At 44.1% G+C, this 68,622-nt stretch overlaps 1 long non-coding RNA gene across 1 annotated transcript; it reads right to left on the reverse strand.

The window, feature by feature from the left end:
- Positions 1-26,155: 26,155 nt before the first annotated feature.
- Positions 26,156-40,220, reverse strand: LOC121284421. The gene is made up of 3 exons (XR_005944477.1): positions 40,055-40,220; positions 30,395-30,476; positions 26,156-26,208 (listed from the first exon to the last, which is right to left on the reverse strand). It is a non-coding gene; the product is annotated as an uncharacterized LOC121284421 (long non-coding RNA).
- Positions 40,221-68,622: the final 28,402 nt, after the last annotated feature.

The following is a 68,622-nucleotide window of genomic DNA, read 5'->3' on the forward strand; positions in this document are numbered from 1 at the left end:
CTAAAGTAAATGTTGGTCCCTTAGAGGGTGAGATTGGGCAATTGATAATGGAAAACGAGGAAATGGCAGAGACTTTGAACAAGTATTTTGTATCTGTCTCCATGTCGAAGTCACAAAAAACACTCAAGAATAGTAAAAAGTCAAGAGGCAAAAGGTAGAGAGCAATTAAAATTATCACTATCACCAGAGAAAAAGTACTAGGAAAACTAATGAGACTAAAGGCTGACAAATTCCCAGGATCTGATGGCCTGCATCCTAGGGTCTTAAAATAAGTGGCTGCAGAGATAGTGGATGCATAGCTCATAATCTTCCAATATTCCCTAGTTTCTGGAAAGGTACTAGCAGATTGGAAGGCTACAACTGTAACACCTCTGTTCAAGAAAGATGGAAGATTGAATTCAAGAAACTGTAGGCCAGTTAGACTAACATCTGCCATTAAAGTAAAAACAGAAAGTGCTAAAAATACTTAGCAGGTCTAGCAGCATCAGTGGAGAGAGAAACCTTTTCCTCACAACCTGCTTCCAGTAAGGACTCCATTCAATTTCACCCAATTTCTCCATCTCTGTTGCATCTGTTCTGATGATGTTGGCTTCCACAATAGCGCTTCTAACATGTTTCCCTTTTCCTCAATCGAGGATTGTCCCCACTGTGGTTGATAAGACCCTCAACTATGTCCAACTCATTTCCTGCACTTCTGCTTTCACCCCTTCCTCTCTCACTCACAACCATGATAGTGTACCCCTTGTTCTCACTTTCCACCCTACCAGCCTGCATATTCAAAGGATAGCTCCACCATTTTTGCCATCTCCAGCATGATGCCACCACCAAACAAATATTTCCCTCCACTCCAGCTGTCAGCATTCTGGAGGGACCATTCCCTCTGGACACCCTGGTCCACTCCTCTATCACCCCCAATACCTCATCCACTTCCCATGTCACCTTCCCATGAAATTGGAGGAGGTATAGCACCTACCCTTTTACCTTCTCTCTCCTCCATGTCCAATGCCCCAAATACTTCTTCCAGGCGAAACAGCATTTTACTTGTACTTCTTTCAATTTATTCTACTGCATTTGCTACTCACCATGCAGTCTCCCCTACATTGGGGAAACCAATTACAGACTGGGTGACTGCTTTGCAAAACACCTCCCTTCAGTCCACAAGCATAACCCCGACCTTCCAGTTGCTTGCCATTTCAAATCACCAACTTGCTCTCCCACTCATATTTCTGTCCTTGGCCTGCTGAACTGTTTAGGTTAAGCTCAACACAAGCTTGATGAACAGCACCTCATCTTCTGATTAGGCCCTTTACAGCCTTCTTGCATCAATATTGAGTTCAACAACTTCAGACCATGACCTCTGTCCTCCATTCTGGTTCTTTTTTTTTTTGCCAAGTGCCAGACAGTATCTTGTTTTCATGTTTTCGCTTTCAGACGGAGCTGTTCATTTTTCTGCCATTAGCACCTAGTCTAGACCCATCCTTTGTTTCTTTACTACAACAATTACCACTCCTTTTGCCTTTTGTTTCATGACATCACTGTTATTTAATCTCTCCTGCCCTCTACCGTATCCCAAACATCCCCTTTTATTCTTCCTCCCAACCCTTCCCTTTCAAGGCATAACACCTATTACATTTCTACCTCCCTTTAGTTCTGAAGAAGAGTCATATGTGACTTGAAATATTAACTCAGTTTCTCTCTCCATGGATGCTGCCAGACCTGTTAAATATTTCCGGCACTTTCTGTTTTTATTTCAGATTTCCAGCATCCACAGTATTTTGCTTTTATTTTCCCTGTCATTGGAAAACTGTTGGGAAGTAACAGCAGGGGATTTAGAAAATCAAAATGTAACTTTTTCTTCTTTCATGGGATACAAGCATTGTTGCAAAGCCAGCATTTGTTGCCCATCCCTGCTTCCCTTGAAAAGGTGGTACGGAATCACTTCAGTCCATCGAATTTCTTTGGTGGTTTTGTGCAACCGAATTGCTTGATGGGGTTAAGAGTCGGCCACATTGCTATGGGTCTTGGCTCACATGTATGCCAGACCACGTAAACATAGCCGATTTCCTTCCCTAAAGGATAGTAGTGAACAGATGGTTTTTGCAACAATCAATTATAGTTTCATGGCACCATTACTGAAACTAGCTTTCAATACCAGAATGTTTTTTTATTAATCAATTGAATTTAGATTCCCCCAGCCATCTCCCCAGGGCATTAGCCTGAAATAAAGATTACTCTCCCAATGAAATTACCATAACACCACTGTCTTCCTGCCATCAAGCGGTCAGTTTTATGAAAGGGAAATCATGTTTGACAAACTTTTTAAGAGTTCTTTAAAGGGGAACCAGGGGATGTAGTGTATTTGGATTCCAAAAAAGCATTTTATAAAATGCCACATAAAAGGTTACTACACAACATAAGAGCTCATGATATTGGGGTAACATATCCGCATGGATAGAGGATTGGCTAATTAACAGGAGAGTCAGGATAAATGAGTTATTTGCAGGTTGGCAAACGTTAACTAGTAGAATGCCACAGTGATCAGTGCAAAGCCCTCAGTTATTTACAACGTATATTAATGACTTGGATGAAGGAACAGAGCATATGCAACAAAATATTCTGTCAATACAAAAATAGGTAGGAAAGCACATTGTGAGGAAGATACAAAGAGTCTGCAAAGGAATATAAATAGGTTAAGTGAGTGGGCAAAAATCTGGCAGATGGAGTATAATGTCAAAAAGGTAAGGCTGTTTTCTTTGGTAGGAAGAACAAAACAAGAATATTATATAAATGGAGAGAGACTACAGAATGCTGCAAAACAGAGGAATCTGGATATTCTCACGGATGAATCAAAAATGTTAGCATAGGGTACAGCAAGTAATCAGGAACACAAATGGAATTTTGGCCTTTATAGTAAGGAGGATGGCATATAAAAGTAGGAAAGTATTCTTATAACTGTACTGGGCATTGGTGAGGCTACACCTGTGTACAGTTTTGCTCTCCTTATTTAAGGAGGGAAATATTTATATTTGAGGCGGTTTTGAGGAGGTTCATTAGGTTGAATCCTGGGATGAAGGAGTTGTCTTATGCCGAAAGGTTGAACAGATTTATATTGTTTCAAACTAATCAAATGGACCAGAAAATGATCACAGGAATGAAAACAAGTGTATCACTCTTTGTCAGTAGAACACATATTATACTGGCAATTCAATCCATATACAAAAAGGTCAATTTTCAGATCCTGAACTTTTGACAGAGTCCAGAGCATTTGTTTTATCACACACTTACTTAGTTTTCCAGTTGTTACAGGCAGATGAAATTGGCAATGCTTTGAGAATGATCACATTGATTTCTGAAATGAATGTAAGTGGTATATTGGAGGTTATGCAGTATGGCAGTAGATAGAGTGCATTGCCTCCAGCAACCTATTAAGTGATGTATCAATGTCATTTTTCAAACCTCCCGCTAGAAAGATGCTGATCAAGGCATCTCGGTATGTCTACCATCAGGTTCAAATTTGTATAGCTAAGGACGATCATCAGTTTGACCAGCTATCGAGTGTGGCTCTGTGATAGCACTCTGACCTTTGAATCAAGAGTGCATAGATTCAGCTCCAGCATCCTAGTTTGAGTATGTAATCTAGTCTGACATTTCAGTGCAGTACTGACAGAGTGCTGCATTTTTGGGGCTGCAGTCGTTTGGATACAACATTCAATCAAGGCCTCATTTGCCCTCTCAGGTGGTTGAATAAGATTCCATTAGAATAGCAGATGTTTTCTCAATATCATTTAAGACTTGACCAAGATCACCAGATCGGATAGTCTGGTTGTTCAACATATTGTTGTTTGTAGGACCCAGTTGCCAAATATCCCAAAATTACAACTGTCACCTTTGTCATCACTACCAGCTGTCTACTCAGGGTCATGAATTTCTGCATGGGTCTTCATGTGACTGAATAGGCCGATTATTGACCCGTAAATCTTTAGGCACCCAGGGCAGGATGTCCCACAATGCAGTCAGATACGGAATTAAGAATTTGTTCCTTTTCTTTCATTCTCTAACCCCACTCTGCACTTCATTAAGACATTGGGACTCAAAGCGTGATGCAGTTTGATGGACAAGTTGTTCCCATTCCGAACGAGTGGTAGCAAGCTTCTCCCAGTCATTGAACATCAATCCTGCTATACTTCAAGGAGAGTTTCAGAGTGTCTTTGAAGCATTTTCTTTGTACTTCCCTGGAACATTGGCCATTTGACTGTTGAGAGAACAGGACCTGGCAGCAGAGGTGATTTTCAGCCATCCAGACACAGTGTCCAGTCCATTTAAGTTGATTTTGCAGGAGTTTTCCTGAATGCTTGTGGAGATGGCTTCAAGAAGGACACTAGCATTTATTCAATGGTCTTCCCATTGAACATTAGGTTGTGGTGGGGGCATTGCTTATGGAATTTCTCTAGCATTCTTATGTATCACTAATGCACAGTCCAGGTCACACTGCAGTACAGGAGTGTGGTGAAAACAATTGCTCTGTACAGTAGGACTTTTGTTGACTTGGGGAGATTTTTGTGTCAAACACTCACTGTTGTAGTTTGTAGAAGGCTGATCCGGTGTTGGATATCCTCATCAATGGTGGTCTTTTGAGAGAAGTGGCGGTCAAGGTATGGGAAGTGCTCAACATATTCCAAAGTCTCTCCTTCAACATTTATGAAAAGTAGAATATTTGGTTGACCAGGTACCAACTGATATATCAATTCTGGTAACTATCAAGGCCAGACCAAGTTTCTTGTATGCAGAATTGAAGAGATTGAGTGTGGCATGCAAATCTAGCACTGTAGTCATCTGCAGACTGTAGATCATGTATATCTATGGTTCTCAGTTTAATTTTGGCATGGCGGTAACTGAGGTTAAAGGGTTTTTCACCTAGACAATATTTAATACTGATAATGGAGGGTAGTTACTCTTTAAGGTGAATAGTCACTGTTAGGTAGATTGTAAATAATATGGGGGCTATCACACAGCTTTGCTTGACTTCAGTCCAAAATTTGAATGTATCTATTTCAGATCTTCCACTCAAGACAGTTGGAGTCATATCATCATGAAACAATTACAGAATTGTGATGAAGTTTCTTGGACACCAAATCTTTGGAGCACAATCCACAGAACCTTAAGATTTATTGAGCCAAATGCTTTGGTCAAGTCAATGAACACAATGAAGAGTTCCTGGTGTTGTTCTCGACATTTTTTTTGGATTTGTCTGGCAACAAAGGCCTTGTCGGAGGTTCCTCTCAGCAGGTGGGTGGGGGGAGGGGCAGATGGCAGGGGCTAAAGCCATGCTGTATCTCTGGGAGAATTCCCTCAGCCACAGGAAGTAGGGGATTCAAGAGTATACATGCCAGGATTTTCCCTGCTATTGACAAGAGCGGAATGCCTCGATAGTGTCCACATCATGATTTATCCCCCCCTTGAAGATAATTACAATTATTGCATTTCTGAAGTGAGGGGGAGCGCTTTTTGCTTCCAAATCCATAAGATTAATCCATGGCGTCTTAGTGTGAGCAAAAGTGCACCAACTTTGAAGACCTTTGCTGGAAAACCATCAGGGCTTCAGTCTTTGTTGTTTTTCATCTGCAGCTCTCCCATTGATGGTTGTTCACCCGTGTATTCTACCACAAATTACTAGAGGATAGACTGGAGAGTATCAGCTGCCACTGTGAATTCATGGTTGAGGAGTTGTTCAAAACACTCTTACCAGTGTTGCCAGATGGCATTGTCATCCTTAATAAGAGAAACACCATCCTGTGAATGAAGGGGGAATTTTGTCCATTTTATCTTGGTCTATAGATGTCCCTGGTGGTTTCAAAAAACTTGACATGCCATGATGATCAGCATATTGCTGGATCTCATGGATTTCCTCTTCTCACCACATGTCCCTTATCTTCCGAATTTGGACGTCAGCCTTGAACTGGTGGAATGCTATCTTCTTGAGAGTTTCAACATTGGGTTGTTCTGCCAGGCAATGAAGGCTGCTCCTTTTTGTTCCAGGTGATACATTTGAACATCATTCTCACTAAACCAGTCCTGGTGTCAACAATGCTTGACCCCAGTTGTCTGAGCACAGGAGTAGTATAGGTGACTTTATTTGATCCCAATGTTCTGGAATTGAGTTGATTTGTGATGATTTTCCATAATGGTCCTGAGTTGCAATTGGAATTCCTCTCTTGGGCTGTTTCAGGGCACAGAAGTTGGTTTTTACCTCTTGCATTTTTGGGCTTAAGTATATCTTAATGCTAGATGAAAGTTCATCATCAATCAAACAAGTTGATGATCTTTCCAGCAGCAGTGTCCCACATGGATCGGATGATACGTTACTTAGATTTTTGATCTGAGCAGTGACGTAATCCAGGAAGTGCCAATGCTTTGATCTAGGATTCCTCCCTGTGGTTTTGTATTTGCTCTTCTGGTGAAACAGGGTTTTTGTTATAATGAGGCCATACTGAGCACTTTGTCGGCAGGAGGATGCCATTTGTATTGACTTATCCCACTTTATTTTTTCCACTGGTTCCACTCCAGGCACTGGAGTCACAGCCAACCCTGGCATTAAAATCCCCCAGAAGGATGATTTTTTTTCTCCTTTTGATGGCAGTGAAGACTTCATCAAGGCAGAATAGATTTTTTCTTAACATTTTCATCAGAGCCAAGAGTCGGGACGTAAACGCTGATAATGGTGACATATTGAGTATGACTGAACTGTAGGTGAAGTGTCATGAGCCTTTCATTTATACAATTGGGGAGTTCTGTCAGTACATCCAAGATCCTATTCCAGATGTCGAAATGACCTTTGTGAACACAAGGGTCACAGTCAGCCTTCCATACAAACATACGAACAAGGAGCAGGAGTAGGCCATTCAGCCCCTCGAGCCTGCTCTGCCATTTAATAAGATCTTGCCTGATCTTTCCTTTCCTTGCCTTTCCAATAGAAGGTGTATTCCCCTGCTTGTCCTTCAGCTGTCTCTCCCCAGGAAGACAGGCCTCACCGAGAGCGGTGGTGGCAACTTGGAGTCGTGATAGTTCATGTGATATAATGACTGTTCTTCTTTCCAAATGTTCATGCTTGAGATTATCCATGAGTATTCTAACGTTCCAATTTATTAATGTTTTCTCTCTTTGGCTACAGAGATGGTGATCCTGGTAGATGTAGTTCCCCAGTCAGGAGAAGGTGGGACAGCCTTTTCTTAGGGGCCCTTTTCTATTCCCCTTCCCTTCTGGGGGAAGCAGAGGGTATCCTGAAGAGAAGTGCTCAGTCACAGAGTGCAGCGACCCCTCTGTCCAACACAAGTGTCCAACAACCTTCATATATCTCTCATCTGTGTGTAGATTCTTGATTAGGGACTCCCAGGATCATAGCTCATTCCTTATTGGCAATCCTCTATTGCAACAGGACCTGGTAGACGGACCCTGGTAGAACCCTGCTTGTGATGCAATTTAATGTGGGATCCTTGGGGCACCATCATTTTCCACACAATCTTGACAGGTTGGTGATCAGACTTTGGTGATATTTCAAACCACAGTGACAATAACCATCTTGCCACTGCTGCAGTCTTCAGCCTTCAAAAAGTCCTCAAACGGCAGGCCAGGCAAAGGAAGACTATGCGACTCAATGCCTGCATTACAACATTAACAACACCTCAAAAAAAGTAATTTATTGTCCTCGTTGTCTATAAGGTTCTTTGGATGTCAATAATTTTAATTGAAATTCTCCCTTCTCTCTCTTTTTGGTAGTGGTAGTGAAGGGGAAATAAAGTACATAGAAATATCTTTGTAAACCTGTTATATATTTCAGACCTTAATCTTGCAACTTGGACCAGAGGACAAGATAGAATCTTGACAATCTGATGTGGTTACAGACATGAATAACAAAGTCTGTTAGGTCATTGAGAACATGTTACTTAGAAAACTTACATCACATTTAATCTTTAGTTAGTGCTGCAGTTTTTGAGGGTGATGATGTATTAGTTATTTTCAAATCATTCTTTTTTAGCGGTGAATTAAGTTACATGCACCTTCTAGTAGGAATCTCTTCCAAGAAATGGCAGCGGGGTCATGTGCGAAGAGTGGATAGGCAACAACGCACAGTATGGACTAAATGCTTTAAATAAGAGAGTCTTGCAAAGCGGGGAATTTGGGGTATAGCTTTTTAATGCTCGCTCTCCATTCTTCTCTGATTTCTGATGGCAGGGCTGACAGCTTCCTCCACCTTTGTTGTGATATTGCACCATGAGGTTGAACTGGCAGGATGACAGTCTTCAGTAGTTCTGCCTAACATGGAGCATGTCTGAATAAAGCAGGTGTATCTGCCATACACAGGTGTTAGTGGGGTCCACAATGCCATTACCCACTGCAAAAAGCTGGCACCAGGAGTCAATTTACTTTTTTAGCTACTTCGGTCCAGAAATTATCACTGTCCAGCATTAAGGTTACTTAGTAAACTTCAACATTTTTGTTTCTCCCTGATGACCTCTGCTTTTCCCATTCCGGTTCACCTTACTGACTCCTATCCCCCTCACCACCCCAATTCACCGTGCCAGGATTTAAATCAGGCAAACTGCTGGCATCACGCCTGGCCTATTGGCATAAACTGCTCCAGAGGAATCTGCAATAATCATGCTTTGTCGTAATTTCCTGGAACCTTTGCATCTATCAATGCCCACGTTAAAACAGTTGAAAAGTTAATTATTGGTGCTCTTCCTTCCATGTCAATAAAAGAATGAGGACCAAATGGTTGCAATTATTCAGGTGAGGACAATCAATGCTTGCTTTGTAAGCAAGGCCCACATCCCAAGAATGAATGAAAAAGAAAATTGCCTGGGCACATGCCCAAAGCAGATTCCTGCCTGGATGGGTCAGTTCTAAGCTCATCACTTCCACTAGGAATTCAGGGGCAGCAAAAAGCAGCATCCCAATATTCTGACCTGTACTTCAGCCAAGCCCAACTCTGCAGGCTCATTGTTAACACATTTTTCTGTAAGTTCACAAGCCTGGTAATTATGCAAAATCAGGGTAAATTTCCTGAATATGCTCTCCCACTGCAGAGCCTGGACATCGGGATCGTGGATTGTAAAATTTGACCAGCTGGGAAATCAAAAGCTACACATGTGATTTCCTGACACAAAATGCAAATATAATTTCTAGGTCTTACAATCTTCATTTTCGTTGTGTGCCAGGCTGATTGTTGTGTAAAGGTAATTCCAATCTAGACAGCAATATAGCATCATTCAATATGTTTATCCGTTCATCAAAAGTTTCAAATCCATGCTTGTGGTAAATAACCTGTTCCTCTCCTGCCTCAAGTGACACTTTCCAAGATGCACCAGCAACAGCAGTGGGTGCTTTCCATCAGCAAGGGCTTAAGCAGTTAGCTCACTGAGTTTTAATTAATGGTGAAAAACATTTACCATCACTTCCAGTTCTCCAATCTTCATCCTCATTGAAATGAGCATCACCTCCAAAACCTGGTCCAGGGGGAAAGGCATGGGCCAGAACCTGACCGTGTCCCTCAAATGGAAAATCATTGCCATGAACTAACAAGTAATATTGAACAAACTCATCAGTAAAGATTACTTTTCAGCTAAAGATGAAAACATCATATGTAATTGTTTGAACAATGAAATAAAAATAAGAGAATGGCGGTTAAGAACAGTCAACCGAATGGCTGATCCCAACTTTTACTCCATGTTTATTGAATTAATCAAATTTAAATATACTGGCTGTTGGAATTGGGTTTTGGACTCATGGGCCAAAGTTTACGCAGGAGGCCCTGGCACCCTCATCTGAATGTAAGGAGCAAGCCCACCCACTTGGCTGGCTTACCCCACAGCTTTTTAATGGTCATTGGACTGTTAACTGACTTGAAACAGGACTTCTGCACCATTCCAAGAGAACATCGCGTCTTCGAGAGTTGCCGGCTAATTAAATGGCCATATGCTCTCTTGTCCCAGCAGCGCCAACTAAAGCTGTGACCACTGCTGGACCTGCAACATTCCACGAGGAAGGCGGTCAGCAATGGAGCCTGGTTTGTGAGCTGAATCTGGGGTCATGCTGAGGCCAGGTAGAAAGGCCCCGGCAAGGGGTGAGAAGAGGGCGAGGGCAGGGAGGTGACAGGTCAAAGGGACCAAATGCTGGATGTGGAGGGGAGCAGGTGGGGGGAGTTCATCACTTGGTGAGGGGTGGGGAGCTCTGATGGGCACTGTGCCTGGCCAGAAGTTCACCAGATTTCACCTGGCAGGCTGAAAACTTCATGCCGAACCCCACACTTCCCAACCCCCAACAGCGGGTACAATCCCAGTGCTGGTAGGAGTGTTGGGAACTAGAGTTAGTTTTAAGTAAGTTTTATTTTTGTATTGGTGGTTGTTAGGAATAACTTACAGCTTTAAGTTTACGTTTTAGCTTTAAGTTTAAGTTTTTTTTTATTTGTGGGTTAAAAGGATGAAACCTGGGTATAGTTTCATTTAGAGTTTTTCTCTAGGAAAATGTTGCCTGCAAGTTTGTGGGTTTGTTTATATGCCTGCATTTTAATGAGGTATTATGACCCATGAAGGGGTTTAGGGAAGTTAAAACAAAATAGAAAAAACTGTGCTGTTGCATCGCAACAGGGGGCACACAGAGACAGAGAGAAACAGAAAAGCAGTTGAGTTTAGTTGGTAGGACCATTCGATAGAAACTGCCAGAGCAGGCAGGAAGGGAGCTGCAGGGAGCAGGTCCCAAGAGAGAAGCAGAAAGCTACAGAAACCAAGGAGTGGGGACAAAAGAAAGTACCAGGAAGACAGGTAAGTCATGTTGGGATCAAAAAAGAGGAGGTGTTAGGCATCTTGAAGAATATTAAGGTGGATAAGTCCCCAGGGCCAGGTGGGATCTACCCCAGAATACTGAGGGAGGCAAGGGAGGAGATTGCTGGGGCCTTGAAAGAAATTTTTGTACCCTCGCTGGCTACGGGTAAGGTCCCAGAGGACTGGAGATTGGCCAATGTTGTTCCATTGTTTAAGAAGGGTAGCAGGGATAATCCAGGAAATTACAGGCCGGTGAGCCTTACGTCAATGGTAGGGAAATTATTGGAGAAGATTCTTCGTGACAGGATTTACTACCATTTGGAAGCAAATGAGTGTATTAGTGAGAGGCAGCATGGTTTTGTGAAGGGGAGGTCGTGTCTCACTAACTTGATTGAGTTTTTCAAGGAAGTGACAAAGATGACCAATGATGGAAGGGCAGTGGATGTTATCTACATGGATTTCAGTAAGGCCTTTGACAAGGTCCCTCATGGCAGACTGGTACAGAAGGTAAATTCGCATGGGATCAGAGGCGAGCTGGCAAGATGGATACAGAATTGGCTTGGTCATAGAAGACAGGATAGCAGTGGAAGGGTGCTTTTCTGAATGGAGAGCTGTGACTAGTGGTGTTCCGCAGGGATAAGTGCTGGGACCTTTTGCTGTTTGTAGTATACATAAATGATTTGGAGGAAAATGTAACTGAGCTAGTTAGTAAGTTTGCAGATGACACGAAGGTTGGAGGAGTTGCAGATAGTGAAGAGGATTGTCAAAGGATACAACGGGATATAGATCAGTTGGAGGCTTGGGCAGAGAAATGGCAGATGGAGTTTAATCCGGACAAAAGTGAGGTAATGCATTTTGGTAGGTCTAATACAGGTAGGAATTGTACAGTAAATGGCAGAACCCTTAAGTGCATCGATGGGCAGAGGGATCTGGGTGTACAGGTCCACAGGTCACTGAAGGTGGCAATGCAGGTGGATAAGGTAGTCAGGAAGGCATATGGCATGCTTGCCTTCATCAACAGGGGTATTGAGTAGAAAAGCTGGGAAGTCATGCTGCAGCTATATAGAACCTTGGTAAGACCACACTTGGAATATTGCTTGCAATTCTGGTCGCCACATTGCCAGAAGGATATGGAGGTGTTGGAGAGGGTGCAGAGGAGGTTTACCAGGATGCTGCCTGGTCTGGAGGTTATTAGCTATGAGGAGAGGTTGGAGAAACTCGAATTTTTCTCACTAGAGCGACAGAGATTGAGGGGCGACTTGATAGAAGTTTACAAACTTATGAGTGGCATGGACAGAGTAGATAGTCAGAAGCTTTTTTGCAGGGTGGAAGAGTCAATTACTAGGGGACATAGATTTAAGGTGAGAGGAGAAAACTTTAGAGGAGATGTGCGGGGCAGGTTTTTTACGCAGAGGGTAGTGAGTGTCTGGAATTCGCTGCCAGAGGAGGTGGTGGAAGCAAGTACAATAGTAATGTTTAAGACAAATTGACAAATACATGAAAAGAATGGGAATAGAGGGATATGGACCCTGGAAGTGCAAAATGTTTTACTTTGACAAGTAATATGATTGGCGCAGGCTTGGAGGGCTGAAGGGCCTGTTCCTGTGTTGTACTTTTCTTTGTTCTTTGCTCTAAATGGAAGAGTTTACCCCCTTAAGATAAACTAGTTCATGGCTTCATTGAAATGTCAGACATTATTATCGCCAATGAGTATTTTTAATTTTAAGTTAATAAGAGGACAAAATTTCTCCTTTCATTAAAATAATCTTAAAGTGTTAGTTTTCTTCCTTAATGGTGACCAGCCTAATGGAAAATGGGAACGCACAGAGTAGAATTTTCTGGCTGGTGGAGATGTGGAGCAGGAGCGGGCGCAGGCGGGCGCGGACCTAATCGCCGCCCAAGATCGGGTCCTCACTGCCATTTTACATGGGCGGGCCAATTAAGGCCTGCCCAGAATGAATCGCAGCTTCTGAGGGCAGCGGGAGTGGGTGGGCGGTGGTGGGATTGCAATGACCACCGGGTCCAATGGCAACCCAGAGGCCTGTTTTAAAAGTTGCCTTTCAAAGGCTGCAAATCATGGCCAGTGGAAGGGCTCTCCAGAGTGCAGCCGGTGAGCAGACCAGGCAGGAGGGTAGGGCAGGGTGGCACTGTGCCCCTCGTTTTTTTGATGATTGCCTTGCTGCCCCCCTTGAGCAGGTGGCAGCACAGCGGGAGGTCCTGGTATCTCAGGATGGGAGGAGGCGGCTCTCCCACATGACCAAACGTGCCTGGGAGGAGGTGGCAGAGGTGGTGAGCTCATGCAACGTGGTGTGGTGCACCTGGGTCCAGTGTCACAAGCACTTCAATGACCTGTTGCACTCAGGAAGGATAAGCACCATGTTGGCATTGGTCACTTAACCCAGCAGGTAGGCTTTCCCCCCTGGTGACCCCCTCCACCAAGTCTGAGTGCAGTGACTGCGTTGAATCATTGAGAGCATTTGTCCTTTGCTGGGTGGGCCAGCAGGTATTGCCCATGTTGAGGTCACCCTGAGAGGGTGGTGAAGAGATGAGTTCTGCCCCTGCAGCATGTGGCACATTGAGACCCACATTACTGTTTTGGGGGCAACCTGGAGGAGCTGCACCTAAGCGCAGTGCTGGAACTCCAGGCCATGTCCAAATCAGGGTGATGACATGCTGCGAGGGGAGCTTCAAGGTGGCGTGGCACCGATTAATCTACTGCCCTCTGCACTCCACATGCTTGCGCCTCCTTGCTATGGAAGGTTAGACCGTGTGGTGCTTGATGTGATGTAGGCAGCAATTGGCCAAGGGGATGGAGGGGGGGAGGTGAGGGGTGGGGACAGGCCTAGCATCTTTGTGTGAGTGTTCGACAGCAGCGGGGTGAGGAGACACTGGAGCCCTGCAATGTCCCACTCTGGTTGGGGTGGGCCGTCCGCGAAGAGAGTCCAGGTTGAAGTAGCACTAATCAATGCTCTTTTCTCCTTTACAGGAGAAGAATGCACATAATGTCACCGAGCGGGTGAGGACTGGCGGCGGCCCGGCATAGTTAACAATTCTCAGTTGCTTTGAGCAGAAGGCCCTAGATTTGGAGAGGTGCCATGTGCCCAGACCACTGGTGTTGGTGAGGCTGGGGTGCCACGGGCAGTTATGACTGCCCAGCAGTGAGGTCACCATTTTTCTCCCAGCATCCATGGCAGTGCTGAATGTTCAGTGATTGAAGTTTGCAACGTGACTTGACCATTGCATATGGAAGGATAAGCGCATAATGATCCGGGGGACAGGGATGCACATTGACATTGTCTCCACGTTAACTGATCCAGTGTCTTTGTTCTTCCCTTCAGCATCAGCGGAGCTGGGCTGGGGAGAGGAGCAGCAGAGGCCCTCTCTCACACCTGAGGCCCTGGAGTCTCACCAGCGCCACACCATCTCTGCCAGGTAGGCACCAGCGCATATACCAGCACCTCGGTGGGAGTTAGAACATCGGCTAGTGTCCCGGGGCATAGCGGTGAGGGCACTTCACAGTCACTGGAGGAGCTGGCAGAGACAGAGAGTGCCCATGGTTCCAGCAGTCGGAGGACTGCAGGGAACCAGGCACATGCTCGGTCAGTAACTGATGATGTGCCTCTGGACGCAGCAGGGGCAGGAAATGCAGCTGGGTGTGCGGGAGCATCTGGGGGAGATACATGAGGCTCTGCTTGGCTTGGTGTCCATGGTGGAGGAGTCTACATGGACAATCACTGAAGCAATGAGCCTCATGGCCGAGCGCCATGCATCCTCCAAGGAGAGAATGGCGACTCTCATGGAAAGGCTCCTCCAGGAGACCCATCAGGGCTTCCTGGGGATGCACTCTGACCAGCAAGCCCTCACATTGGCATTGACCTCAGCTGGTCAGTGCCAGTGTAGGAGATGGTCTGGGCACTAAGTTTCCCAGCTCGGTGCCCATCCATCCACAGTGAGCAGGGAAGTCTGAAGCAACCTCACATCAGCGCAGCAGCTGCCTGTTGTCTCTTCGGGCTCCTCTCAGGGCGCTCCGGATGAGGGCGGCAGCTCCTCTGCCCCTCTCCCAGTGACAGTCACAGCATCTGGTGAGGCTGTGACAACTGGGGAGATGCCAGGGGTGGAAGTGGCAGCTCCCTCCCAGGTGAGGCTAGAACAGGCTCCAAGGGCCAGAGGACGACCTCCAAGGTCATCGAGGCCAACAGGACAGCAGAGTCAGCAGGCTGTCTCAGATGCCACTCCCAGCGAGGGGTCAGCATCAAGATGTAGCACCTGGAAACGTAAACAGAAGGCACCTGATGTTTCTCACTGGTGCTATTGTGTTGGCCCAAGGTGAGGTCTTTATGAGTTGGTGTGATTTTAAACACCTTTGTCATTTTGTTTCATTAAATTTCTTTGGTTGCAATAATAAATTCAGACATGTCACCATGGCTGAGGGTGCCTCTTTTCTTCTGCAGGTGGATGGTTTCCAATAATGTAATGAGTGTTTTGTGGGACATTCAGCTTTATTAACAAGGACCTTAGTTAATGTTCCTAACCAGACAGGTTTTGCACTTAGGTATCGAGTATGGAGCCTGCAGCCCTGGCATATGTTGAAGGTCCAAATGTGGTTTGCTAGCTGAAGGTTCATTGGATTAAAGCCTCCTGGGTGTACCTGCCTCCCTGCAATATGCCTGGGTCAGCGCCTACCCCCTCAGAATTTCCCTGTGCGTGTTCATCCTCGGACTCACTGCTGGACTCATCATGTGCAGCTGCAGACACTGCATCAAAATCTTCATCGTCCACTGCATCCCCCCTTTCCAGCGCAAGATTGTGCAGAGTGCAGCATGCAACCACCATCACCGAGACACGATCTGGGGGGTACTGGAATGTGCCCCCTGAGCAGTCCAGGCATCAGAAGTGTATCTTGAGAAGACCAATGGCGATCTCCACCACAGCCTTTGTGGAGGCGTGGCTCCTATTGTATTGCTGCTCAGCTTCTGTTCTTGGATGGCGGAGAGGCAACATGAGTCACCTTCTGAGGGGATAGCCCTTGTCACCCAGCAGCCATCCATCCAGCCAAGCCGGAGCACTGAAGAGCCCCGGCACCTGGGAGTGTCTCAGGATGTAGGCATCGTGGCAGCTGCCTGGGTACCTTGCACAGACTTGTAGAATCTGCATCCTGTGATCACACACTATCTGCACGTCCATGGAGTGGAAGCCCTTCCTGTTGACGAAGGCACCGGGCTCACCTGCTGGCACCTTGATGGCCACATGTGTGCAGGGCATCCAGGGTGCCCTGGACATGGGGGAAGCCAGCAATGGCTGCAAAGCCTCTGGCTCATTGTGCCTGACTTGCCTGGTCACAATTGTGGATGAAGGTCAATGCACGCCTGAACAGAGCATCTGTGATCACCCACCGAGCCCTGGAAGGAGCCAGAGGCGTAGAAGTTGAGAGCAGCTGTGACCTTCAGAGCCACCGGCATGGGGTGTCCACCCACACAGTTCACGGAGATCTCAGGCCCAATCATCTGACAGATATATTTGACTGTCTCCCTTGAGAGATGGAGCCTCCTTCAGCACTGCACCTCAGACATATTGAGGTAGCTGCTTCACCGCCTGTATACCTTGGCAGCAGGATACAGGCATCTTCTGCAGCCCCTTGCACTTTGGACTACCTCATGGCCCTGCACTCCTTGTGCCTGCGCCTGACCTCCCAAAGCTGGCTCTGCTGGAAGCTGAATGTGCACTGCTGGCCTTCTCCCCCTTCTAGTCCTCCCTTCCTCCTCTGAGGAGGTGCCTCCAGCAGAGAGTTCAGCTCCCATCCCCAGGCTAAGGGAAGGCTTCCTGAAACATGCAGGCCCAAAAAAGTTCCTCACTGCAGAGTGCTGACCTGAAGGTTGTGAGTCCAGACCAAGCAGCTGGTATGTGTTTTGAAGTATTGCAGATCACACAGGCAAGTATCAGTAACTTTGAAACCTCAGTATTTGACAGAGCACACTTGCGACCCCACTGAGCCCTCTTATCCCGCCCGTGGATAAGGTTTATACAAATGTGTCCTACCCGCCTGCCCATTGCACACATGCACCGACCTGAAAATTGCATGGGTGCTGAAAAATCGCCATCAATTGGCACCTCAAGGCCCGTTAATTAATGGCGGGTACGCATCGGAGATCATCGCGCGCCCATCCACCGAATATCACGATGGCGTGTGGTGACATCAGGATGCTTGCCCGATGTCACATGCATCATTTATTATGCATGCATGTGGGGCCCGCCCCGATTGCCAAAGGAAGAATTCTGCCTACAAATTTTGCTGTGTGATTCCTGCAAAATGTTTCAGTTCATGGAAACAATCATTAGCCAATCATGTGGTATCTGCAGTAATAGAAGAGAACGCCCAGATCGAAGCGGGAAGTTGGGCTCTGGTTTACTTTTGAAAACATTTTGTAGAGGTAAAAATAAGAACATAGGAGCAGGAATAGGTAAATGTAGGAACATTGGAGCATGAGTAGGCCATTCGATCTTTTCAACCTGCTCTGCCATTCAGTAAGATAATGGCTGATCTGGTTGTGGTCCCAACTCCGCTTTCCTGTCTTCCCCCATAACCATTGACTCCTTTGTTTATCAAAAACCTGCCTAACTCAGCCTTGAATAAATTCAATGACCCTGCCTCCACTGCTCTCTGGGAAGAGAAGTGCACACACTAACAACCCTCTGAAAAAAAAATTCTCCTCATCTCAGACTTAATTATTCTAATTCTTAAACTGTGTCCCCTGGTTCTAGTCTCCCCCACTGCTTCCAGGATACAGGACATTGACTTGCATGATGTACTCAGTATGGCCACAGACCAACTCGACATGAGGTGTGGAATTGCTTCTGGCTGCAGTACATCTCAGAATTGGCATGCAGAGCACACAAAGAAATGTGTATGCAGTCAATGGCACACCACCAAACAACAACAACTAATTATATTTATATAGCACTTCTAACGTAATATAATAAAACTTAACATTAAAAAAATAAAACATCACAAGGCACTTCGCTGGAGCATTACAAAGCAAAATTAGACACTGAGCTACATAAGGTGATTTAGGTGCTGATGATCAAAAATGTGGTCAAAGACTTCAGTCTGAAAACAAGGAAAGAGAGTTAGGGTGACTGAGAGGCTTGGAAAAGAATTTCCAGAGTTTAGGGCCTTTGCAGCAGTACCAATGTTCAAAAAACTTAGAAGAGCACAGACATTTTGGAGGGTTTGTGGAGGTGTAGGACATTATATAGATAGGGATTGAAGAGGCCATGCAGAGCTTTGAAAACAAGGATGGGAATTTTAAAATCAAGGCATTGCTTGACTGGGAGCCACTGTCATGCCAGGTCAGTGAGCACAGGGGAGATGGATGAAAGGGACTTGGTGTCAGGGAGGATACTGGCAGCAAAGTTTGGATAACCTCAATTTTGCAGAGGATAGAGTCAAGAGGTAACAAAGGCATGAGTGAACGGAGAGATGTGGAAGTCTACAATCTTCACAAAATTATGTACGCACTAAACATATTTCTCTCTGGTAAGAGAGAATGAAATGTATTCAGCTCTCTTTGCCTCAGTGACCTCCCTTATTATGCAACACTGAACTGGGGGATGTACTGCACTTCATGCTAATGAGCTTCACAAAATCACTCCTTTAATCTATTGATTTAATTTGCACATATTTTGAGGTGTACAAACTACATAATATTTAGAATATGTGTCGTGGCTACAATGAATTGGACCCAGCCACGAAATAAGTGTTAATTGCTGTTTTCAGGTCACTGACTGGAAACTATTAATGTCATTGTAAAACACACATCGGACATTAGGAACCAGCATTGCAAACACTGGTCAAGGCATAACACAATATTATAAATGTTGGCTATCAGTGAGTACCATCACCTGGATATTTGTTTTCAAGAAATTTCTGAGGCTGATTTGCCTGGGTATAGCATTCCAGGGTTGTCTGAATGAGAAGTGCAGCTAAGCAGAAATACAGGAACCCATACACCGAGGTGAGGATAAATTGGTTCGAGCTGTTATGACCATAGCAGATGTTAATTGCTAAGCCACCCAAATCCCAGTGGGAGACTTAGTTTATGGGCCATACCCTTTTTTTGTAATCTGAAAACAAGAAGAAAACATAAGATCTCAGCAGAAAAAAGTCCAGTAACACTTCTGGGATTTTAAAAATAAAAAGTTTTATTAACAAGAAGAAAACTGAAGCACACAAGATTACAGCTACACAGTTAAAATTAGTCTTGCAAAAGATTCTCATAAAAGAATCATTACTGGGTCAGACCCACAAGTAAACACTTTCTAGGCAACATTCCCTTTTAGATGTTTAACTGTAAAAGTCCAGTAATATTACCCAAGGCAAACTGCCATAGCTTTAATAAAGGCATAATACACAACCTCTTACACTCTCTTCCACTCTGCTGTGGAAATCCAAGACTTCAAAAGGCTGCTTTTACAGCCCAAGACTTTTCTGGCTTGCCTGGATGGCTGATTCAAATTGCATCTTCTCCCAGCCTAGAACTGTTTCCAGGAGATCTTCTTCACATGGGCAACTACCAACACCCAACCACTAAGCTTGCCACAGTAACTTTAAAATACCTTTTTCCCCCTTTCAGCTCAGGTTCCATTGTTCTCAAACCTCTTTGAGACTCAAATCCTTCCAAATATAAAGTCATCCATGCTTCTATTTTGTCTGTTTTTGGGTCAATAAAATGTAATATACCCTCTTCTGTTTACTCATGGAACCCCTGTAAGATACAAAAATGTTTCTTGCCACCTCTGACTTCTGTTTGATATTCAAATACACTCTCAACTTACCTAAAAATGCAAATGTTAGATCCAACCTATTTACTTGTGCCTCAGACCCACCACAATATCTCATTACAAATGCACACCTAATGCCTCTTTCCTTTTATGTCTTATCTCCCAGACAATCTGTTTCTAGTAACTTTTCCCCAGCTCAATCAAATCATTTACACACACACACAACCTTCTTCACAGAATAACACAGTATTCCCCAAAAATAAAAAAAAACATCCATTCTCACAGAGCCCATTTAGAGGCAGAACCAGGTGCCATATATTTACATGAAGAGGCCAACCCACACCCAAAATTGGTTTTATTTTAAAGTTTCAGCTGAGCTGGTGGCACCTCCAAATTTATTTTATTTGGGGCCGTCTCTCTCACTAGCAACAGCTCTCTGATAAGTTATAAGCTGAGACAGGAAAGCAGGTATTGGGCGATCTCAGGCTAGTTTCAGCTCTCAGGACTCATCTGAAACTGAAAGCACAAAGTTCTGCTCTACTCATGGCAGCCCAATTTCCCAGAGGGTTGTAAAACTATTGGTAGGCTCCTCATTGGCAGATGTGAGGGGCCTTGCACCTGTTTTAGGTGGCGAAATCCAAAATCTTGTTCAATGTATTCCACACCTCCTTGAGACACAGGATGTTGGTCCTGGTAAGTGAACGTTGTTACACCCATTAAATTGTTTCTAAAAAAGGAATAAGGAATTATCAGCAGAAGAGATCAGAAATTTGGAGGCACGCAATAGAGCAGTATCATAGAATTTCCTATTGGAAATTCCTAGACTTTATTTGCGAGTATTGTGTCCAGAGTTATGTCTTTAGTCATCTGCTGGTGGGGGTTGGGGGGGGGGGGGTCCTGAAATCACAAACTCAAAATTCCTCAGTACTGTCAGTGCCAGTGAAGATCATCACTACATTCGAGCTCAATGTCATTGTAGTTTTTCAGGGTCATTGCATGGATAAGACAGTGGACTTGGTGCATTCACTAGGTCACAAATGCCTTGTAGGCCAATAAGAATTAATACATCATGCTCACTATGGATAGCTTGCACGCTTGGCTTCTAAGTTCCCTAGTCTACAGGTGGTGATTTAAGTGCCAATCTGGCTGGTGGCTCTCCATGGCTGACTAAAAATGAAACATAATTTTATGCAGGGCAGGGGTTGCAAGTTCCCCGGGTCCCGGCATAAACATCAGTGACAAGACTGCCTGTGCTTAGCTGGTTCATCCTACAATCATTTTATGGCCCTCTGGCCATTAATTGACTTGAGGTGAGTCTTCCACCCCTATCGGAGAGGAATTATTGCCTTCTAGAGCTGCCAATCAATGAAATGGCTGGCAGCTATCCTGTCCTACCCACTGGGAGCAGTGGCCATTGCTGGAGCTAAAGCGAGTGCCGGGAAGAAGAGGAGCCAGGAACCCAGAACAGGGTTTAGAGGGTAGGGGGGGAGGGGGGGCTGGAATCACCAGGGCGTGTGGGGGAAGGGAAAATAAGGGGGCTGTAGGGGAACCTTTCAGTGGCTTCTGATGGGCACAGGGCCAGGAGGTATGCCCGCACCCTGGCCGCAATGTGATCAGGTTTCAGTTGGCGGCTTGGACACTTGGCACCAGCCTCCCTGCTACAGGTGAAAAGCCAGCAATAGGGGGAGGAGGCCCTTCAATGGCCATTAATTGACAAAATAAGGGTCTCACTTGGCCCACAGGTGGGTGGACCACCTGACGCCGCCTTTACAGTGAGTTAAATGCCCGCAGAGCTGAGAAGGGGCAATTTTATGGCCCCACACCTGCCATCCTGTCTCCTGGGGACATTAAAATCCAACAGGATTCAGCTGTGGGCAGGCTGCATCATGGCCATAAGGAACAATTTTTGGATAGTAAGCCAGGTGGAGCAGGAAACATTTCTTCTACCTTGTTCTGTGCCACCCTCTCCCATCTCTGATTACGTTCATTTCTGAAAGCCCCACCAACACTTACTGATGTTGTGAACTATTCCCTCAAATCAGGCAGTTTATGCCATTTTTTTTTCAAAAACACCAATCTGCATGATAATTATTTTTATCACACATCCAACATGGAGCTGTTGGAGTCCATTGCCAGCAATCTTGGCTGCAGCCTCTCATAGAGTTCTAACAGATGCCAGTCTGTCTCCAACCTTGTTTGCTCTGTATCAATGTTTCCTTCTGGCACCATGTTTCCTTCTGGCATCATCAAGAAACCCACCAATGTCACATGTCATATAGTTTCCACTGTTCTACCATCAGCTGAGAAACATTTGGATCCCCTCCTTTGCCTTCTTTGGTTAAACTTGAAGCTTTTCATAATCCCAAGTGGCTTCAGGCGCAGGTGTACTTTGACCATTTGGCCCAATTTCTCATGGAGAGGGTATTTCCCTCATTGGGTGGGCTCGGCGGGAGCAGGCGGGGGTGGTCAGGAAGCCGACCCCTTCTCGTAATCAAGGCCGGAACGCGATTTCACACTGGCAGGCCAATCAAAGCCCACCCAGCATGAGTCACGTGCAGCAGCGCTCAGTGCTGCCCATGTGTTGGGGGAGGAGGGCAAGTGTGTAAGTTCGTGCATGTGCTGGAAAAGCTCCTTAAGGCTGTTTAATACATTAAAAAGAAAGATTTTTAAAACGTTATAAAACATGTCCCCTCATGTGACTCCGTCACCTGAGCAGGGACATGTTATTAATGAAATGTTTTAATTTTTATTTAATTGTTAACAGCTGTTGGAAATCTCATCCCGCCTGTGGATGAGGTTTCTTAAAAAATGCAAAGGCCGCTTGGCCTTTTTGCCTGCTCACCAACCATAAGGTTGGACGGGCAGCGAAAATTTAATTCAATTACCTTTTAAGTGGCCTTAATAGGCTCTTTAATTGTCGGCATGCACGCTACCAACTGCCACGTGTGCCTGCCTACTGAAATATTGCACTAGTGCATGATGACAGCGGGACACTCGCCCAATGTCATCTCGTGTCATTTTACGCTCATTCGGGTCGAGCGCGCAGCCGCCCAACGAACGTTATATTCTGGCTATAAATTTTCACAAGACATGGAGATTGGTAACTGCTTTTATTTCCAAGTCCTCAAGAACAAACCTTCAAAGGTGAACAAAAACAATGCAATAGAGTCTTTGAAATGCAATTAGCACAATCTTGTGTTCAGTTAACAACAAGCAACTATCATACCTGTCAGGGCAAACACATTGTCTGTGAATTTCTGGCATGGGAGATACAACTGATTCCATTGATGCTGTGAATAAGGAGTGGGTGCAGCAACCTTGTAGTTTACTTTCCCACTGACCAGTTACCAGCAGAACCAGTGCCCAATACCTCTCTGTCTCAATTTCTGGTGATAGACTGTCCACCAATATCCATTACAAGTCTACCGACTCCCACAGCTACCTTGACTACAGCTCCTTACACCCCGCTTCCTGGAAGGACTCCATCCCATTCTCTCAATTCCTTCTCCTCCGTTGCATCTTTTCTGATGATGCCACTTTCAAAAACAGTTCCTCTGACATGTCTTCCTTCTTCCTTAACTGAGGTTTTCCACCCTCGGTGTTTGCCAGGGCCCTCAACCGTGTCCGGCCCATCTCCCGCACATCTGCCCTCACACCTTCTTCTCTCTCCCCTTTGTCCTCACTTATCACCCCACCAGCCTCCGCATTTAAAGGATCATCCTCCACCATTTCCGCCAACTCCAGCATGATGCCACCACCAAACACATCTTCCCTTCATCCCCCCGGTGGCATTCCGTAGGGATCGTTCCCTCTGTGATACCCTGATCCACTCCTCCATCACAGCCTACACCTCAACCCCCTCCCATGGCACCTTCCCATGCAACCATAGAAGGTGCAACACCTGCCCCTTTACTTCCCCTCTCCTCACCGTCCAAGGGCCCAAACACTCCTTTCAAGTGAAGCAGCATTTCACTTGCACTCCCTCAAATTAGTCCGCTGCATGCGTTGCTCCCAATGTGGTTTCCTCTACATTGGAGAGACCAAACACAGATTGGATGACCGCTTTACAGAACACCTTCGGTCTCTCCGCAAGCATTACCCAGACCTCCCTGTTGCTTGCCATTTCAACACTCCACCCTGCTCTCATGCCCACATGCCTGTCTTTGGCTAGCTGCATTGTTCCAATGAAGCTCAACGCAAACTGGAGGAACAGCACCTCATCTTCCAACTAGGCACTTTACAGCCTTCTGGACTGAATATTGAGTTCAACAATTTTAGATCATGAACTCTCTCCTCCATCTCCACCCTCTTTCTGATTTCCCCGCCCCCCCTTTTTCTCTTCCAATAATTTATATAGATTTTTCTTTTCCCATCTACTTCCATTATTTTTAAATGTATTTCCATCCGTTGTTTTATCTCTACCTTTAGCCTTTTTTGATTCCTTCACCCCACCCCCACTAGGGCTATCTGTACCTTCCTTGTCCTGCTTTCTACCCTTAATTAGCACATTCCTTAGATAATATCACCACCTTCAACACCTCTTTGTCCTTTTGTCTGTGACATCTTTTGGCTATCTCCACCTATCCAGTGGCCCTCTATCCAGCTCTACTTGTCCCACCACCCCCCCCCCCCTCCCCACCTTAAACCAGCTTATATTTCACCTCTTTTCTATTTTTACTTAGTTCTGTTGAAGGGTCATTCGGACTCGAAACGTTAACTGTGCTCCTGTCCGCAGATGCTGCCAGACCTGCTGAGTTTTTCCAGGTATTTTTGTTTTTACCCAATACATTGGCCTGGCATAAACAATGGGACGCAAGTATAATGACACTGATCCTCAGAAGAGAGGATACAGGGAGAGAAAAAGAATTCGAGCGAGAGAGGGACCAGGGAGAGAGAGAGAGAGAGAAGGGGGGCAGGCACTGAGAGAAAGGGGACAGGAAGAGAGAGAGAGAAAGGAAGCAGGGAGAGAGCAGGTCTTGGAGGAAGAGGGAAGGGGCAGGGAGAGAGGGGACAGGGAGAGAGAGTGAAGGGGAGGGAGGGAGGGTGGGGGCAGGGAAAGCCCCATCTCTCCTCTCTCTCCCTGTCCTCTCTCTCTTGCTCTCTTTTTCCCTGCCTCCTCTCTCCCTCCCTGCTTCCCCTCTCTCTCTCTCTCCCTGCTCCTCCTCTCTCACTCCCTGAGAGACAGGGAGAGAGAAGTGGCAGGGAGAGAGAGAGGGGAGAGGGGTCATGAAGACAGAGAAATGGGGCAAGGAGAGAGAAAGAGGGAATGCAAGGAGGGAGAGAAGGGGTGAGGGAAAGAGAGAGACAGGGTGGGGGAGGGAGAGAGAGGGAGGGGGCAGGGAGAGAAAAGGAGGGGGGCAGGAAAGAGAGAGGGCAGGGAGAAAGAGAGAGAGAGGCAGGGGGAGAGGTAATGGGGGCAGAGAGAGAGAGGGGGCAGGGGGAGAGAAAGAGGCGGGGAGAGGGAGGGGGGAAGAGGCAGAAGTTGGAAGGAGACAGAGAGAAAAAGGGGGAGAGGGTAGGGGGAGAGAGGAAGAAAGTTGGGGTGTGAGAGAGAGAAGGAGAAGGTGGGGGAGAGAGAAAGGGTAGAGGGGAGAGAGAGAGGGAGGGAATGAGTGGGAGACGAGAGAGAGAGGGGAGGAGGTGAGGAGAGAGAGAGGGTGGTTGTGGGGAGAGAGGGTGGGGGAGAGAGAGAGAGAGAGAAAGGTGGGGGGAGAGGGAGAGCAAGAGGGCGGGGGAAGAGAGAGAGTTGGGGAGAAAGGAGGAATTGGGAGAGAGAGGGAGGGGGGATTGGGAGAGAGAGGGGGCATAAGAGAGGGGGGAGATTAGGAGAATGAGATGTGGATTGGGGAGAGAGGGAGGGGCAATAGGGAGAGAGGCAGTGTATTGGGAGAGAGAGGGGACTTGGAAGAGAGGGGGGAGATTGGGAGTGAGAGGGGGGAGTGGGAGAGAGAAGGGGTAGTAATTGTAAGTTAAACCATTGCTTACTGTTATGCGGATCATGTGACTGTACAGATGAATCAACCCTAAGCTAAACTCTTAGGAGTGGAGCATTTTAGTCTTGGTCTTGGAATAAGCATGTAGCCTCATTTGGAGTCCGTGAATAAACCCTCTGTGATCATGCAAAGATTCAATTTTTAAAAATGGAGCGCAGCTGACTAACTGAGTGAAGACTTGGAGTTTGGTGAGAGGGGAGTTTGGTGAAGGGGGAGAAGGAGTTGTTTGCTCCTCTTTCTATCTTTCCCACCTCATGGAAATTGGTTCTTGCTCTACTACAGGGAAAGGAGTTAGCTGTTTGGTGGGTGTCTGGTAAATGGGTAAGTTCTATCCCTAAGGTTTAAAATAATACACAATTTGGTAGTAAAGTTAATAAAATGTATAGGAAAGCAACAAAAATAAGTGATTAATACAATTAAGTAATTATTTAAAACACATTAAGGATGACAGCACAGGTGATGTATCAAGGCTGCAGCATGTGGGAGCTCCTGGATAACATCATGATCCAGGGCAAACACATTTGCAGTAAGTATTCGCGGCTTGAGGAACTTCAGCTCAGAGTCACTGTGCTGGAGGCTGAGCTGCGGACTCTGCGACATATCCCCTGTAACCTTGTTCGCTTGGAAAAAGAATGTGAGACGTTCAATGTAATGAGAACAATCGTCCGTGGTTTGATTGAAAGGATCACTTCTTCTGAATTGCAGCATTCTGCAAGGGAATTACTTCTTCATTTCAAAACATAACTTCCACTTACAATTACTAGGCAAAGTACAGTGCGGATTTCTTTTCAACTTGATTTCTTCTGTTTGATCTTATTTTATCCTCATCGTCAGTTTGTTGAAATCTGTGAGGATCCTTGTCATATGCTTGTTGTAAGTGGTGGCAGCGTGGGTACTATAGATAGAGTTGATCAGCAGACACTTTTTAAGTGAAAATTTTTGGGCAGGATTTTACTGTCAGTGAGCAGGCGCTGCCCCCGCTCACCGACGCATAAAATGACACAGGATGACGTCGGGCAGAAGTCCCGACATCACCTTGCCCCATTTAAATTTTCAGGAAGCCGGGGGACTGCGGGCCCGCCGCCCTGTCAATGGCCACTTGAGGCCATTGACAGGATCAATTAAGCAATTAAAGGACCTGCCCGTCCAACCTTAAGTTTGGTGAGCAGGCCAGGAGCCCCGTTGGCATCTACAAAAAGCATGAAACCTCATCCGCCAGCAGGATGAGGTTTCATGTAGGGTTTTAAAAATTTTAATAAAGTTGTTATGGAAATTATGAACATGTCCCAACTCATGTGACATTGTAACATGAGGGGACATGTAAGGGACTTTTTTTTCTATTTTTAATATTGTTGAAAGTAGAGGCGATCTCCCTGAGGCAGCATTTAGCCTCAGGGAGATGAGTGCACTCTTTCGTGCTCATGCACATAAATTGGCACTATGCCTCCAATCGGAAGCATGCCCGCACGCGCCAGCCCATCAACTTCCCCCCCAACGGAGGGGAAAATTCTACCCTATGTTTATTTACAAAGATACTCAGCAACAACTAACATGTGCTTTCACCTCAAACCCTAATACTGACTATGAACTACAGAGGTAGCCCTCACTACTCTCCTATTGGTTACTAAAGATCATGTGATCTTCCTTAACAAACATTAGATAAAACTGTTATGGCACAGCCGATAGTAAACGCTGAGCTGCTCAAATCCCAAAAGGGAAACTTGAAACAACCGCCGCAACTGTTTTGCAATTTGTAAAATTTTGAGATGTGTGCCTTGAATTCCATATAATAAGACCATCAAGTCTTACAGGTTTCTTACAAAACTAAATTAAACCTTTATTAATAGAAGAAATGATTTTAAGTACACACATAGATCTACAAATTACTACTATGATAACTTCTAAATCCCCTAATTAATCTAAAGCCCAGCTATTCTTTTGTTAAGGCAATAGTAAGACACATTGATTTTAAAAGACCCAGGCAAAGAAACACGATACTCTGAACAATCCATTTCAAAGTGAGTTTTCTTAACTTCAGTTCTTTGTCAACAGCAGCTTGAGGCTTAGATGCTGGAGGTTTTCACACTTGTTAGTTCTTAGAATGCTTTCCCTTGCACACAGCCTTCTCTCCTTTATCCATATTTTCCTCATTGAGTGCAAATTTCCATTGTTTCACTACGTCTACCTCTCTGATAATAAAATCCATCAAAGTACCAATTTTACCAGTAATCTCTGGGAAAATAAAAATGCTGTTTCTGAATTTCTCCTGGCTAGGTGACACATTTCACCCCTCCTTTGAAATCAATCTAGTCTGATTTATTTAAAAATGCAAATGTTCCCTTTACACCTATGTTTACCTACTTAACATTTCAAACCTAGCATATCTTCCATTACATTAAAGCCTCCAGACCAGGTGTCTTTAATTCAATTAAATCACACACACACACAAACACACACACATAGACACAAACCCCACTATTACTCTACTTTACAATAGATTCCAATAACATTATGAGAATTATTATATCTTCCTGACAAAACCATAATTACCATAGAGAGAAAGCTAGTCAATAATATAAAGGTGGATAGTAAGAGTTTCTATAGATATTTAAACAAGGAAAGAGTTAACAAAGTGAGCGTTGGTCCTATAGAGAGTGCATCTGGGGAAGGGGAATTGATAATGGAAAATAGGGAGATGGCAGTTTAATTAAACAGGTGTTTGGTTTCAGTCCTCACTATAGACGATACAAGTAACATCCTGGAAGTAGCTATAAATCAAGAAATGGACGGGAGGGGGAACTCAGAAAAATTACAATCACCAGGGAAGTGGTATTGTGCAAATTGTTGGGCTGCGGACTGACAATCCCTGGGTCCGTGTGGACTGCACCCTAAGGTCTTGAAAGATGTGGCTAGTGAGATAATTGTTGCACTGGTTTTAATTTTCCAAAATTCCCCAGATACGGGGAAGGTTCCAATAGATTGGCAAAAAGCAAATATAACTTCTTTATTCAAAAAGGGAGATAGAAAGCAGGAAACTATAAGCCAGTTAGCTTAACATCTGTCATAGGGAAAATATTAGAAGCCATTATTAAAGATGTTATAGCAGGACACTTAGAAAAATTCAAGGCAATCAGACAGAGTCAACATGGCTTTGTAAAAGGAAAATCATGTTTAACCAATTTATTAGAGTTCTTTGAAGGAGTCACATGTGCTGTGGTAAAGGGGAACCAGTGAATGTACTGTACTTAGATTTCCAGAAGGCTTTTGATAAAGTGCCACATCAAAGGTTATTGCAGAAAATAAAAGCTCATGGTGTAGAGGGTGACATATTGGCATGGACAGAAGATTGGTCAGCTCACAGGAAGCAGTGGGTTGGCATAAATGGGTCTATTTCTAGCTGGCAGAGTGTAATGAGTGGTGTGCCACAGGGATCAGTGCTGTGGCCTCAACTTTTTATAATTTATATAAATGACTGAGATGAAGGGACCAAAGGAATGGTTGCTAAATTTGCTGACGGCACAAAGATAGGTAGGAAAGTAAATTGTGAAGAGGATATAAGGAGGCTATAAAGTGACATAGATAGGTTAAGTGAATGGGCAAAGATCTGGCAAATGGAGTATAATGTGGGCAAATGTGATATTGTTCATTTTGGCAGGAAGAATTAAAAAGAAGCTTATTATCTAAATGGTGAGAGATTGCAGAGTTCTGGGATTCAGAGGGATCTGGGTATCCTAATGCATGAATCACAAAAGGTTAATATGCAGGTATAATAGATAATTAGGAAAGATAATAGAATGTTATCACTTACTGTGAGGGGAATTGATTACAAAAGTAGGGAGGTTATGCTTCAGCTGTATAGTTGTATAGGGCATTGGTGAGACCATGTCTGGAGTATTGTGTACAGTACTGGTCTCCTTATTTAAAAAAAGATGTAAAATTATTAGAAGCAGTTCAGAGAAGATTTACTAGACTAATACCAGGTATGGGTGGGTTGCCTTATGAGGAAAGGCTGGACAGGTTAGGCTTGTATCCACTGAAATTTAGAAGTGTAAGAGGTGACTTAATTGAAACCTTTAAGTTCCTGAGGGGCCTTGACAGAGTGAAGGTGGAGAGGATGTTTCCTCTTGTGGGAAAACCTAGGACTAGGGTTACTGTTTAAAAATAAGGGGTTGCTCATTTAAGACCGAGATGAGGAGAAGTTTTTTCTGTCAGTGTGTTGGGAATCTTTGGAACTTTCTTCCTGCAAAGACAGTGGAAGCAGGGCCTTTGAATATTTTTAAGGCAGAGCTGGATAGATTCTTGATTAACAAGGGATGAAAGGTTATTAGGGGTAGGCAGGAATGTGGGGTTGAGGTTACATTCAGATCAGCCATGACCTTATTGAATGGCGGACCAAGCTCAAGGGTCCAAGTGGCCTACTCCTGCTTCTAATTTGTATGTTAACTCTTGAGTAAGGGGAGTCAATTGCAACATACATTGCAAAGTTGAAACAGTTAACGGAACACAGTGATACCTTAAAAGGCTTGTTGCGAGATTGTTTGTTTTGCAGCATAAGTGATGGCGCCATTCAGCACTGCTTACTTGCAGAAGTTGATATAGACCTGAAGTGCACCATGGAGATAGCGCTAGCAATGGAGAGTGCTGAGAGGGACTCACAGGCTTTTCAGAGTATGCAACATGGCGCCGTTTTGCAGCTAGGGTGGGAAACTGCTGCTGGGCATGGCGTGAAGATCAGGGAGGCTACTGCAAAGTAGGACATAGTCCCTACTGCCAGAAAAATGAAAAGAAATACTTGAAGCAACTCACCAGTAATCCAGAAGTTGAAGTGTTACTGTTGTGGAGGAAATCATGCACCCGAAGTCTGTACATTTAAAGAGGCAGAATGCCACTACTGCCACAAAAAAGGGCATGTTGTTAAACAGTGCAGGACTACTTCAAGGCAGCCATTCAGATATCAGGTCAAGTTAAATGAAGTGCACAATGTAGATGAACCAGAAGCTGCTGAGACTGACATTTATTCCCTATGCAATCTGAAGGCCAGGAAAACTGACTCAATCACTGTTACCCTTCAAGTAAACGGAAAGCCTCTGCACATGGATGTGGACACAGGAGCATCGACCACAGTGGTGGGTAAACACATCTTTAATTGCCTCGGAGAAAGTACCCAGCCATTGAGCTTGGAGAAAACCGCTGCTCAGTTAAAAACATACAGGAGAAGCAAGAAAGGCATCACCTCTGTACCTGTATCATACAGGCAACAGACAGCTCAGCTGCCAATAATTGTTGTGACAGGAGAAGGACCCAGCCTTCTGGGCCATGACTGGTTGAAAGAAATCAAACTAAATTGGTCAGAAATTTATCAGGTCAGGACAGGAGGGACTCCAGAGCAGCTGAAAAAGTATGACAGAGTAGTCCAAGATGAGTTGGGGAGGCGATGGTGTAATGATATTATCACTAGATTAGTGACCCAGAGTAATGCCCTGGGGACCTGGTTTGAATCCTGCCACAGCAGGTGATGGAATTTAAATTCAATTTTAAAAAATCTAATGATGACCATAAAATCATTGTTGATTATTGGAAAAACCCTTCTGGTCCACTAATGAAGGAAATCTACCATCCTCACCTGGTCTGGCCTACATGACCCACAGCAATGTGGATGACTCTTAAGTACCCTCTGAACTGGGGCAACTAAGGGTGGGTAATAAATGCTGGCCTGCCAGTGAAGCCCACATCCCGTGAACAAATAAAAAAAAAATCAAAGGTCTACAAGCTAAAATATATGTAGACCCTGATGCAACACCCCGTATTTTTTAAGGAAGCCTTACACTCTAAGAATTATGTCATTTGGAGAAATTAAGAATAATATAGGAATAATACAGCCAGTCCAATTTTCAGAATGGGCACCACTTGTGCTGAAACTGGACCAAACCATTCGCATCTGCAGAGATTCTAAATTAGGCAAAAAATTAGAAATCCCAGGAAGGTGTGGTGCTTTTCAGAGGCACTGATGGTTCCCCTGTCAACATGAGGAGTTGATGTTGTGGTTTTGCTTCTCTTGGATTGGTCACCCATTTGAAAGCATGGAGTTCGTACAGTTTCATTGACAAGTATACTTTTCCTACATCCCTCCTCTGTTAGTTAGTTGATGAGTTTTAGTTCATTAAGTTGACTAATTAGTCTGTGTTCATTGCTAAGTTTTTGATTGATTTTACTGTTGTTTAAGATTTGCTTATAATCAATAAACTTCGATATTATTTGAGAATTCGCTGTCTGAATCTTTGCCTGATGGTTATATCTCTGTCAAACTAAATGACTTTAAAAGGGCAATTTGGGTTCCAGTAATTAGGCCATGCACAGCTAAATTAGATGAAGTCTAATTTATCATAACACCCGTTTAAAAATTAGGTTTCAGTGTTGTAGCTGTACTGGAACAGCTTGGCTAGGGTTGTAGCTCATTCTGGAGCACGAGCTTTCATCACTACAGCTGGGATGTTGTCAGTGCCTTTCATCTTTGTTGTATTCAATGTGTCAGCCATTTCTTGACATTGCATGGAGTTACTGGCCACTTAAATGATTCAATGGGCCTAAAGGTGGCTGAGCTGCCTGACTCCTTCCCCGTCCACCATAATATGGGAGACAGGTCAGGGGTGGACGGGAAAGTGTTGGGAAGACCACCTGATTTATTTTAGGAGCACCACCCCCTCCCCCGCCATCATGGCCAGTGGGGAGCTGTAAATCCAGCCCATAGTGTTTGTATTAGATGAAGTATAAGAGTCCAGGGCTGAAAAATGTTATCACTACATGGGTTTGTAGAACATCACACATATGCTAATTTATCCTAATGTTTCGCTAATGCTTTATGATGTAAAATATTACTTCCTTCAGTATTTTTATGTTTTCTGCTTCCTTACTTTTTGTTGAAACAAAAAAATGATTTACTGAAGTTATATTAAGCAACAGCACAATCACTACATAAGAAAATACTTTTCCAATGTCTCAGCAATAATTACTTTGAGGCATGAATTTTTGGTTTGACTCATTGGGTTGATGAATACTCCAGCTCTTTATAAAGATAGGCAATGGACACTGCCTTTTATCTTGAGGTTGTTTCCTACACATAATGGTCTGTGTGCTCTGCCTGAAGGCAGGTCCACGGTTCATTGTCTGCTGATGCTTATTCTGAGCTGTTCTTGCAGTTTTGTCAGTGGTGGCTTGGTACTGCCTTCCATTCTGAGGCAGGACAAGGAAGCAGATCCCAAGGTTACCTCAGCTGGAATGGGAATGTGCTGTTGGTGTTATTTTGAATCACGTGCTGGCCATCTACTGACGGAGCTAACTGACCCATTCCCCACACAGTAAACAACCATAATGAAGACAATGTGCTTTTACCATATTGTTGTACTCAAAATAGATTTTCTAGCTTTTTCTTCAGCTGGACTACCATTATCTTTGGTGAAGGTAGTTCTAAGAGGCCCTGAGGTATGTAAAGAACTCAAGTATTTTAATACAAAAGAAGAAATATCTAACATCATCCTTTCATCTAGACTCTGAGTAGCAAATGATTATGATTAATCTGAAAATATTCATGTTTTGTTCTATTTCTGTTTCTCTTTTATATTTTTGATTAAACATTGTTGATAACAACATTAATGAATATGAAGTAATAAGCCTGGTAGAACTCAAGGGAACTATAGGACTATCCTTTGCTGTATAAAGTACCAAATGTCCTTGTGCATCCTAAGAAAGTCAACTTTGCAGCTTTGATGCTCGGTTTTATCTCTTGCCCATTACATGTACTACATCCATATAACAAGATATGGGACACCTACATGAGTTGCTTGAAAATTGTTGTGCCAAACATTCTTATTGAAGTAGCAGCAAACGTTCAGCTCTAGATGAGGTTCTGACGTGTGCACATGTGGTACTTGCGCACAAGCTTCAAACTTGCAGAGAACAGAGGTACACTACCCCAACCTCTCCGTGGATGCCTCCAGTACTGACCCTACCATTGGAAATCTGGGCTAGATTCCTTGAAGTTGCCCAGAAAATTACATCATTCTGCCTAGCACTTTTAATCACATGTGTAGGACCATGGTGGGAAGCAATTTACAACTGAATCTGTATCAAAATAAACCTGCTGGACAACAACTCATCATTGAGTTCAGCTAGTCACAGAGTGTGAACTTGGGAATTTGGTAAGAAAGGGACTTTTAAGGGTTAGAATTAAGGGTTAATCTCTCTCTGAAATCTAGTTTAATTTGTTTTTAGAATTTAACTGCAATTTACAGCTAAAGCTAAGTCACTTTTAATCTTAGTCATGCATACACAAGCTTCCGACATGAGAGGTTGCTGCAGTTAATAAATTAGGTAGCTATTTTGAGCTAATTTCTCTAGCCTGCAGGGCTGACTCATCTCTGTAGAATTTCAGCTAGTATAAATATAGGTAGTCTTGCTAAGCACACTAAGTAAGCAAGTATGAAGACAGCAGTTCATTACTGAGTGCAGCTCATTGGGAACAGTAGGGCTTATTAATTATCATTTAATAAAATAATACATTAATTAAAACATGATCATGATGGCAGAGCAGGTGATGTGTTGTGACTGTAGAATGTGTGACAATAGACCCATAGAAAATCTACAGCGCAGAAGGAGGCCATTTGGCCCATCTTGTCCATGCCAGCCCGAGGACACCCAGGTGCCCTTTCTAATTCCACCTTCCTGCACCCGGCCCACAGCCCTGCAGCTTACAGCACTTAAGGTGCAGATCCAGGTACTTTTTAAAAGAGTTTAGAGTTTCTGCCTCTACCACCAACTTGGGCAGCGAATTCCAGACACCCATTACCCTCTGTGTAAAAAAGTTCTTCATCATGTCTCCGCTACACCTTCTGCCACTTATCTTGAATCTATGTCCCCTGGTTCTAGAATTCTCCACCAAGGGAAACAATTTTTATCCTGTCCACTCTATCTATTCCCCTCATTATTTTGCACACCTCAATCAAGTCACCTCTCAGCCTTCTTTGTTCAAAGGAAAATAACCCCAACCTATCCAATCTCTCCTCAAAGCTACACTTTTCTAACCCTTCTTGTAAATCTCCTCTGCACTCTCTCCAGAGCTATTACATCCTTCCTATAATGTGGTGACCAGAACTGCACACAATACTCCAGTTGTGGCCTCACCAGTGTTTTATACAATTCCAACATTATATCCTTACTTTTATATTCTATACCTCTGCCAATGAAGAAGAGCATTCCATATGCCTTCTTTACGACCTTGTCTACTTGTACTGGTGCCTTCAGGGACCTGTGTACTTGTACGCCAAGATCTCTCACTTCATCTACCCCTCTTAGTATATTCCCATTTATTGTGTAATCCCTGTAACTGTTTGACCTCCCTAAATGTATGACCTTGCACTTCTCTATGTTAAAATCCATCTGCCACTTTACCGCCCACTCCACCACCCCATCTATATCATTTTGGAGATTATGGCCATCCTCTACACTATCCGCTACTCAGCCAATCTTTGTGTCATCTGCAAATTTCCCAATTGGGCCCCCCAAGTTCACATCCAAATCGTTAATATATAGTACAAACAGCAAGGGTCCCAACATCAAGCTTTGTGGAACATCACTTAAGACAACTTTCCATTCGCAAGGGCATCCAAGGACCATTACCCTTTGCTTCCTGTTACAAAGCCAACCTTTTATCCAGTTTGCCACATTACCCTGAATCCCATGGGCTTTTACTTTCCTGACCAATCTGCCATGTGGGACCTTGTCAAATGCCTTGCTAAAATCCATGTACGCAACATCCACTGCACTACCTTCATCAACCCTTCTTGTCACTTCCTCAAAGAATTCAATCAAATTTGTGAGGCAAGACTTTCCTTTAACAAATCCATGCTGACCATCCCTGACTAGCCCATGCCTTTCCACATGACAGTTAATCCTATCTCTCAGGATTGATTCTACTAATTTACTCACCACCAATGTAATACTAACTGGCCTATAATTGTTTTGCATTTCCTTTGATCCCTTTTTAAACAATGGAACTATGTTTCCATTTCTCCAGTCCTCTGGTACCTCCCCTGTATCTAGTGAAGATTGGAAAATCATTCTCAGAGCATCTGCTATCTCCTCTCTGACTTCCTTCAGCAGCCTCGGAAACAATCCATCTGGCCCTGGTGACTTATCAACTTTCAAGGTTTTCAATCCTTCGAGTACTTCCTCTCTCTTTATGACTATCCCGTCCAATATCTCACAGTGTTCCTCCTGGACTACTATATCTACATCCTTCCTTTCCTTTTTAAACACGGAGACAAAATATTCATTCAGCCTCTACATCTACGCACAATTCTCCATGTTCATCTCTGATAGGTCCCACTTTTTCCTTTTTTCTTCCTAACCTTTTAGCATTAATGTATTGGTAAAATATCTTTGGGTTATCTTTAACTTTACTTGCTAATCTTTTTTCATGCCCTCTCTTTGATTTCCTTATTTCCTTTTTTATTTCATCCCTGCACTTCCTGTATTCATCTAGGCTATCTGCAGTGCTTAGTTCTTTGTGTCTATCGTACGCTTTCTTTTTCTGTTAAATCTTCCCCTGTATTCCTCTAGACAACCAGGGGGGTCTAGATTTGGCAGTACCACTCTTATTTTTGTAGGGGACATGTCTACTTTGTACAATTAGGATCTCGCTTTTTAGTGCTTCCCACTGGTTTTCCACTTTTTTATCCTCCAGCAGTGCTGTCCAGTACACCTCAGCCAAATCCCTTCTCATTTCTGCAAAATGTGCCTTCCCAAAGTTCAAGACTTTTACTCCTGCCTTATCTTTGTGTCCTTTTCCATGGTAATGCTAACTCTAATTGAATTGTGATCACTGTCCCCGATATGGTCGCCAACTGTCTCTTCAGCCACTTGCCCTTCTTCGTTCCCCAAGGCTAGGTCTAGTATTGCATCTCCTCTCGTTGGGTTTGTCACTAATTGGTTGAAAAAATTTTCCTAGACACACTGTATGAATTTTTCTCCCTCAGTGCCCCTTATATTGTTTGAATCCCGGTTGATATTAGGATTGCTGAAGTCTCCTACTATCGGGCCCTAGCTATGCCTGTCTCTTTATGGGGTATGTAGAACATTCCTTGTTCCAGTCCTACTCCGGCCCCCTCCCACAACTCTTTCTCCGGTACATCGATGATTACTTCAGTGCTGCTTCATGCTCTCGTCGGGACCTGGAAAAATGTATTAACTTTGCTTCCAATCTCCACTCCTCCATCATTTTCACATTGTCCATCTCTAACACTTCCCTTCTCTCCCTTGACCTCTCTGTCTCAATTTCTGGTGATAGACTGTCTACCAATATCCAATACAAGCCTACCGACTCTCACAGCTACCTCGACTACAGCTCCTCACACCCAGCTTCCTGTAAGGACTCCATCCCATTCTCTCAGTTCCTTCGCCTCCATCGCATCTGTTCTGATGATGCCACTTTCAAAAACAGTTCCTCTGACATGTCCTCCTTCTTCCTTAACCAAGGTTTTCCACCCACGGTAGTTGACAGGGCCCTCAACCGTGTCAGGCCCATCTCCCGCGCATCCACCCTCACGCCTTCTCCTCCCTTCCAGAAACATGTCCCCCTTGTTCTCACCCCACCAGCCTCCGCATTCAAAGGATCATCCTCTGCCATTTCCGCCAACTCCAGCATGATGCCACCACCAAACACATCTTCCCTTCACCCCCCCTCCCCCGGCGGCATTCCAAAGGGATCATTCCCTCCGTGACACCCTGGTCCACTCCTCCATCACCACCTACTCCTCAACCCCCTCCCACGGCACCTACCCATGCGACCGCAGAAGATGCAACACCTGCCCCTTCCCCTCCTCTCTCCTCACCACCAAAGGGCCCAAACACTCCTTTCAAGTGAAGCAGCTTTTCACTTGCACTTCCCTCAACTTAGTCTACTGCATTCGTTGCTCCCAATGCGGTTTCCTTGACATTGGAGAGACCAAACGCAGACTGGGTGACTGCTTTGCAGAACACCTTTGGTCTGTCCGCAAGCATTACCCAGAACTCCCTGTCGCTTGCCATTTCAACACTCCACCCACATATCTGTCCTTGGCCTGCTGCATTGTTCCAGTGAAGCCCAACGCAAACTGGAGGAACAGCACCTCATCTTCCGACTAGGCACTTTACAGCCTTCCAGACTGAATATTGAGTTCAACAATTTTAGATCTCGAACTCTCTCCAACATCCCTACCCCACTCCCATTTCTTCCCCCTCCTTTTTGTTTTTTTCCAATAATTTATATAGATTTTTTCTTTTCCCACCTATTTCCATTATTTTTAAATGCATTTCCACTCATTGTTTATTTCTACCTTTTAGTATTCCCCCACCCCCACTAGAGCTATCTGTACCTTATCTGTCCTGTCTTCTACTCTTAATTAGCACATTCCTTTAGATAATATCACCACCTTCAACTCCTCTTTGTTCTTTTGTCAGTGACAGCTTTTGGTTATCTCCACCTATTACTGGCTGCTTGTCCCAACAAACCCGCCCCCCCCCCACAGCTTTAAACCAGCTTATATTTCACCCCCTTCCTATTTTTACTTAGTTCTGTTGAAGTGTCATGAGAACTCAAAACGTCAACTGTGCTCTCCTCCGCCGATGCTGCCAGACCTGCTGAGTTTTTCCAGGTATTTCTGTTTCTGTTTTTGTTTTGGATTTCCAGCATCTGCAGTTTTTTTGCTTTTATATTTATTATTGACCTCTTGTTCTTAATAGCAGAAATTTGCCTACATATTGTTCTTCTATCTCCCTTTCACTATTTGGGGGTCTGTAGTATAATCCCAGTCGTGTGACTGCCCCTTTTTTATTTTTAAACTCAATCCATAAAGCCTCATTTCTTGACCTGTTTAGTATATCATCCCTTCTCACAACTGGAATTGATTTTTTAACCATTAGTGCTACCGCATCCCTCCCCCACTCCTTTTATATCCCCTACTCTATCGTGTCTGAAGACTCTATAACCAGGGATATTAAGCTACCAGTTTTGTCCCTCCTTTAGCCAGGTCTCCATTATAGCAATGACATCCTGCTGCCATGTGTCTACCTGTGCCCTTAATTCATCTACCTTTTTTGTAATACTCCTTGCATTGGAGTATAAACAGTTTAACCCCGTCAATTTCCTTTGCTGGATACTTTGTAAACTTTGCTTCTTCTGTAATTCCATGTCTATCACAACGTCCTAGCTAATGTTCTACCTCCATTTTTCTGATCTGAATCTGACCTATCTGATCCTACTTCTGGGCTCCCATCCCCCTGCCACACTAGTTTAAATACTCCATAACAGAACTAGCAAAAGCCCCCACAAGGACACTGGTCCCGTCTCTGCCTGGGTGCAGCCTGTTCGGTTTGTACAGGTCCCACCTTCCCCAGAACTGGTCCCAGTGCCTCAAGAATCTGAATCCCTCTTGGTTACACCATCTCTCCAGCCACGTGTTCATTTGGTCTATCCTCTTATTCCTGCTCTCGCTAGCACGTGGAACTGGGAGTAATCCTGAGATTACTACATTTGAGGTCCTGCATTTTAATTTATCTCCTAACTTCCTGTACTGAGCTTGCAGGTCCTTATCTCTTAGTTTACCTATGTCATTGGTACCAATGTGTACCACGACAACTGGCTGTTTACCTTCCCTTCCCAGAGTGTCTTGCAGCCATTCCGTGACATCCTGGACCCTGGCACCAGGGAGGCAACATACCATCCTTGATTCACGTTTGCGGCCACAGAAGCGTCTGTCTGTGCCCCTAATTATTGAATCCCCTATAGCCCTGCCACTTTTTTTCCTCCTGCCCCTCAGAGCAGCAGAGCCACCCACAGTGACATGAACTTGGCTGTTACTGCTTTCCCCTGAGAGGCCATCCCCCCAACAGTATCCAAAGTGGTATATCTGTTAGAGAGGGGGATGACCTCAGGAGACTCCTGCACTACCTTCCAGAGTCTTTTACTGTTCCTGATTGCCACCTATTCCCTTTCTGCCTGTGTAATCTTCACCTACGGTGTGACCACCTCACTAAACGTGCTATCCATGACTTGCCCAGCATCGCAGATGCTCCACAATGAGTCCATCTGCAGCTTCAGCTCCGAAATCTGGCTATGTGGAAGCTGCATTTGGACACACCTTCTGTACATGGTCACCAGGGATACTGGAAGCGTCCGTCATTTCCCACATCCTGCAGGAGGAGCATATCACGGGTCTGAGGTCTCCTGCCATGACGTCCCTCTTGATTAAGCTAGTTACTCCCATAAAAAAGATACGATAGCTCGGGGCCTTACTTATGCTAGCTAGAAACCTTGCTTCTTGACTAATTTTACTTGTGCAGTACTACTCTATACTTTTTTTTAATCCCTACCTCAGTATTAAGCAATGAATTACTTTAATAGATTGAGGAAAAAACTCACCAGGATTTACTCACCAATCAGCTGCTTTTTAAAAAAAATCCATTTTTGGAAAAGTATCCCTCACAGGTCTGGTACACTCCTGAAGGTACTGCCTCTCCCTCTCTCTTTTTTTTGGTTTGAGGAGGAGGGAGGGATGGAAACACTACAGCAATGTAATGTTTGGGGCTATTCTGTTCTTTGACAGTGGGCCCTCCTCGATCCCCTTCTGAGTTGCGGTGACTGTGCTGACTTCTCCCAGAATGCTTCTCAGTCACTTCTCACTACTGCCCTCTGTTGGATGCTCTTCCTCTTGTTGAGGGCAGGGGTCCTTCTCCTCGATTCCCTTCTGAGTTGCAGTGACTGCGCTGACTTCTCCCAGAATGCTTCTCAGTCACTTCTCACTACTGCCCTCTGTTGGATGCTCTTCCTCTTGTTGAGGGCAGGGGTCCTTCTCCTCGATTCCCTTCTGAGTTGCAGTGACTGCACTGACTTCTCCCAGAATGCTTCTCAGTCACTTCTCACTACTGCCCTCTGTTGGATGCTCTTCCTCTTGTTGAGGGCAGGGGTCCTTCTCCTCGATCCCCTTCTGAGTTGCAGTGACTGCACTGACTTCTCCCAGAATGCTTCTCAGTTACTTCTCACTACCACCCTCTGCTGGATGTTGGCTATTGGGGATCAAGTGTTATCCAATACAAAAACAGAATTACCTGGAAAAACTCAGCAGGTCTGGCAGCATCGGCGGAGAAGAAAAGAGTTGACGTTTCGAGTCCTCATGACCCTTCGACAGATGACCGCTTGGTTCATGACTCTAGCCTGCAACCCAGTTACACATGGTCTACATTGAATGTTACACATTCTGTTCTTTGACAGTGGGCCCTCCTCGATCCCCTTCTGAGTTGCGGTGACTGTGCTGACTTCTCCCAGAATGCTTCTCAGTCACTTCTCACTACTGCCCTCTGTTGGATGCTCTTCCTCTTGTTGAGGGCAGGGGTCCTTCTCCTCGATCCCCTTCTGAGTTGCAGTGACTGTGCTGACTTCTCCCAGAATGCTTCTCAGTTACTTCTCACTACCGCCCTCTGTTGGATGTTGGCTATTGGGGATCAAGTGTTATCCAATGACCGCTTGGTTCATGACTCCAGCCTGCAACCCAGTTACACATGGGCTGTGTGCATTTAACAAGGGCCATGCTGACACAGAAAATGTGATCAAACAGACCATTGGGGTGTTCAAACTGGGCCCTGCCTGGCCACTCTGGAGGAGCTCTGCAGTATTCAGCAGTGCTTGTGCCAGGATCTGCTGTAGTCTGCCTCATATTGTACAACTTCACCATCATAAGGAGACAGCCCCAGGTTTATAGGAAACAGTTGAGGAGGAAGAGGAAGAGGAAGAGCAAACAGAGGAGGAAGCAGAGGTGAGGAAGGGCAAAGACAACAAACACAACCCCATTGTGTCTGGTTGGTCTGTGAGCAACACATCTGATGGCAGAACCCAGTGAAAGCAACTTCAATTTCCCACGCGTCAGCAGTCCAAAATCTTACCATCTTTCTGTTAATGACCATCACAGTGTCCTGTTGGCCACCATGCTGAAATAAGGACCACCACAAACCAAATTTAGAAATTAAACAGTCCAACATTCTATGCAAAAGTCAGCTAACCACTCGAATGTGTTCCCTTAGCACCTGTCTTTTATGTGTCTTTGCAGTGCTCCTATGCAGTGTTACTCCAGTGTCTGTAGTATGGTGATATATGATTGCTGACATTCAGTAGGCAGGACTGCAGGGGCCTCTTTCTGTGGTTCCCTAGCATTACAGTCTTCAGCCAATTCAATTCACTCCACATGAAATTAAGTAATGGCTGAAGTCACTGGGTACTGCAAATGCTATGGGCACTAATAACATACTGGCAGTAGGACTGATGACTTGTGCTCCAGAACTTGCTGCACCTGAAACCAAGCTGTTCCACTACAGCTACAAAACTGGCAGCTACCCATCAATCTGGAAAATTACCCAGTTTTGTGCTGGCCACAAAAAGGACAAATCCATCCTGATCAATCACTGCCGCATCAGTCTTGTCTCGATAATCAGCAACATAATGGAAGGTGTCATCAACAGTGCTATCAGGTGGCATTTATACAGTAATAACCTGCTCACTGGTGCTCAATTTGGGCTCCACCAGGGCCACTTAGCTCCTGACCTCATTACAGTCTTGATCCAACATGGGCTGAAGAGCTAAACTCCAGAGGTGAGGTGGGAGTGACTGCCCTTGACATCAAGGTAACATGTGATTGAGTGTGACATCAAGGAGCCCTAGCCCAACTGAAGTCAATGGGAATCAGGTGGAAAACTCTCCACTGATTGGAGTCATACCTAACACAAAGGAAGGTGGTTGTGGTTGTTGGAGATCAATCATCTCAGTCACAACACATCACTGCAGGAGTTCCTCAGAGTAGTGCCCTAGACTCAACCATCTTCAACTGCTTCACAACGACCTTTCCCACCATCATAAGATCAGAAGTGGGATGTTCGCTGATGATTGCACAATATTGAGCACCATTCCCAATTCCTCAGATACCAAAGCCATCCATGTCCAAATGCTGTAAGACCTGGAAAACATTTAGGCTTGGTAAGTGGCAAGTGACATTCATACCACACCACTGTTGGCAATGACCGTCTTCAAGAATAGAGAATCTATCTCCCCTTGACATTCAATAGCATTACTATTGCTGAATCCCCCATTATCAACATTCTGAGGGCTATCATTAACCAGAAACTGAGCTAGACCAGCCACATAAATACTTTGGCTACAAGAGCATTTCAAAGGCTGGGAATTCTGTGGTGAGTAACCCACCACCTCACTCCCCACCATTTACTCATCCACTATCTACAAGGTACAAGCCACCAGTGTGATGGAACACACTCCACTTCCCTGTATGAGTGCAACTTGAGAAACTCAAAGCCATCCAGGACAAAGCAACTCATTTGGTTGGCACCCAAGTTATCATCTTCAACATTCATTCCCTCCACCACTGAAACAGTAACAGCAGTGTGTACCATGTGCAAGATGCACTGCAGCAACTCACCAAGGCTCCTTTGACAGCACCTTCCAAACCCATGACCGCTACCATCTAGAAGGGCAAGGGCAGCAGTTGCAGGAAAACTCCAACATCCCCTTCAAGCCACATACCATTCTGACCTGGGAATGTATTGCCGTTCCTTCACTGTCACTAGTTCAAAATCCTGGAACTTCTTCCCTAATAGCACTGTGGATATACCTATGCCACATGGACAGCAGCAGTCAAGAAGGCAGCTCATCACCACCTTCTCAGGGGAAATTAGGGATGGGCAATAAATGTTGACTTAGCCAGCAATGCCCACGTTCTGTGAAAAAAATAGAAAGGATGACCTTGCAGGGCAACCTCGAGCAGCTCTGGGCATTGAAGGCCTGCACTATCTCAGCCTGGGCAGCAGCTTTCTGGACTGATTGGTAACCATTAGGGCAGAGTGATAATGGTGAACATGAAAATGGCCATCCTGAGAGAGGACAGCATGTTCATGCTCCATAAAGCCACTGCCACTTGCACAGCATGGTGCCACAGCAATCCTAGCAAAGTGTTGGAGCACAGATTGCTGGACTGCTGAGATACAGTAAGTCTTTTGAACACTGGTAACCACAGATAAGATGAGCCTGTGATGCAGCAAACTGAAATTGCATAATTCAGTCTGAGCGTCCAATGCACTCTCAATCGTTAGTTGTCACCTGCTTGTGCTGTAATGAAAACCAAGAAGTCAACCATCAGGTGTTGTATCATGATTGAGCCACAGATGTTCTCAGAGTTGGCCATGACTTTCATGCTGGTGAGAATAGGCTCCAAGTTCTGTGGAAAGTCCTGTGTCAAGTTGGTGCTGAGCTCTTCCCTGCTCCTTAACAGTGCATTGGGAAAGAACAGCATGGGGTTATCATACATTGCAATTCCCACACCTATTTTTTGAAATTGAATGTTGCTCCCAACATCTTAGGTTTGCAGTTATTGGAGGGTATTTTTTGGGGAGGATCAATTTTTGATGAAAGGTAGAGTTAGTCGAAATAGTTTGAAGTGCAAGGGCAGGTCAATGTGTAGAAAGTGAGATACATCTGATTTAAAATTCAAAGTGTGAGCAGTTTTATGCAGGCTGAGGAAGAATGAGGCGGCTGATAGTCATAGTATGAACACAATAAATGTGAATTACGTGCTAGGATAGTTTACATGGGATAACCAATGTAAAGCATACACAAAATTCCTTGAAATGTGTTGGTTCCTGTACCCTGGTTTGTTGGGACTTAAGGATCCAAGTTGCACACTTGTTTCGGGGTGACTGAGTAGATACCATAGACAGAGAAGATCAGTAGATCGTTCTTAGAAGAAACACATTCTGTTTACTTACACTTGTGTGCTTACAACTCAAACTCTGTATTTACACTTCAGCCTCTAACTCAAGACTATTGACTACAGAGGTAGCCCACACTAGTCTGCTATTGGATACCAAGATCATGTGATCTTTCATTACAGTATTCATCTTAAAGGTATATTACATCAGATTGCTACAAAATGATTTTTAAGTTAAAATTAAAATGTTGGAATTACCAATACATACTCCATTGGCAGTTGTTTCAATGGACATCTCTGAAACATAATGGATAAAAATGCTGGATTGAAAAGTACAGTTTAAGGGATTCTGAAAAATTAGGTTGACTTACAAAGGATTTGATGTATCTTTAATTGAAGAGGACAAACTGCGATAGAGAAAGAGGCTTGGAGTAGGTGGTTAGGTTAGTAGTAGGTAGTTAGAAGTTAGTTAGTAGTTAGGAGATGAACTGGTTTAAGTACAGCTGGATCATGGAGCTGATCTAAAGTTGATCTTTGGAACATGTTATGGACCTCTGGGATAACTTGTTGAGCAAAACTGGAGACCTGCAATCAAATTATAAAAAAGCAGAACATCATTGCTTTGGAGATCATTATTCATCATTAGGTGATCTCTCAAGGTCAGAGGTGCAAGACTAATTTTTTTGTTGACACTCTTAACCACACTCTCTACAGATTTGCTAATACACATCCCTGAGATGAAGTCAAAGTGTCATAGATCTTACAGCACAGAAAGATGTCCTTCGGCCCATCATGACTGCATCAAGCCCCTATCTACTCTAATCCCAATTTCCAGCACTTCGCCCGTAGTCTTGTATTCATCTAAATACTTCTTAAATGTTATGAGGGTTTCTGCCTCTACCACCCTTTCAGGCAGTGAGTTCCAGATGACCTCCACCCTCTGGATGAAAATATTTTTCCTCAAATCCCCTCTAAACCTCCTGCCCCTTACGTTAAATCTATGCCACCTGGTTATTGACTCATCTACTAAAGGGAAAAAGTTTCTTCCTATCTACCCTATCTATACATCTCATAATTTTGTACACCGCAATCAGGTCCCCCCTCAGCCTTCTCTGCTCCAAGGAAAACAACTCCAGTCTATCCAATTTCTCTTCATAGCTGAAACGTTCCAATCCAGGCAACATCCTGGTGAATCTCCTCATTACTTTCTCCAGTGCAGTCACATCCTTCTTACAGTATGGTGACCAGACTGCACACAGTACTCCAGACGTGACCTAGCTAACACTTTAAACCGATCCATCGTAACCTCCCTGCTCTTTTATTCAATGCCTCGACTAATAAAGGCAAGTATCCCATATGCCTTCTTAACCACCTTATCTGCCTGTGCTGCTGCCTTCAAGGATTTATGGACATACACACAAAGATCCCTCCAATCCTCTGTACTTCTTAGGGTCCTATCATTCATTGTGTACTTCCTTGCCTTGTTAATCCTCCCAAGATGCATTACCTCATACTTTTCAGGATTAAATTCCATTTGCCACTGTTCTGCCCATCTGACCAGACCTTCTATATCATCCTGTGGTCTAAGGCTTTCCTCCTCACTATTTAGCACAACATCAATTTTCCTGTCATCTGTGAACTTACTGATCATACCTCCTACATTCATGTCTAGATCATTAATATACACTAAAAACAGCAAGGGACCCAGCATCGAACCCTGCGGTACACCACTGGACACAGACTTCCAGTCACAAGAACAGCCTTCGACCATCACCCTTTGCCTCCTACCATTAAGCCAATTTTAGATCCAATTTGCCAAATTGTCCTGGATCCCATGGGCTCTTACCTTCTTGACCAGTGTCCCATGTGACACCTTGTCAAAAGCTTTAACGAAGTCCATGTAGACTACATCAACTGCACTACCCTCATCTACACACCTAGTCACCTCCTTGAAAAATTCAATCAAATTTGTTAGACATGATCTCCCCCTGACAAAGCCATGCTGCCTATTTTTGATTAACCCTTACCTCTCCAAATGGAGATTACTTCTGTCCCTCAGAATTTTTTCCAAAAATTTCCCTACCTCTGATGTCAGACTCACTGGCTTATAGTTCCCTGGTTTATCCCTATCGCCCTTCTTGAATAATGGTACCACATTAGCTGTCCTCCAGTCCTCTGGCACCTCTCCTGTGGCCAGAGAGGATTTGAAAATTAATGTCAGGTCCCCTGTAATCTCCTCCCTTGCCTCCCACAGCAGCCTGGGATACATCTCATCTGAGCCTGGGGATTTATTCCCTTTTAAGCCCACTAATACCGCTAATACTTCCTCCCTCTCAATGCTGATTTGTTCAAGTATATCACAGTCCCCCTCCCTGATTTCTATACCTACATCATCCTTCTCTATAGTAAATACAGATGCAAAGTACTCATTTAAAACCTTGCCTACATCTTCCAGCTCCCCACAGAGAATGGCACTTTGTTCCCTAATGGGCCCTACTCTTTCCCTGGTTATACTCTTGCCCCTAATAAACTTATAAAATATCTTTGGATTTTCCTTTACTCTACCCACCAGTGATTTTTCATGCCCCCTCTTCGCTCTCCTAATTTCTTTTTTAAGTAACCCCCTGCACTTTCTATTCTCCTCAAGGGCTTCTGCTGTTTTGAGCCCTTGGTATCTAGCAAAAGCTTTCTTTTTTTCCTTTTCCGATCCTGTACGTTCCTCAACATCCAGAGTTCTCTGGACTTCTTGGTCCCACCCTTCATCTTTATGGGAACATTTTGGCTCTCACTATTTTGAATGACTCCCATTGCTCTGATGTAGATTTTCCTACAAGTAGCTGCTCCCAGTCCACTTTGGCCAGATCCTGTCTTATCATATTAAAATCAGCCTTCTCCCAATTCAGAACCTTTATTTCCAGTCCATCTTTGTCCTTTTCCATAACTAGCTTAAACCTTACTGAGTTATGGTCACTATCACCGAAATGCTTTTGCACCGACACTTTTACCATTTCCTGGCTTGATCCCTAAAATTAGGCCCAGCATTGCCCCCTCTCTTGTAGGACTTTCTACATGCAGGCTTAAAAAGCTCTCATGGATACGTTTTAAGAATTAAGCCTCCTCTAAGCCTTTTACCCTTTGTCTATCGCAGTTAATATTGGGGAAGTTGAAATCCCCTACTACTATTACCCTATTATTTTTACACTTCCCAGAGATTTACCTACATATCTGCCATTTTATCTCTCCCTGGCTGTTTGGGGGTCTATAGTGCACTCCCAGTAGTGTGATTGCCCTCTTTCTGTGTCTACCCATACGGCCTCACTTGAGGAACCTTCTGAGATATCATCCCTCCTTATTGCAGTAACTGACTCCTTGATCAATATTGCAATACCACTTCCTCTGTTACACCCCCCACCCCACCATCTCGCATGAAGATCCTATAACCCGGAATATTGAGCTGCCAGTCCTGCCCCTCCCTCAACCATATCTCCATGATAGAAATGATATCATATCCCCATGTGATAATCAACATCCTCAAACCACCTGCCTTACTTGCAAGACTTCTTGCATTAAAATAAATGCCACAAAGCCTTGCTATGCTGCATTGTGCCTTACCTTGACTAGATATGCTCTGCCTTCCAGACTGACTTGATTTTTCTTCTATACTTGTCTGTGCACCCCCTACTTTTTTCTTCTATACCTGTCTGTGCACTCCATATCGTATCCCCCCTGCCAAATCAGTTTAAACCCTCACCAACAGCATGAGCAAACCCACCCCGCAAGGATGCTGGTTCCATTCTGGTTCAGGTGCAACCATTTGGACTTGTACAGGTCCCATGTTCCCCAGAAATGGACCCAGTGATCCAGGAACCTAAAGCCCTCCCTCCTGCACCAAACTCTTCAGCCATACATTTATCTGCTCTATCCATGTATTCCTATACTCACTAACATGTGGCACCAGCAGTAATCCAGAGATTAGAACCTTTGAGGTCCTGTTTTTCAATCTGCTACCTAGCTCCCTAAATTCTTGTTGAAGGACCCTATCCCTCTTTCTACCTATATTGTTGGTACCAATGTGAGCCATGATCTCCGACTGTTTGCCCTTCCCCTTCAGAATGCCCTGCAGCCATTCAGTGCCATCCTTGACCCTGGCCCCAGTGAGGCAGCACACCTACCTGGAATTACATCTGTGGCTGCAGAAACACCTCTCTGTACCCCTTACTATTGAGAATCCTACCACTGCTGCTCTTTCTCTCTTTTTCCTCCCCCCTTGAGCAGCTGGGCTCTGGCTGCACTCCCCAGAGGAACCGTCACTCTCGCCATTTTCCAACACAGAAAAAACTGTTCTTGAGTAAGATGCATTCTGGGTCTTTCATGACTATCTGCCTGCCTCCCTCCGTCTGACTAGTGGTCACCCATTCTTTCTCTGACTATGCTTCCTTAAGCTTCGGGGTGACCATATCTAAAAACATGCTATGAACATAACTCTCAGACTAGCGGGTGCACTGCTGTGCCTCCAGCCGATGCTTAAGCTCTGAAACCTGGCACTCAAGTTGGTCAAACCTGTGGCTCTTCCTGCAGATGTGATCATCCAGACTATCAAGAGTGTCTAAGACTTCCCATATTCTGCAGGCTGTGCAACACACTGGGCTGAGCTCTCCTGCCATGCCATTAGCTAAAATACTCTTAACCTAAATTTAAGCCAGGTAGAAAATTATTTAAGTTTCTTTCCTTAAAAAAAGAACCGCCCCAAAGTCTCGCTGAATAAACTGCCCGAAATCTCACTGCATAAAATATCCCAAAGTCTTGCTGTTTAAACTGTCCAGAAGTCATACTGTTTAAACTGTCCAGAAGTCTCACTGTTTAAACAATCCTGCAGTTTCGCTGTTTAAACTGCCCCAAAGACACGCAGTTTAAACTGTCCAGAAGTCTCACTGATTAAACTGCTCCAAATTCTCGCTGTTTAAAGTACCCACAAGTGTCTCTGTTTAAACTGTCCAGAAGTCTCGCTGTTTAAACTGTCCAGAAGTCTCGCAGTTTAAACTGTCCAGATGTCTCACTGCTTAAACTGTCCAGCAGTCTGGCCGTTTAAACTGTCCAGAAGTCTCGCTGCTTAAACTGTCCAGATGTCTCACTGTTTAATCTGTCCAGATGTCTCACTGTTTTAACTGCCCAGAAGTCTCGGTCTTTAAACTGTCCAGAAATCTTGCTGTTTAAACTGTCCGGAAGTCTCGTGCTTAAACTGCCCAAAGACTCGCTGTTTAAATTGTCCAGAAGTCTGGCTATTGAAATTGTCCAGAAGACTCACTGTTTAAACTGCCCCAAAGTCTCGCTGTTTAAACTGTCCCAAAGTCTCGCAGTTTAAACCACACCAAAGTCTCGCTGTTTAATCAGACGCAAAGTCTCGCTGTTTAAACTGCCGCGAAATCTCGTTGGTTAAACAGTCCAGAAGTCTCGCTGTTTAAACTGCCCAGATGTCTCGCTGATTTAACTGTCCCAAAGTCTCAATGTTTAAGCTGTCCTGAAGTGTCTCTGTTTAATCTGTCCAGATGTCTCACTGTTTAAACTGTCCAGCAGTCTTGCTGTTTAAACTGTCCAGAAGTCTCACTGTTTAAACTGTCCAGATGTCTCACTGCTTAAACTGTCCAGCAGTCTGGCCGTTTAAACTGTCCAGAAGTCTCGCTGCTTAAACTGTCCAGAAGTCTCACTGTTTAAACTGTCCAGATGTCTCACTGCTTAAACTGTCCAGCAGTCTGGCCGTTTAAACTGTCCAGAAGTCTCGCTGCTTAAACTGTCCAGATGTCTCACTGTTTAATCTGTCCAGATGTCTCACTGTTTAAACTGTCCAGCAGTCTTGCTGTTTAAACAGTCCGGAAGTCTCGCAGTTTAAACTGTCCAGATGTCTCACGGATTAAGCTGTTCAAGAGTCTTGCTGTTCAAACTGCCCAGAAGTCTGGTTGTTTAAACTGTCCAGAAGTCTCGCAGTTTAAACTGTCCAGAAGACTCGCTGCTTAAACTGTCCCAAAGTGTCGATGTTTAAACGGCCCAGAAGGCTCACTCTTGAATCTGCCCCGAAGGCTCGTTGTTTTAATTGCCCGAAGTCTCACTGTTTAAACTGTCCAGAAGTCTTGCTCTTTAAACTGTCCCAACGTCTCATTGTTAAAACTGTACCAAAGTCTTACTGGTTAAACTATCCAGCAGTCTCGCTGTTTAAACTGTCCAGCAGTCTCGCTGTTGAAACGGTCCCAAAGTCTCGTTGTTTAAACTGTCCAGAAGACTCACTGCTAAAACTGCCCCAAAGTCTCGCTGTTTAAACTGTCCCAAAGTCTCACTGTTTAAACTGTCCTGAAGTGTCGCTGTTTAAATTGTCCAGCTTTCTCAATGTTAAAACTGTCCAGCAGTCTCGCTGTTTAAACTGTCCAGAAGTCTCGCAGTTTAAACTGTCCAGATGTCTCGCTGTTTAAACGGTCCCAAAGTCTCATTGTTTAAACTGTCATGATGTCTCGCAGTTTAACTTGTCCAGATGTCTTACTGTTTAAACTGTCCCAAAGTCTCGCTGTTTAAACAGTCCAGAAGACTCGCTGTTTAAACTGTCCCAAAATCTCGCTGTTTAAACTGTCCCAGAAGTCTCACTCTTAAATTTGCCTCGAAGTCTCACTGCTTAAACTGTCCAGAAGTCTTGCTCTTTAAACTGTCCCAACGTCTCATTGTTAAAACTGTCCCAAAGTCTCACTGTTTAAACTGTACAGATGTCTCACTGTTTAAACTGCCCAGCAGTCTCGCTGCTTAAGCTGTCCTGAAGTGTCGCTCTTTAAGTTGTCCAGCTTTCTCAATGTTAAAACTGTTCAGCAGTCTTGCTTTTTAAACTGTACAGAAGTCTCGCAGTTTAAACTGTCCAAATGTCTCACTGTTTAAACTGTCTCAACGTCTCGCTGTTTAAACTATCCAGCAGTCTCGCAGAATAAACTGTCCCAAAGACACGCTGTTTTCACTGTCCAGAAGTCTCCCTGTTTTAACTGCCCAGAAGTCTCCGTGTTTAAACTGTCCAGAAATCTTGCTCTTTAAACTGTCCTGAAGGCTCTCTGTTTAAACTGTCCCAAAGTCTCGCTGTTTAAACTATCCAGAAGACTCGCTGTTTAAACTGTCCAGAAGTCTCACTGTTTTAACTGCCCAGAAGTCTTGGTGTTTAAACTGTCCAGAAATCACGTTCTCTAAACTGCCCAGAAGTCTCGTGCTTAAACTGTCCCAAAGTCTCGCTGTTTAAATTGTCCAGAAGAGTCACTGTTTAAACAGCCCCAACGTCTCGCTGTTTAAACTGCCCAGAAGTCTCTCTGTTTAAAATTCCTCAAAAGTTCCGCTTCTTAAACTGTCCCAAAGTCTCGCTGTTTAATTAGACCCAATGTCTCGCTGTTTAAATTGCCGCGAAATCTGGTTTGTTAAACTGCCCAGAAGTCACGATGTTTAAACTGTCCAGATGTCTCGCTGAGTAAACAGTCCCAAAGTCTCTCTGTTTCAGCTGTCCTGAAGTGTCGCTGTTTAAACTGTCCAGATGTCTCACAGTTTAAGCTGTTCAGCAGTCTTGCTGTTTAAACTGTCCAGAAGTCTCGCAGTTTAAACTGTCCAGAAGTCTCACTGTTTAAACTGTCCCAACGTCTCGCCGTTTAAACTGTCCAGCAGTCTCGCAGAAAATACTGTCCCGAAGACTCGCTGTTTAAACTGTCCCAAAGTCTCGCCGTTTAAACTGTCCAGAAGTCTCGCTGTTTAATCAGACCCAAAGTCTCGCTGTTTAAACTGCCGCGAAATCTCGTTGGTTAAACTGTCCAGAAGTCTCGCTGTTTAAACTGTCCTAAAGTCTCATTGTTTATAATGTCCAAATGTCTCATTGTTTAAACTGTCCCGAAGTCTCGCCGTTTAAACTGTCCAGATGTCTCGCTGTTTAAACGGTCCCAAAGTCTCATTGTTTAAACTGTCATGATGTCTCGCAGTTTAGCCTGTCCAGATGTCTCACTGTTTAAACTGCTCAGCAGTCTTGTTGTTTAAAGTGTCCCAAAGTCTCGCTGTTTAAACAGTCCAGAAGACTCGCTGTTTAAACAGTCCCAAAATCTCGCTGTTTAAACGGTACAGAAGTCTCACTCTTGAATTTGCCTAGAAGTCTCACTGTTTAAACTGGCCAGAAGTCTTGCTCTTTAAACTGTCCCGACGTCTCATTGTTAAAACTGTCCCAAAGTCTTACTGTTTAAACTGTCCAGCAGTCTCACTGTTTAAACTGTCCCCAAGTCTCGATGTTTTGACGTTCCCAAAGTCTCGTTGTTTCAACTGTCCAGATGTCTCGCTGTTTAAACTGTCCTGAAGTGTCGCTGTTTAAATTGTCCAGCTTTCTCAATGTTAAAACTGTTCAGCAGTCTTGCTGTTTAAACTGTCCAGAAGACTCACTTTTTAAACTGCCCCAAAGTCTCGCTGTTTAAACTGTCCCAAAGTTTCGCTGTTTAAACTTCCCAGAAATCTCACTGTTTAAAATGCCCCAAAAGTTCCGCTTTTTAAACTGTCCCAAACTCTCGCTGTTTAAACTGTCCCAAAGTCTCGCAGTTTAAACTGCCCAGAAGTCTCGCTGTTTAAACTGTCCCGAAGTCTCACTGTTTAAACTGTCCCAAAGTCTCACTGTTTAAACTGTCCAGAAGTCTCGCTGTTTAATCAGACCCAAAGTCTCGCAGTTTAAACTGCCGCGAAATCTCGTTGGTTAAACTGCCCAGAAGTCTCGCTGTTTAAACTGCCCAGATGCTTCTCTGAGTAAACAGTCCCGAAGTCTCGCTGATTAAACTGTCCTAAAGTCTCACTGTTTAAACTGTCCAGATGTTTCACTGTTTAAACTGTCCCAAAATCTCATGTTTAAACTGTCCAGATGTCTCGCTGTTTAAGCTGTTCTGCAGTCTTACTATTTAAACTGTCCTGAAGTGTCGCTGTTTAAACTGTCCAGATGTCTCACTGTTTAAACTGTTCAGGAGTCTCGTTGTTTAAACTGTCCAGAAGACTCACTGTTTAAACTGCCCCAAAGTCTCGCTGTTTAAACTGTCCAGAAGACTCACTTTTTAAACTGCCCCAAAGTCTCGCTGTTTAAACTGTCCCAAAGTTTCGCTGTTTAAACTGTCCAGAAGTCTCGCTGTTTAAACTGCCCAGATGTCTCGCTGAGTAAACAGTCCCGAAGTTTCGCTGTTTAAACTGTCCCAAAGTCTCAGTGTTTAAACTGTCCCAAAGTTTCGCTGTTTAAACTGTCCCAAAGTCTCACTATTTAAAATGTTCTGAAGCCTCACTGTTTAAACTGTCCAAAAGTCTCGCAGTTTAAACTCTCCCAAATTCTCGCTGTTTAAACTGTCCCGAAGTCTGGCTGCTTAAACTTCCCAAAGTCTCACTGTTTAAACTGTCCAGAAGTCTCGCTGTTTAATAAGACCCAAAGTCTCGCTGTTTAAACTGCTGCAAACTCTCGTTGGTAAACTGTCCAGAAGTCTCGCTGTTTAAACTGCCCAGATGTCTCGCTGAGTAAACAGTCCCGAAGTTTCGCCGTTTAAACTGTCCAGATGGCCCACTGTTTAAGCTGTTCAGCAGTCTTGCTGTTTAAACTCTCACAAATTCTCGCTGTTTAAACTGTCCCGAAGTCTGGCTGCTTAATCTTCCCAAAGTCTCACTGTTTAAACTGTCCAGATGTCTCACTGTTCAGCAGTCCTGCTGTTAAACTGTCCAGAAGTCTCGCAGTTTAAACTATCCAAATGTCTCACTGTTTAAACTGTCCCAAAGTCTCGCTGTTTAAACTGTCCAGATGTCACACTGCTTAAGCAGTTCTGCAGTCTTGCTGTTTAAACTGTCCTGAAGTATCGCTGTTCAAACTGTCCAGATGTCTCACTGTTTAAACTGTCCCAAAGTCTCGCTGTTTAAACTGTCCTGAAGTGTCGCTGTTCAAACTGTCCAGATGTCTCACTGTTTAAACTGTTCAGCAGTTTTGATTTTTATACCGCCCAGAAGTCTCGCAGTTTAAACTGTCCAGATGTCTCACTGTTTAATCTGTCATGAAGTCTCGCAGTTTAAACTGCCCAGATGTCTCACTGTTAAAACTGTCCCAAAGTCTCGCTGTTTAAACTGCCCAGAAGTCTCGCTGTTTAAACTGTCGCAAAGTCTCACAGTTTAACCTGTCCAGAAATCTCGCTGTTTAATGAGACCCAAAGTCTCGCTGTTTAAACTGCCGCGAAATCTCGTTGGTTAAACTGCCCAGAAGTTTGGTTTTAAACTGCCCAGGTGCCTCGCTGCGTAAACAGTCCTAAAGTCTCACTGTTTCAACTGTTCAGCAGTCTTGCTCTTTAAACTGTCCCAAAGTCTCGCAATTTAAACTGCCCAGAGTGACGCTGTTTCACCTGTCCAGATGTCTCACTGTTTAAACTGTTCAGCAGTCTTGCTGTTTAAACTGTCCTGAAAGTCTCGCAATTTAAATTGTCCAGATGCCTCACTGTTTAAACTGTCCCAACGTCTCGCTGTTGAAACAGTTGAGAAGTCTCATTGTTTAAACTGCCCAGAAGTCTTGCTCTTTAAACTGTCCCAACGTCTCATTTTTAACACTGTACCAAAGTCTCATTGTTTAAACTGTCCCAAAGTCTCGCTGCTTAAACTGCCCAGCAGTCTCGCAGTTTAAACTGGCCCAAAGTATCGCTGTTTTAACGGTCCTGAAGTGTCGCTGTTTAAACTGTCCAGCTTTCACAATGTTTAAACTGTTCAGCAGTCTTGCTATTTAAACTGTCCAGAAGTCTCGCAGTTTAAACTGTCCAGAGGTCTCACTGTTTAAACTGTCCCAACATCTCGCTGTTGAAACTGTCCAGAAGTCTCACAGTTTAAACCGTACCTAAGTTTCGTTGTTTAAACTGTCCAATAGTCTCGCTGTTTCAACTGACTAGAAGTCTCACTGTTTAAATTGTCCTGAAGTCTCACTGTTTAAACTGCCCACAAGCCTCACTGTTTAAACTGTCCCAAAGTCTTGCTGTTTAAATTGTCCTGAAGTCTCACTGTTTAAACTGCCCACAAGCCTCACTGTTTAAACTGTCCCAAAGTCTTGCTGTTTAAACTGCCTAGAAGTTTCACTGTTTAAAATGCCCAATAGTCTCACAGTTTAAACTGTCCCAAAGTCTCACTGTTTAAACTGTCCAGAAGTCTCGCTGTTTAATCGACCCAAAGTCTCACTGATTAAACTGCCGCGAAATTTCGCTGTTTAAACTGTCCTGAAGTCTCGCTGTTTCAACTGCACAGAAGTCCCGATGTTTAAAATGCCCAAAAGTCTCACTGTTTAAACTGTCCCGAAGTCTCCCTGTTAAAAATGTCCAGATGCCTCACTATTGAAACTGTCCAAGAAGTCTCACTGTTTAAAGTGCCCAGATGTCTCACTGTTTAAACCGCCCTGAAGCCTTAGTGGTTAAATTGTCCCAAACACTCGCTGTTTAAACTGTCCAGAAGTCTCACTGTTTAAACTGTCCAAAAGTCTCACTGTTTAAACTTTTCCACAGTCTCACTGTTTAAATTGTCCCGAAGTCTCACTGTTTAAACTGCCCACTAGCCTCACTGTTTAGACTGTCCCAAAGTCTTGCTGTTTAAACTGTCCAGAAGACTCGTTGTTTAAACTGTCCCAAAGTCTCACTGTTTAATTTGTTCCAACCACTCGTTGTTTAAACTGTTCAAATGTCTGATTGTTTAAACTGCCTTGAAGTCTCACTGTTTAAACTGTCCCAAATAATCGCTGTTTAAACTGGCCCAAAGTCTCGCTGTTTCAACTGTCCAGATGTCTCAATGTTTAAACTGTCCAGTAGTCTCGCTGTGTAAATTGTCCCAAAGTCTCGCTGTTTAAACTGTCCCAAAGTCTCGCAGTTTTAACTGTCCAGATGTCTCACTGTTTAAACTGTCCCAAAGTCTCACTGTTTCAACAGCCCCAAAGTCTCGCTGTTTAAACTGTCCCAAAGTCTCACTGTTTAAAATGTCCAGAAGTCTCGCTGTTTAATCAGTCCCCAAGTCTCGCTGTTTAAACTTCCGGGAAGTGTCGTTGGTTAAACGGCCCAGAAGTCTCGCTGATTTATCTGTCCCAAAGTCTCACTGCTTAAACTGTCTTGAAGTGTCGCTGTTTAAACTGTCCAGATGTCTCACTGTTTAAACTGTCCCAAATTCTCACTGTTAAACTGTCGAGCAGTCTCACTTTAAACCGTACCAAAGTCTCGCTGTTTAAACAACCCTGAGGTCTCCCTGTTTAAACTGTCCCAAATTCTAGGTGTTCAAACTGCACAGAAGTTTCATTGTTTAAAATGTCCGAAAGTCTCACTGTTTAAACTGCCCAGAAGTCTCGCTGTTTAAACGGTCCCAAAGTCTCACCGTTTAAACTGTCCCGAAGTCTCGCTACTTAAACTGCCCAAAAGTCTCACTGTTTAAACTGTCCCAAAGTCTCGCTGTTTAAACTGTCCAATAGTCTCGCTGTTTAAACTGTCCCGAAGTCTCGCTGTTAAAACTGTCCAGATGTCTCACTATTTAAACTGTCCTGAAGTCTCGCTGTTTAAGCTGCACAGAAGTCTCGCTGTTTAAAATGCCCATAAGTCTCACTGTTTAAACTGTCCCGAAGTCTCGCTGTTAAAACTGTCCAGATGCCTCACTATTTAAACTGTCCAGAAGTCTCGCTGTTTAAGCTGTTCAGAAGTCTCCTGTTTAAACCGTACCAAAGTCTGGCTGTTTAAACAACCCTGAGGTCTCCCTGTTTAAACTGTCCCAAAGTCTAGGTGTTCAAACTGCACAGAAGTTTCATTGTTTAAAATGTCCGAAAGTCTCACTGTTTAAACTGCCCAGAAGTCTCGCTATTTAAACTGCCCCAAAGTCTCACTGTTTAAACTGTCCCAAAGTCTCGCTGTTTAAACTGTCGAGCAGTCTCACTGTTTAAACCGTACCAAAGTCTCGCTGTTTAAACAACCCTGAGGTCTCCCTGTTTAAACTGTCCCAAAGTCTAGGTGTTCAAACTGCACAGAAGTTTCATTGTTTAAAATGTCCGAAAGTCTCACTGTTTAAACTGCCCAGAAGTCTCGCTATTTAAACTGCCCAAAAGTCTCACTGTTTAAACTGTCCCAAAGTCTCGCTGTTTAAACTGTCGAGCAGTCTCGCTGTTTAAACCGCACCAAAGTCTCGCTGTTTAAACAACCCTTAGGTCTCGCTGTTTAAATTGTCCCGAGGCCTCGCTGTTTAAACTGTCCAGAAGTCTCGCTGTTTAAGCTGCACAGAAGTCTCGCTGTTTTAAATGCCCATAAGTCTCACTGTTTAAACTGTCCCGAGGTCTCGCTGTTAAAACTGTCCAGATGCCTCACTATTTAAACTGTCCAGAAATCTCGCTGTTTAAGCTGTTCAGATGTCTCCTGTTTAAACCGTACCAAAGTCTCGCAGTTTAAACAACCCTGAGGTCTCCCTGTTTAAACTGTCCCAAAGTCTAGGTGTTCAAACTGCACAGAAGTTTCACTGTTTAAAATGTCCGAAAGACTCACTGTTTGAACTGCCCAAAAGTCTCGCTGTTTAAAATGCCCAAAAGTCTCACTGTTTAAAATGCCCAGACATCTCGCTGTTTAATCTGCCCCGACGACTCGTTGTTTAATCTGCCCAGATGTCTCACTGTTTAAACCGCCCAGAAGCCTGTGTTTAAATTGTCCCAAACTCTCGCTGTTTAAACTGCCCAGAAGTCTCGCTGTTTAAAATGCCAAAAAGTCTCACTGTTAAACCTGCCCCGACGATTCGTTGTTTAAACTACCCAGAAGTCTCGCCCTTTAAACTGTCCCAATGTCTCGTTGTTTCAACTGTCCCAAAGTCTCACTGTTTACACTGTCCAGCCGTCTCACTTTAAACCGTACTAAAGTCTCGCTGTTTAAACAACCCTGAGGTCTCGCTGTTTAAACTGTCCCAAAGTCTCGTTGTTTAAACTGTCCAATAGTTTCGCTGTTTCAACTGACAAGAAGTCTCAGTGTTTAAAGTGCCCAGATGTCTCACTGTTTAAACCGCCCAGAGGCCTCAGTGTTTAAATTGTCCCAAACTCTCGCTGTTCAAACTGTCCAGAAGTCTCATTGTTTAAACTGCCCAGAAGTCTCACTGTTTAAACTGTCCCAAAGTCTCACTGTTTAAACTGTCCCAAAGTCTTGCTGTTTAAACTGTCCAGAAGTCTCACTGTTTAATTTGCCCCAACGAATCGTTGTTAAAACCGTCCAAAAGTCTAATTGTTTAAGCCGCCCCGAAGTCTCACTGTTTAAAGTGTCCCAAAGTCTCGCAGTTTCAACAGCCCCAAAGTCTCGCTGTTTAAACTGTCCCAAAGTCTCACAGTTTAAACTGCCCAGAAGTCTCGCTGTTTAAATTGTCCCGAAGTCTGGCTGTTCAAACTGTCCCAAAGTCTCGCAGTTTAAACTGCCCAGAAGTCTCGCTGTTTAAATTGTCCCGAAGTCTGGCTGTTCAAACAGCCCCAAAGTCTCACTGTTTAAAATGTCCAGAAGTCTCGCTGTTTAATCAGACCCCAAGTCTCGCTGTTTAAACTGCTGCGAAATCTCGTTGGTTAAACTGCCCAGAAGTCTCGCTGTTTAAACTGTCCAGATGTCTCACTGTTTAAACCGCCCAGCAGTCTCGCTCATTAAACTGTCCCAAAGTCTCGCTGTTTAAACGGTCCCAAAGTCTCGCTGTTTGAACGGCCCAGAATTTTCACACTTTTATCTGCCCCGTGGCTCATTGTTTAAACTGCCCCGAAGTCTTGCTCTTTAAACTGTCACAATGTCTCGTTGTTTAGACTGTCTCAAAGTCTCACTGTTTAAACTGTCCAGCAGTCTCACTGTTTAAACCGTACCAAAGTCTCGCTGTTTAAACAACCCTGAGGTCTCGCTGTTTAAAATGTCCAAAACTCTCAATGTTTAAACTGTCCCAAAGTCTCGCTGTTTAAACTGCCCAGAAGTTTCACAGTTTAAACTGCCCAGAAGTTTCACTGTTTAACCTGCCCAGAAGTCTCGCTGTTTAAATTGTCCCGAAGTCTGGCTGTTCAAACTGTCCCAAAGTCTCACTGTTTCAACAGCCCCAAAGTCTCACTGTTTAAACTGTCCCAAAGTCTCGCAGATTAAACTGGCCAGAAGTCTCGCTGTTTAAATTGTCCCGAAGTCTGGCTGTTCAAACTGTCCCAAAGTCTCACTGTTTAAAATGTCCAGAAGTCTCGCTGTTTAAACTGCCGCGAAATCTCGTTGGTTAAACTGCCCAGAAGTCACGCTGATTTAACTGTCCCAAAGTCTCACTGTTTAAACTGTCTTGAAGTGTCGCTGTTTAAACTGTCCAGATGTCTCACTGCTTAAACTGTCCCAAAGTCTGGCTGTTTAAAATGCCCAGAAGTCTGCTGTTTAAACGGTCCCAACGTCTCGTTGTTTAAACTGTCCAGATGTCTCACTGTTTAAATTGCCCAGCAGTCTTGCTCTTTAAACTGCCCCAATGTCTCGCTGTTTAAACGGTCCCAAAGTCTCGCTGTTTAAACGGTCCCAAAGTCTCGCTGTTTAAACTGTCGAGCAGTCTCACTGTTTAAACCGTACCAAAGTCTCGCTGTTTAAACAACCCTGAGGTCTGGCTGTTTAAACTGTCCAGTAGTCACGCTGTTTCAACTGAAAAGCAGTCTCACTGTTTAAAGTACCCAGATGTCTCACTGTTTAAACCGCCCAGAAGCCTCAGTGTTTAAACTGTCCCAAACTCTCGCTGTTTAAACTGCCCAGAAGTCTCGCTGTTTAAAATGCCAAAAAGTCTCATTGTTAAACCTGCCCCGACGATTCGTTGTTTAAACTACCTAGAAGTCTCGCCCTTTAAACTGTCCCAATGTCTCGTTGTTTCAACTGTCCCAAAGTCTCACTGTTTACACTGTCCAGCCGTCTCACTGTTTAAACCGTACTAAAGTCTCGCTGTTTAAACAACCCTGAGGTCTCGCTGTTTAAAATGCCCAAAACTCTCACTGTTTAAACTGTTCCAAAGTCTCGCTGTTTAAACTGCCCAGAAGTTTCACAGTTTAAACTGCCCAGAAGTTTCACTGTTTAACCTGCCCAGAAGTCTCGCTGTTTAAACTGACCCAAAGTTTCGCAGTTTAAACTGTCCCAAAGTTTCGCTGTTTGAACTGTCCCAAAGTTTCACCTTTTAAACTGTCCATAAGTCCCACTGTTTCAACTGCCCAGAAGTCTCACTTTTTAAACTGTCCAGAAGACTCGCTGTTTAAACTGCCCAGAAGTCTCGCTGTTTAAGCTGTCTCAAAGTCTCACTGTTTAAACTGCCCCAAATTCTCTCTGTTTAAATTGTCCAGAAGTCTCGCTGTTTAAAATGTCCAGCAGTCTCACTGCTTAAACCGTCCCAAAGTCTCGCTGTTTAAACAACCCTGAGGTCTTGCTGTTTAAATTGTCCCAAAGTCTCACTGTTTAAAGTGCCCAGATGTCTCACTGTTTAAACCGCCCAGAAGCCTCAGTGTTTAAACTGTCCTAAACTCTCGCTGTTTAAACTGTCCAGATGTCTCACTGTTTAAACTGTCTCAAAGTCTCACTGTTTAAACTGTCCCAAAGTTTCGCTGTTTAAACTGTCCAAAAGTTTCGCTGTTTAAACTGTCCCAAAGTTTCACTTTTTAAACTGTCCAGAAGTCTCACTGTTTCAACTGCCCAGAAGTCTCACTTTTTATACTGTCCAGAAGACTCGCTGTTGTAACTGCCTAGAAGTCCCACTGTTTAAACTGTCCTGAAGTCTCACTGTTTAAACTGTCCCAAATCTTCGTTGTTTAAACTGGCCCAAGGTCTCGCTGTTTAAACTGACCAGAAGTCTCGCTGTTTAAACTGTCCCGAAGTCTGGCTGTTCAAACTGTCCAAAAGTCTCACTGTTTAAACTGTCCAGAAGTCTCGCTGTTTAATCAGACCCCAAGTCTCGCTGTTTAAACTGCCGCGAAATCTCGTTGGTTAAACTGCCCAGAAGTCTCGCTGTTTATACTGCCCGGACGTCTCGCTGACTTAACTGTCCTAAAGTCTCAGTGTTTAAAAAGTCCAGAAGCCTGACTATTTAAACTGCCCAGAAGTCTTGCTCTTAAATCTGTCCCAATGTCTCATTGTTAAAACTGTACCAAAGTCGCAATGTTTAAACTGTCCAGATGTCTCACTGTTTAAACCGTCCCAAAGTCTCGCTCTTTAAAATGCCCAGAAGTCTCATTGTTTAAACGGTCCCAAAGTCTCGTTGTTTAAACTGTCCAGAATTCTCACTCTTTAATCTGCCCCGAAGGCTCATTGTTTAAACTGCCCCGAAGTCTCACTGTTTAAACTGTCTCAGTCTCACTGTTTAATCTGTCCAGACGTATATCTTTTTAAAATGCCCAATAATCTCACTGTTTAAACTGCCCAGAAGTCTGGCTGTTCAAACTGTCCCAAAGTCTCACTGTTTAAACTGTCCAGAAGTCTCGCTGTTTAATCAGACCCCAAGTCTCGCTGTTTAAATTGCCGCGAAATCTCGTTGGTTAAACTGCCCAGAAGTCTCAGTGTTTAAACTGTCCAGAAGCCTGACTGTTTAAACTGCCCAGAAGTCTTGCTCTTTAAACTGTCCCAATGTCTTATTGTTAAAATTGTACCAAAGTCTCAATGTTTAAACTGTCCAGAGGTCTCACTGTTTAAACCGTCCCAAAATCTCGCTGTTTAAAATGCCCAGAAGTCTCGTTGTTTAAACGGTCCCAAAGTCTCGTTGTTTAAACTGTCCAGAATCCTCACTCTTTAATCTGCCCCGAAGGCTCATTGTTTAAACTGCCCAGAAGTCTCGCCCTTTAAACTGTCCCATTGTCTCGTTGTTTAAACTGTTCCAAAGTCTCACTGTTCAAACTGTCCTGAGGTGTCGCTATTTAAACTGTCCAGATGTCTCACTGTTAAAACTTTCCCAAAGTCTCGCTGTTTAAACTGTACTGAAGGCTCGCAGTTTAAAATTTCCAGAAGTCTGACTGTTTAAACTGTCCCAAATCCTTGCTGCTTAAACTGTCCAGAAGTCCAGCTGTTTAAACTGTCCCAAAGTCTCACTGTTTGAACTGACCCAAAGTCTCACTGTTTAAACTGTCCAGCAGTCTCAGTGTTTAAACCGTACCAAAGTCTCGCTTTTTAAACAACCCTGAGGTCTCGCTGTTTAAAATGTCCCGAACTCTCACTGTTTAAACTGCCCACTAGCCTCACTGTTTAAACGGTCCTTAAGTCTCGCTGTTTAAACTGTTCAGAAGTCTCGCTGTGAAAACTGTCCAGAAGACTCGCTGTTTAAACTGTCCCAAAGTCTCACTGTATAATTTGCCACAACGTGTCGTTGTTTAAACTGTCCAAAGGTCTGTTTGCTTAAACTGCCCCGAAGTCTCACTGTTTAAACTGTCCCAAATAATCGATTTTTAAAGTGGCCCAAAGTCTCACTGTTTAAACTGTCCAGATTTCTCACTGTCTAAACTATCCCAAAGTCTCGCTGTTTAAACTGTCCAGAAGAGTCGCTGTTTAAACTGTCCAGAAGTCTCACTGTTTTAATTGCCCAGAAGTCATGGTGTTTAAACTGTCCAGAAATCACGTTCTTTAAAATGCCCAGAAGTCTCTCCCTTTAAATTGTCCCGAAGTCTCGCTGTTTAATCAGACCCCAAGTCTCGCTTTTTAAACAACCCTGAGGTCTCGCTGTTTAAACTGTCCCAAAGTCTCGCTGTTTAAACTGTCCAACAGTCTCGCTGATTCAAGTGACAAGAAGTCTCAATGTTTAAATTGTCCTGAAGTCTCACTGTTTAAACTGCCCACATGCCTCACGGTTTAAACTGTCCCAAGTCACTGTTTAATTTGCCCCAACGACTCGTTGCTTAAACTGTCCAAAGGTCTGATTGTTTAAAGTTCCCCGAAGTCTCACTGTTTAAACTGTCCAGATGTCTCAATGTTTAAACTGTCCAGAAGTCTCGCTGTGTAAACTGTTCCAAAGTCTCGCTGTTTAAAATACCCAAAATTCTCGCTGTTTAAACTGCCACGGAATCTTGTTGTTTAAACTGCCCAGAAGTCTCACTGTTTAATCTGCCCCAACGACTCGTTGTTTAAACTGTCCAGAAGTCTGACTGTTTAAACTCCCGAGAAATCTCGCTCTTTAAACTGTCCCAATGTCTCGTTGTTTAAACTGTCCCAAAGTCTCACTGTTTAAACTGTCCAGCAGTCTCACTGTTTAAACCGTACCCATGTCTCGCTGTTTAAACTGCCAGAAGTCACATGATTTAACAGTCTCAAGGTCTCGCTGTTTCATCTGTCCAGACGGCTCGCCGTTTAAAATACCCAAAAGTCTCACTGTTTAAACTGTCCAGAAGTCTCGCTGTTTAATCAAACCCAAGGTATCGCTGTTTCAAGTGCCATGGAATCTAGTTGTTTAAACTGCCCAGAAGTCTCGCTGTTTAATCAAACCCAAGGTATCGCTGTTTCAAGTGCCATGGAATCTAGTTGTTTAAACTGCCCAGAAGTCTCGCTGTTTAATCAAACCCAAGGTATCGCTGTTTCAAGTGCCATGGAATCTAGTTGTTTAAACTGCCCAGATGTCTCGCTGTGTAAAAAGTCTCAAAGTCTCGCTGATTAAACTGTCCCAAAGTCTCGCTGATTAAACTGTCCCAAAGTCTCAAAAACAAAAACAGAGTTACCTGGAAAAACTCAGCAGGTCTGGCAGCATCTGCGGAGAAGAAGAGTTGACGTTTCGAGTCCTCATGACCCTTCAACAGTACTAGGTGAATCAAAGGAAGGGGTGAAATATAGCAAGGCAAAAGAGAGATACGGAAATTCTGTCGCAGAGACGAACAGAACTTCTTCAAGGTTGGCATTTCTTGAAGAGCAGTGGCAGTCAATTAAACACAGAGATAAAAACAAAAACTGCGGATGCTGGAAATCCAAATCAAAAACAGAATTACCTGGAAAAACTCAGCAGGTCTGGCAGCATCGGCGGAGAAGAAAAGAGATGACATTTCGGATCCTCATGACCCTTCAACAGAACTAGGTGAATCCAAGGAAGGGGTAAAATATAGCAAGGTAAAAGAGAGATATGGAAATCTTGTCACAGAGATGAACAGAACTTCTTCAAGGTAAGCATTTCTTGAACAGCAGTGGCAGTCAATTAAACACAGAGATAAAAACCAAAAACTGCGGATGCTGGAAAACCAAAACAAAAACAGAATTACCTGGAAAAACTCAGCAGGTCTGGCAGCATCGGCGGAGAAGAAAAGAGATGACATTTCGGATTCTCATGACCCTTCAACAGAACTAGGTGAATCCAAGGAAGGTCCCAAAGTCTTGCTGATTAAACTGTCCCAAAGTCTCGCTGTTTAAACTGTCCTGAAGTGTCGCTGTTCAAACTGTTCAGATGTCTCACTGTTTAAACTGTCCAGCAGTCTTGCTGTTTAAACTGTCCCACATTCTCGCTGTTTAAACTGTCCCAAATTCTCACTATTTAAACTGTCCAGAAGTCTTCCTGTTCTAACTGTGCAGAAGTCTGGCTGTTTAAACTGCCCAGAAGTCTCACTGTTTAACCTGCCCCAAAGTCTCGCAGCTTAAATTGTCCCGAAGTCTCACTGCTAAACTGCCCACAAGCCTCACTGTTTAAACTGTCCCAAAGTTTCGCTGTTTAAACAGTCCAGAAGTCTCGCTGTGAAAACTGTCCAGAAGACTCTGTTTAAAGTGTCCCGAAGTCTCACTGTTTAAACTGTCCCAAAGTCTCGCAGTTCAAACTGCCCAGAAGTCTCACTGTTTAAATTGACCAAAGTTTCGCTGTTTAAACTGTCCCAAAGTTTCACTTTTGAAACTGTCCAGAAGTCTCACTGTTTCAATGGTCCAGAAGTCTCGCTGTTTAAAGTGCCCAGAAGTCTCGCTGTTTAAACTGCCATGAAGTCACATGCTTAAACTGCCCCAAAGTCTCGCTTTTAAATCTGTGCAGACGATCGCTGTTTAAACTGCACAGAAGTCTCACTTTTTTAACTGTCCAGAAATCTGGCTGTTTAAACTGCCCAGAAGTCTCACTTTTTAAACTCTCCAGAAGTCTGGCTGTTTAAACTGCCCAGAAGTCTCGCCGTTTAAACTGCCCCAAAGTCTCGCTGTTTAAATTGTCCCAAAGTTTCACCCTTTAAACTGCCCACAAGCCTCACTGTTTAAACTGTCCCATGATTCGCTTTTTAAACTGTCCAGAAGTCTCGCTGTTTAAAGTGTCCTGAAGTCTCACCGTTTAAACTGTCACAAATCTCGCTGTTCAAACTGCCCAGAAGTCTCACTGTTTAACCTGCCTCGATGACTCGTTGTTTAAACTGCCCAGAAGTCTCGCCCTTTAAACTGTCCCAATGTCTCGTTGTTTAAACGGCCCAGATGTCTCGCTGTTTAAATGGTCCAGAAGTCTCGCTGTTTAAACTGCCGCAAAGTCTCTCTGTTTAAACTGTTCAGATGTGTCGCTGCTTCAACTAGCCCGAAGTCTCTCTGTTTAAGCCACCTGAAGTCTCGCAAGACCCGATGTCAATGTCTATTGATGCGGCAGGCAGAATTTCTGCCCATATCAGATCTTCCAAAAGGGCCTCTGTAGAAACTACAGAGCTAAACCTTGAAAAATTCAGCCAAACTGCAGCCAAGTCCTATTACAGGTGCCACATATAGCCAGTTGGCAGGATTTATACCTCTAGTGCATGTCATTTAGTTGCAATATTTTGGTATACTTTGATTAATTGTTTTCTCCTTATTTACGTCAGTGATTGATGGTTCTGCTTCTAAGTTGTGATCATGTCTGAACTCCATACCACTTAACAAGCTTCTTTTTTTCCCCAAGGTACCTTTTAAAAATGTGATTTATTCCTCCCCAACATGTTTAACTACATTTACTATAGTTAACTTATATTTAATTTATACTTACTATACTTAACATAGATGCTATATTTACCTCTCTGCAAGAATATCAGGACCAGGGCCTGAATCTCTGAATCTTGCACTTGACATGTGCATGGAATTGGCGGGCTCAGAAGCGGACGTGAAATGCGTTTCTGCCCACAAGCAGCCCTCAAACGCAATATGAGCCTGGCTGGCCAATTAACGAGCAGAAGTCTCGCTGTGTAAACTGTCCCAAAGTTTCACTTTTTAAACTGTCCAGAAGTCTCACTGTTTCAATGGTCCAGAAGTCTCACTGTTTAAATTATCAAGAAATCACATGCTTAAACTGTCCCAAAGTCTCGCTGTTTAATCTGTCCAGAATTCTCGCTGTTTAATCAAACCCAAAGTCTCGCTGTTTAAATTGCCATGGAATCTTGTTGCTCAAACTGTCCAGACGTCTCGCTGATTAAACTGTCCCAAAGTCTCGCTGATTAAACCGTCCAGATGTCTCGCTGTTTAATCAAACCCAAAGTCTTGCTGTTTAAACTGCCCAGAAGTCTCACTTTTTAAACTACACAGAAGTCTGGCTGTTTCAACTGCCCAGAAGTCTCGCCGTTTAAATTGCCCCAATGTCTCACTGTTTAAACTGCCCCAAAGTCTCGCTGTTTAAATTGTCCCAAAGTTTCACCCTTTAAACTGCCCACAAGCCTCACTTTTTAAACTGTCCCATGTTTCGCTTCTTAAACAGTCCAGAAGTCTCGCTTTGAGAACTGTCCAGAAGTCTCGCTGTTTAAAGTGTCCCAAAGTCTCGCTGTTCAAACTGCCCAGAAGTCTCACTGTTTAATCTGCCCCGACGACTCGTTGTTTAAACTGCCCAGAAGTCTCGCCCTTTAAACCGTCCAGATGTCTCGCTGTTTAAATGGTCCAGAAGTCTCGCTGCTTAAACGATCTAGAAGTCTTGCTGTTTAAACTGCCGCAAAGTTTAAACTATTCAGAAGAGACGCTGTTTCAACTGGCCCGAAGTCTCTCTGTTTAAGCCACCTGAAGTCTCGCAAGACCCGAAATTAATGTTTATTGATGCAGCAGGCAGAATTTCTGCCCACATCAGATCTTCCAAAAGGGCCTCTGTAGAAACCTCAGAGCTAAACCTTGAAAAATTCAGCCAAACTGCAGCCAAATCCTATTACAGGTGCCACATAAAGCCAGCTGGCAGGATTTATATCTCTAGTGCATGTCATTTAGTTGCAATATTTTGGTATACTTTGATTAATTGTTTTCTCCTTATTTACGTCAGTGATTGATGGTTCTGCTTCTAAGTTGTGATCATGTCTGAACTCCATACCACTTAACAAGCTTCTTTTTTTCCCAAGGTACCTTTTAAAAAATGATTTATTCCTCTCCATGTTTAACTACATTTACTATAGTTAACTTATATTCAATCTATATTTACTATAGTTACCATAGATGCTATATTTACCTCTCTGCAAGAATATCAGGACCAGGGCCTGAATCTCTGAATCTTGCACTTGACATGTGCATGGAATTGGTGGGCTCAGAAGCGGACGTGGAATGCGCTTCTGCCCACGAGCAGCCCTCAAACGCAATGTGACCCTGGCTGATCAATTAACGAGCAGAAGTCTCGTTGTGTAAACTGTCCCAAAGTTACACTTTTTAAACTGTCCAGAAGTATCACTGTTTCAATGGTCCAGAAGTCTCGCTGTTTTAACTGCCAGACGTCATATGCTTAAACTGTCCCAAAGTCTCGCTGTTTAATCTGTCCAGACGGCTCGCTGTTTAAAATGCCCAAAAGTCTCACTGTTTAAACTGTCCAGAATTCTCGCTGTTTAATCAAATCCAAAGTCTCGCTGTTTAAATTGCCATGGAATCTTGTTGCTTAAACTGCCCAGAAGTCTCAATGTTTAAACTGCCCAGATGTCTCGCTGATTAAACTGCCCCAATGTCTCGCTGATTAAACTGTCCCAAAGTCTCGCTGATTAAACCGTCCAGAATTCTCGCTGTTTAATGAAACCCAAAGTCTTGCTGGTTAACCTGCCACGGAATCTCGCTGTTTAAACTGCCCAGAAGTCTCACTTTTTAAACTGTCCAGAAGTCTGGCTGTTTAAACTGCCCAGAAGTCTCGCCTTTTAAATTGCCCCAATGTCTCACTATTTAAACTGCCCCAAAGTCTCGCTGTTTAAATTGTCCCATGTTTCGCTTTTTAAACATTCGAGAAGTCTCGCTTTAAAAACTGTCCAGAAGTCTGGCTGGTTAAAGTGTCCCAAAGTCTCGCTGTTCAAACTGCCCAGAAGTCTCACTGTTTAACCTGCCCCGACGACTCGTTGTTTAAACTGCCCAG

The sequence above is a fragment of the Carcharodon carcharias genome, chromosome 11, assembly GCF_017639515.1.
Source record: "Carcharodon carcharias isolate sCarCar2 chromosome 11, sCarCar2.pri, whole genome shotgun sequence".
NCBI classification, from domain to species: domain Eukaryota; kingdom Metazoa; phylum Chordata; class Chondrichthyes; order Lamniformes; family Lamnidae; genus Carcharodon; species Carcharodon carcharias.